Source organism: Trachurus trachurus, assembly GCF_905171665.1.
Source record: "Trachurus trachurus genome assembly, chromosome: 8".
Taxonomy (NCBI): domain Eukaryota; kingdom Metazoa; phylum Chordata; class Actinopteri; order Carangiformes; family Carangidae; genus Trachurus; species Trachurus trachurus.
Genome location: NC_139905.1, coordinates 9,023,512 through 9,087,758, shown reverse-complemented (window position 1 = coordinate 9,087,758; position 64,247 = coordinate 9,023,512). Strand labels below are relative to the sequence as shown.

The 64,247-nt window shown below is 42.0% G+C and overlaps 1 protein-coding gene across 1 annotated transcript; it reads left to right on the top strand.

Moving 5' to 3' along the window:
• Nucleotides 1-15,353: 15,353 nt before the first annotated feature.
• On the top strand, nt 15,354-55,870 carry grin2ca (glutamate receptor, ionotropic, N-methyl D-aspartate 2Ca; the record flags this gene model as incomplete). The annotated part of the gene is made up of 12 exons (XM_083976729.1): nt 15,354-15,788; nt 27,200-27,801; nt 30,652-30,766; nt 37,981-38,192; nt 44,321-44,489; nt 46,262-46,415; nt 46,808-46,933; nt 49,334-49,563; nt 51,641-51,801; nt 51,929-52,116; nt 53,145-53,377; nt 54,248-55,870. 12 exons carry the CDS (start codon nt 15,354-15,356, stop codon nt 55,868-55,870), a joined length of 4,248 nt encoding a protein of 1,415 aa, XP_083832855.1.
• Nucleotides 55,871-64,247: the final 8,377 nt, after the last annotated feature.

The window sequence follows — 64,247 nt, the reverse complement described above, 5'->3', positions numbered from 1 at the left end:
ATACAACATATAAGAGTTAACAAACTGAGGACCAGGACTCAAATTAAAATGCAGGATGCAGTTAATTAGATAAAATAAATAAAAAGGGGGGTCTACATGATAAAAAAAGAGATAAGATAAGATGAGATAGCCTACAAGTGGTTTGAGGGGTCACCAACAAAGACAGTGTCATTCTTGTGTCTTTTAAATACTGTTAAAACTATGTCAGTTTGTATTGTTACTGCCAGTCTGTCAAGTACTGTAGCTCTTTACTATATTCCCTGTGCAGGAAGTGATGTCATTAGTGTATCGTTGTCTGAATGGAGCAAACAGAGGATGGATTGCTTTGTGATACTGAAACATGTAGCTAATTGAGCAACACAAAATCCAATCAATGTCGAACCATTTTGATGAATGATTTGAACAATTAGGTGATTATGAAGCGGTATGACGACACCACCGTGAGCTCTGGGAAACTGCGATAGAAATGTTTCTTCGTTTTGTGACAATCTGTTGATTGAATGAGTAAAAGAAACAACAAAACAACAAAAGCAGACGTTGCAATTAATCAGTGGTGAAACAGTCATTAGTGAATGAGGCCGCAGTCATTCATTTAGTGCATGCAGAATAAAAACAGCCCATGACTTAAGATGCAACAACAAAAAACGAAACACTGTCACTCACTGGGTCTTTAAGAGACATGGTGGGGAATGGGTTGTGTTTTTTATTTTATTTTTTTACGGATATCTTGGAAGAATGATATCCTGCTCTAATGTTGCATGTGTGGCTGCGGTGTCTTGGCGTGTGTCTGCAGCCTGCAGGCTCAGACTCAAACGACCTCTGGGTTTGTGTCTCAGGGTTAGCAGCAGCTGCTTTGTCAGCTGTCCAGCTCTTCCACAAACACTTAGAGCCGATCTGCTTAATCAAATGTTAAAGACACCAGACCTCACGCCATCATCACAATCTCTGCGGAGGCTGACAGGACACAGGAGGGACAGAGGATGAGGAGAGGGAGGGGGGCTGGACAAAATGCAAGCATGTTACATGGACAATTGTTTTAAAGGGATACAGTGCTGATTGACAGCCACTCACAGGCCTCTGAGGCTGTAAAACGTTTACTGCAGGGGAGGGACGGAGGTTTCGGGATATCAGAGCAATCTATCCAAGGTCAGGAGAGAGAGGAGGGGCAGTAAATTTCACTCCGAATCAGGCGATGCGGCATCACCATGTGATCCTTTTCCCGCCAAATTTATAGAGACCCTGACAGGCCACTTTTTACATGTTGAAGAGCAGCGGATCCGTGTTTGCGATAGCGCGGGAGCAGAAGTCCTCGGGGTGCTCTCATGCTATGCAAGGCTATCTAATGAGATCTTAAACTCGCGGCATAAGAAATCTGGCAGGCTGTGTTGCTCTCCCTCCCCAAGTTTATGGCTGAGCTCACGGGCACAGCAGAGACTCGGGGCCCATTTATATTCATGGCCCAGCGCCGTTTGCACCTCGCCTAACGTCCTGTCCCTGTTGAGAGGGAAAACTGACACACCGTAGGCTGGGAGGGGGGAGTGGGGGGGGTGTACAGGCTTCTCCTCCTTCTTTCCTTGTCATTCTTCTGTCTCTTGTGGATACTGACACCAACCGGAGTGTTTGTGCATGTGTGGGCGTGGGTGGGCGCATATGCAATTTGTAATATGGAAAATTGATTGGCCTAATTGCTTTCTATTCACAGCTGCATGTGTGCCGCTTAATTTTTCACAATTAGCCCAGAGCGGTGACACGGTGGGGAGCGTCTGCATGAAGGATGATGACAATGATAACCTTAGAACCGGAGCCTTGTGACGTTGAGGGGCGGGGTGGGTGGGGGGCGTGGGGAGAGGCGAAGAAGCAGCTCTCAGCGTCCAAAACAGAAAGAGCAGTTTGACTTTGCGTGATCAATCTGGAGGAATCAGGCTGGATACTCTGCACTACAGTCTAACAAAAAGTGACACCGAGCGTCCTGCTGCCTCCGTCGGCAGAGGAAGCTTGTGATCGTGACGTAGTTAAGGTTTATTCTGGATCCCTTTGTCACATGTCTCCTCCTCCCCCCTGTCACTCCTGACACTCCGTTGTCACCTAACAAATCCAGGCACCCTGTGCAACAGACCTGGAAAGAAAGATGATCTAAAACAGGCACAACTTTCGGCACTGTGCCGGGTCTTGAAGTCGCGTAAACACACTTCCCCCAAGGGATGAAGAATTGTTTTCACTTTCCAGGAGCAGAAAAGAAAAAAATCAATACGTCACCTCCACAGAAAACTATAAAAGCCAGAGTTGTTTATGACATGCTCTGATTACTTTCCATGGAGCCGTTTTACATGGTTTAGCTGCAATTAGAGCGACAGGGTCTGTCTGTCACTCAGTTTTTACTATATCTGACAAACCATGACCCCAGTCAGCCAAGCAGCCGCTAATACCAGTAAATCCAGTATTTCACTTTCACACAGAATCCTCCTCTTTTTTCATGTTTCTTCTTTCTCACTGTAAATACCCTCAAATATATTTGTATCAGCTTAAAGCTGCATGAATCAATGCTTCTGGAGCAGACAATGAATTAAACAACCCTGTAATGTAAAATGGGTCAGTCAGACAGAGTTACTGCCATAACTCGCTGCTCTACAGAGCAGTTCAGCTCATTTTCTGTGGCAGACACACAGACAGAGCTGTAACGAGCTGGTGAACATGGTGGAGCAGCTGAAAGGGCCAAATGTGGCCTCGTCTGGTGGCCACAAACACAGCTTGAATGAGGTGATAATGTTGCTGTGTGAAAAGTGAAAGTGGGCGACATCGGTGCCATTGAAACTACAGATTAGTGTCAAACTTGTTTTCCTGCCCCCTACTGGTAATGAATGAGGCAGCTTTATTCCAGGACAGGTGGTTAAAGATCAAATTCTTAACTGTGTTGCTTTTATTGTATTTTCATGGTGGATTGTTGACAATGTGCTCCTTCCTGCTGGATGACTCTGTAATGTGAACACTGGATTTTGCATTTTCCATTATGATGAATAAATGATATCATGGAGGGCATGAGAACTTAACCTTACTCTCTTTCAGTCAGTTTAAAGGGATAGTTCAACATTTTTTCTCGGCAAATTCAGAGACTGCTTGCCGAAAAACTGCCCCTGACAGGAACGCGCATCAGCGGTTTTGCATGAATTTCTAAATTCATCCTCTAAAACAACTCTGTCTGGTAACGTTCTGTTATTATCTCATAGTGTGGTGAATGTGCAGGTCACAACTTGTCCACCAGAGCGTTTTGGAGTTGTTGGATTGTGTATTTGATGAATTTGATGAGGGAAACCAAGAAATCCCATGAGCCTCCGTAGCGTAGCTCTGAGCAGCTCACGGCTCTGCTCCGCCGTTCTAAAAATAGCTTGCACCGACATTTAAAGGTGACAAACCTACTGCTAAGACTACAGGAACTATGGCAATGGGCCAATTTACTGAGCAAGTTCTGGTTATTTTACAGTATTACAGTATTTTACTGTTTACAGGCTTATCACTGGGGGGGAGTGAGCAGACCAATGCAGGATGGCGGCCCTTTGGCGACGCCGTGTCATTGGGCAGCAGCGTCAGGTGAATCGTCTAGTCTTCTTATATACGTATATTATCTATGCATCTGAACACATCTGAAGTGTGCAGGGTCTCTGGGAATGTCGGCGGGAGGACAGCAGCTACACAGCACTGCAGGGAATGTGGGCGGGTGATCTTCCTGTCACTCAAACAAGAGAAACCAGGCCACACATAAGGCTGTGATCGTCGTTGAATGAATTGAATTTAAATAACACAGAGAGGTGCCAGCGTGCCAATAATGCCGCAACATGCCAAAGGTTGTCAGGTTTTCCACCTACCTACAGCAGAAAGCTGGTTGGTAACACACAACTTCAACAGACACACATCTGCACCGCTACATGGCAGCAGGGGCAGGAGATAAAATATGGCCCTTTAAATGAATTGTAGTTGCACTCAGTTTGCACACCGCAGCTTTAAACACCAAAAGGAAAGAGGGAGTGCAATTTAAAGCTGACATACAACCACCAGGCCACACACACACACACAGGGCAGATTAAAAACAAAGTGGTATGCTCATATGTGGATTAGAGCATGTGTACATGTGTGTGTGTGTGTTTGTGACATAGTTCAGCTGTATGTGTGGGCAGCCGCCGAGTCAACTGGTGACAGCTGGACCAGTGGCAGGGGTGGAGAGGAAGGAGGGAGGATGGGGGCAAGGAGGGAGGAGAGGGGAGAGAGGAGAGGGGGAGGAGGGGGGGAGAGGTCTTCTTCTGCACGGGCAGCCATGGCTTCAGCTTAACCAGGGTCTTACACTGATCCCTGCTCCAAATACTCACTCACACACATGTGGCCGAGCGCGGGGGGCTACAGCACCAAAGATCAGCACAAGACTCCAAACCTCAGTGTCACCTGTCGACACCAGAGTTTACAGCCAGGTCATCGTCAGCCGGCAGGGTCAGGGTAGGAATATGAATAAAGCCTCAGCAGGTAAACATCCGCCCCATGCGCTGTGGTAAAATGGATTACATTCACCACACCATTGTAATCTGCAGCCTCGCGAAAGATTATTACCCTCCAAACACTTGCACGTACAATCTGTTCAATCTCACTCGGGCGCGGTGTGTGCTGACGGAGCGAACGGCGTCTGATGGAGTGACATGACGCCCGCTATAAAGGTGATAAAGCAAAAGAGGAGAGATATATATCAAACATCTGTCCAATGACAAGTGAACACATGGATCCGTGTCCTTGGAAAGAAAGGTGTTCTGCATTTTTGACGTACAGTAAATGAAGATCTTGTTTGAGCCGCATTGATCCGTTGTTTTTAATGTGAGGCAACACAAAGGACTCAAGGTTGTGTCATATATGTTGGCAGCTCGAGCTCCGGCACTAGATGGGATTTCAGAGACAGTAGCTGTAATAAACTGCGCAGCTTTCCATCTGCTGTGGCATTTAAAACTTGCTGATGGCGAACCCCTCTGATGCTATAGAATCAGGAAATCCAACTGCTCACTTCAGCTCGTTGCCTCCTGAATATTTAAATCCTTTAATGCACAGAGACACCATCCCCAAAGCCTCAATAGCCTTCAACTGATTCCTCTTTCTCTGTCTCTGTATGTGAAAATGTACAAGACATTTCATGTTAGAAACCCCCCCACCCCTCTCTCTTTTCACTTTTACCCCCCTCTGGCCCCCTCAGCAGTAAAGATCACATCAGATTTATACAGGGATTTCACACAGACAGGTTTTCATCTCACGGCAGATCAATCACTTGTCGTGTGCAGTTAATGTAGAGGCGTGCATGTCTTAAATATGTCTTCAGTGCCAGTGGCAGAAGTGACGGCCGGTTGGTGGGGGGGGGTCTGTGACAGAAACTAATATCACTGAGTGAATCTGTTTGATGTGCCTCTGTCTCCGAGGGGTCAGCAGAAACAGATAAATCACGGGTGGTTTGGACCACAAAGCCTCATGTCGCGGTTTCACTTTGGGGCGCACCTCGGCAGGAAGAGCTGCCGGACCCCGGGACCCGGTCTTATACTTTCTCATATGACAGCGTGACAGTGCCATTTATCACATGGCCGCGATACAGAAAACTACACCATAAAGAACAGAGCAGTAAATCAGCAGACAGGTGTGGAGATGGCCAACAGGGGGGAGTGGGGGACTCAGACCCGGCTCAAACCTCTAACCTGACCTTCAGAGAAATGGACCAATCAATGGCATTTTGTCCAAATGAGCCCAAAGAAAGAGCCACAAACGTCTGATAAGAGTAACAGCGGACGGTGTCATTGTGTCGGACCGCAGCCCCTACATCTTCACCTCGCTACATAAAAGTGACAGGGTTTTCTGTATAGTGGCACTTGGCATTCAACATAAATTTGCAAAGGGATACTGGGATGTTCAAACTAATTCCCCGCATTACAATATTATTATTTGCCCACGGCAATAAATCAAATGTAACAAAGCTGATTGGATGAGACAGGATTCATTAAGATTCCCCCCCAGTGTCAGTCACCCAACACCGGTGCATTCAGTTAAAGTTTAATCCTGAAAAATAAACTGCAACACAGTGTGAGTGAAGTGAAATCTCTTTTAAATCATTGATGACGAACCTGTGATATTAATGGCTCTTAAAGGGATAGTTCAACATTTTGGCAAATTGGCCCATTGCCATAATACCTATAGTCATAGCAGTAGGGTTGTTACCTTTAACTCATTGAGTGCCGCGCTCCTTTCCAAAGTTTTAGTCAAGTGTACCGGCAATTTAGACCATTTTTGACGATTTTTGTAGAGCCACAGTGTATTCTATATTATTGCCACTGACACATACTGTGGCTCATTTGAAAGGTGAAACTTTATGCTTCAAATGGCCACAAACCGTTTGTTTCTACGTGCCTCTGTTCCTGAGAAAAGTCAAGCTAAACATGGCTGGGTTTCACCAAAATCCCTCCTTTTTTTCTAGAAAAGGAGATACAGCGTTTTTTAATGAAATGTGCTCTGTTTGTGCCTGTCGCTCTTCTGACACTCGCATTTCTGGATCAAAGGGCTCGTGTAAGATAAATATATACAACAATTGTTCTTCTATTCACAAAACCACCATCGGGGGCGGGGGGGGACGACACTAAACAACAATAACACAGACGCACCGTGCCGTGTCACAGCCTCTCGCCGCGGAACGTGAGGGTCTGTCGGCCACAGCAGGTCGGGAACACCGGCCCCACTGGTGGTCGCGGTCCTTCTGTGGTACGGGTCGGTGCCGGCGGTCTGCTTTGGTCGAGGGATCATCACATTTTACCGCGGGAGGACAAGGTGTTGCTCCAGATGAAGAGCTGAGAGCTTCCTGTTCGGATCCGAGCTGCTGCAGCCTCGCGGGTGAGAGCAGAGCAGCTGCGCTGCATCCACATGCAGAACTCCATTTGCAGAAGCCGAGTTATGATAAAAACTTCCAGATCATGAGCTGTCATGAGTTTTTGATCGTCATCTACGTATTTCAGTTCTACTCGCCGTAGAGTCCCAAAATTTACACATAAGGTGTGTTAAAGTGTCTAGTTTCATAATTTGCAGTAAAGATCACATCAGATTTATACAGGGATTTCACACAGACAGGTTTTCATCTCACGGCAGATCAATCACTTGTCGTGTGCAGTTAATGCACACATTCACCACGCTATGAGATAATAACATAACGTTACGAGACGGAGTTGTTTTAGAGGTAAATTCATGCAAAACCGCTGATGCGCGTTCCCATCAGGGGCAGTTTTTCAGTAAGCAGTCTCTGTATTTATCTCTAAAACAACTCTGTCTCATAACGTTGTGTTATTATCTCATAGCGTGGTGAATGTGCAGGCCACAACTTGTCCACCAGAGCGTTTTGGAGTTGTTGGATTGTGTATTTGATGAGTTTGATGAGGGAAACCAAGATATCTCATTAGCCTCCGTAGCGTAGCTCTGAGCAGCTCACGGCTCACTTTTATGTTTCCACATACTTTTAAAAATCTCTTCCAGGTCATGTGAAAAGCGTTCTATGATGTTGTCCATATACTTGTAAGAACATTATCTCTCCTTTGTTGCTTTTCAAAGATATCTGTAAAGAAAATTGAAGTTACTGACTCGATTGCAACATTAATCAGCCGCCTCCCACTGCTCATTCACACAAGACATCAGTCAGTCAACCATGTCACATTTAATGAGACTTTTACAACTGATCTCCTGAACAACTCAATGCAAATAAGTATTAAAAAAAAGAAAGGAGAAGATGTAGGAAAAGACGACTAAAATTTCAACTGTAGATAATTAGAGTGAGACATCACAGAGCTGGAAACAGAGTTTGTTTGGCAGGTGATCTGTGGAAAAACGCAGCACAGAACCATAACAGCAAGATGTTCTCAGACTGCGACTGGAATTAACACAAACTGTGAAGTTGTGGGATTGTGAGCAAACACAGAGGAATGCATTAATGTTTGATTAGATTATTTGCAAACTTAATGGCGTGGCTGCGAGAGTTGTTTGCGCACTCTCTGCCGTCCCGCAGAGGTTTGCTAAATTCAGCTTTGGCTTCAGTATTTGTTTCCTAAATGTCTCAGCAGCAGAAGTATGTCACTTCCATTTGATGCTGAAAGGTACAAGCACATAAATCTCACCGACTGCTACTGGTTGGGGCACTAAAATTATAAAGCATGCACTCGTCTAATGGGCCGTGGAGCCATATATTTATTATCCATGATCAGGTATAGTGATATCGCCCTTTCCAACTTTTTTTTTCCAACTATGATTAACAATTTCAACATTGAAAGTCTTTATCTACAGTATGGTGGCCCTTTAAGGACATCTCAGACTACACTGACATACTGACACATTGTATTACATGTTTATCGGTCTTATTTATTACTTGATTATGCTGCCATGAGTTCATGTTTAAGTGTTAATTTCAAAGTATAAGAGTCATTAGGATTAAACTCCGAGGACCATGATTCCAATACATATCTGGATTTTTTTTATTCTGGTGTTTGAATTGCTGAACTGACAGAAGTGATCCTGAACCGAGCATCCAACACCACCCGACATAAAACTATATAGTATGTCGGAAAAATGTCTTCCAGAGAATTGTTATTGGACTTGGTAATAGGTATTCTCTGTCGGACTGTAGAACAGCACACTCTAACATTTGGTATCTGGACTGTTGCGATTGAGAAAGTGGTCTAGTCCTGTTTATTAACTCTGTTCCTATTACTCAGAGCCGGGCCATGTGGAGCTGTGCCAGGCTCAGTCTCATGAATATAAAGTTGTTGTCTCCATGCGTTTGAATACAAATGTTACAGAGTTAAAGGGACGCTTGTTGCTTTGCTCATGCTAGTGGCCTATAATTAAACATTATAAGTTGATTTGGAGGAGCAGCGAAGTCAAAGCCTGGTTGGCCTTGGCCTGGTTTCAATTTATCTCGTGCCTTCTGCGCTCTTAGCAAATGTACAAAGATGGAACAGGGATAAGACGCTGGAGATGTGGCTATATTTCTGATAACAATCTGCCTTAGGTCCACAGGAGTTGATCTGATTGAGTATTCCCACAACAACTGGCCCACACCTGCTGGGGCAGAGTCACAGACAGATGCTGGGCGGCAGATATATCTATGATTCTGGCTGCAGATATTGTTTCGTTTATCAGAGATGGGTCACAAAGATACTTCAGATGACAAATGTAGACCAGCACGGAGAAACTGTGGGTGAATTACAGCTCGCAGCGAAAACTAAATTCACAAAATACCTCTGATCTGACATGAAATCGGAGCAGTGGACACACGCCAACTATGTCAAACTGTGGGTATTTCTGGATACTGTTTTTTTTTTCTTCTGCTTGTCACCTCTTTTTTTTCTCACGCTATACTCATGATGCTGATTAATCTACAGATTAGATTAATGGCCGTGGATTTTAAGAGATTAGCATGGCTGTGTTAAATCACAGCTTAGTTAAACATATTGATAAAGGTAAATGAGTCCTGAGGTCGAGGTGAGAGTTGTGATTCCCACATAAATCGCTCTAGCACTGATCCTGATTGAGGCAAATTTACAGAGTGTTGCCAAAGTATTAGAGACATTGATCTAATTTTTTTTTTTTTTTTAATCCGATGGTCATGTAATGTATTGTACATTTATGAAGTGCGATAATCTCTGGTGACATTTCACACTGTTGTTTTTCTTTCATTCCCTTGAAAGGTGCTCCTGCGATTTTGGAAACTACATTCATGTCAATATATGTCTTATGTGTCAATGGGAATCAGCTATACCCAGTGCATGCTGGGATATGTTACAACCCCCTTCAACTCTGAACAAGATGATCAATTTTTAGATTTTTAAAACTTTTTTTCTACAAGGCCTTCTGTTCACATCCAGTCTGCTCTAGATAATTTATTTCTAACACATTCCAAAGAACATGTATTCAGCAAAAACATCCCACCTGGTTTCAAGTCAATCCATCCCTAAGTAGAAAAAATATGATAATACAAGTCTGCAGCTGTCTGACTCTGAACTCAAGTGGATACCTTCCAAAGTTGTCGTCTTTCCATTATGAAACTCCCCCTTTGTGTTCCTGTCCTTCTCCCACAGCTCAGCAATCAATCACTGTTTGTTGAGGCTCGAAGAGAGAAATCCGCTGCTAAAAGACACATCAACTTCTCTAAACTTATACAGCTGAGGCCTCAAATGAGTTTCTACCGAACTTCACAATGCATTTCAGCTCAAAAATAATGACCGCAATCTTTTTTTTTTCTATCAATCATCCCCTACAGTTAAATCTCTAATGGCATCTTGCTGTGGCGAGTTATCAATAATCCTTTCAATGTTCTGTACATATGAGCAAGGAAAAAGTGGAAAAAGTGTGTGACACAACTTAAGGTCAGACTGCTTTGTTTTAAAAGACAATATATTAATTAATGGCAGGAAAGAGAAAATAAACACAAGTCTAATGTGTTGAACTTCCAACATTTTGTTGAAACCATCCATCCACATCGGATGACATTGAAAATATTGTCATAATTTACAGACCGTGCTGCAGGTTAGTTAAACATAGATCAACATGTATGATATATTCACACATTATAACAAATGACTTATGTTGTGTTTCTTGGGAGGGACTGAAGCAAATATGAACACACTATTATTATTATTATTACAGAATAATTTTATATAGTGACGCAGCAGATCCTCAGTGGATGTCTCTGCTGCTCCTTTAGTTAATTAGCTACTTCACTTATTTATAAAGTGGATATGAACTTTACTGTTTTGTGTGACTTTGCTTTTGTCAGTTACAAAACGTTGCAGGTGAAGTGGATGGGAGGTGAGAGGAGAGGTGGTTTTGAGGAGAAGTCCTATCAGTCTCTCTATGATTCCTGTACTTTAGAGGTCAAAGTAAAGGTCACGGAGTCATGAACGGCTGTCAGGGTGCGATATCAAGAAATTGTCCTCGCAGAAGATCCTGTTGAGCGCTCGGACGGTCAGCACTTTTACTGATAATGACACAGAGGAGGATGAGTTTATCAGCATGTGAGCCGCAGACGCAGCAGGCTGCAGATTCACGGACGAGCGTATTGATCATGTAGCAGAAGACGGGACAGGTGCACACTGTTAAACAGCTGCGGCAGAGGCGTCGTGCCCAGAATATAAAAGCAGTCATTAAACACTGCGCCGGTGAGACCTCACTTCTCAGCCAGATGTATTTACTGCTACAGCCTCACGTTAATGAGCTGGATCGGGAACCAGTTGGAGTACCTGACACCTCAGCAGCACCTCATCGATAGATGGCGGCTTTTTTATGTGGTGACACAACTCATATGGTCACTATCAGAAAATGAAGGGCCGGACAACTTGAGTTTACAGGATGCAATAGGATGAGACTTGAATACGAACTGTGTGGAAACTGGTCACGGCCAAGAAACGGCGTTGAAATGGAAATATGATAATTCATTTGAATGAGACAAGGTCACAAAGATTAGATAATAATATTCTGTAGCATATGTGTATTGAAATGTTCTCATATTGAGTCTGCAGAGCCCATACATACTGAGCAGGAAGCATCAATATGTGCAGAAAAGTCTATTTACCTTATCAACAGTATTCAATTTACAGGAGCGGGTACCGCATGTAGAGGCTGAACATGCAGATGCAGATATTTGCATTAACGCCTGTTCAGTTTATCAAACTGTGCAGATGTCGTTATGGTGTGGAGGCACCGCAGACTGAAGCACAAGGAGAATAAATCATGTGATTGAAAAGAAGCAGCAGTTATATTGGAGGTATAGCCTTTATCTGAACTTCCTGGCAGCTAATTCTGTAAAGGAACTGCCTCCACCATATGTCACCCACTAGAGGGGGATAAGCACATCTTAAATGTTTGTTAGTCAAACAACTGTGAAGATAGAGAACACAAACAGCGTCGGTGAGAGCAGATGGCTGCTACTCCAATGAGTCTCTGACAAGTTAAATAAAATCTAATCTCTCATTAGATTATTTTCACTATTTTCATACAGGAAGTGGTTGGAGGCAGCTCCTTCAGTCACATCGCTAGGTTTCCTTGTACCAGTATTGACTTTGGCACGTGTGTAGCAAATCAAACCGAAGAGACAAATATCTGCTCAAACTCCTGCCAAATCTTTCTATTATAAAATCATCTGCGGCACTTTTTCTTTTTTTTAATTAAACATTTAGTCTATGAAATGTCAATAAACATCAAAAATAATTAATTCATTAATTGGCTGATTGCTTTGGCTCTAGTTCAAATACTCACATAATGAAGACAAACTTCTCAAACCCTCTCACGTAGCCTATTACCTCAGGACATAATCCCTAAATAACTTGCACAAATGCACTTGCTGAATGAAGTTTGCAATTCAAATTAAGAGGCATAATGCTGGTCACTTAAGGTTAAAGATGTGATTTCTGTTTTAGGATGAGGTGCATGTGGTAGTTTTTTTTTTAAAGGCAATGTGTATATTGTGCATTGATGAGGAGTTTATTTTATCCTCTGACTCATGTGTCTTGTGCATGCATCCACATAGGAGCTTTTCCTTTCACATATATTTACACTTTGTCATTTCATGGGTTTAGGGCAGATCAGAGGGTTTTACTGTTTAAAAAAAAATACTTCAAGTATAAATATAAACAGGAAAGATTAAGATGGATGTGTGTGTGAATGTTCAAACGACCAGAGCAGGTGTTTGTAGTTATCAGTGACATATTGTGCAGCCTTCAGTGAGTTTAAAGCCACATTTTCATTGGTTTTATGTTTAGGTAATTCATCAAATTCAACGAGAGAAGGGAAGGGAGGGGCATTAAACAGGCCCAGGGGAGAAAAACAACATAAAGAAAAGTGAAAGGTCCTTGGTCGACTAACTGAACATGTGAACTGAAGCAAAAAAAAACAACGAAAAACACACAAAAGGCTGAAATACATACAACATGCTAGTCTGTCTTGAACTATGAGCTCACTCAGAGTGATGCAACCTGACATGTTAGAAAAAAAACTGCTCTGTAACTACATTATTAGGAAGTGCGGTGATATTTAGTGGAAACGTAATTACATAAAAAGAGGAGGAGGTTTGTAAGAGGATTACGTCAAATAGGTGGTACCGGCGCAGCTAGATACACATAAGGATGGCAGGTTTTAGGAGTAATTGATTCCTCCCTCTGGGTCCCCAGGTACAGTATGACTCATGCTGAATCCAGTTTGTAGCAGCGTCATGACGCAAACAGCAACCTGTCTCTCAACTCCAGTATGTGCTGTGTATCTGTTACAACCTGGCTGCATCGTGTCGTGATAACTCAGAGTGGACGTACCTGGTTGGTAATACAGTACATCCTCTCTAAAAACCCATGGATGTCCATCGTGACTTTTGATCCCTTACATCAAACCCAAGCCCTCAGATTTTTTGTATACACAGGAATGTTTTTTGGAGGATTTAGCCTGAGCACAGATGAAAAGCCTCTTTCCTTTATGTATCACTGTAGAGTTTTAGAGTTTTAGGGGTCAGTGCCCAGCAAATCTACAGCAACTGAGCCGCTTCACAAAGCTTAGATGACGGTCCTGAAAAGAAGCAAAACATTAAATAAGGTACAAAACTAAAAGCTCCGATCTATGTTATTACTCCGCTGCCTTGGTATTAGATGGCATGCTGACAATACAAGGCCTTGTCACGAAAGTTATTGATGACTCATTCTCTGTTTGCTTTAATTCTATATCCACCGCAGCACGATTCGACCTCGGCGTATCCGCTCAGCTGTTCCCCTGCCTTGATTAAACACGTGGAAGGTCAGAGCTTTTAAGCATTTTGACCACGTACGTTGGTCCCCGTCAAAGACATTAACCCTAAACTATTCCACTGCTGTCGCAGCTGAAACATGGCTAATGTCATTGGAAGGAATGTGGCAGATGCCCTCTCGCGGTGGGGACTAATCAATTTAGAAAATGATTTATAACGCAGCACCTACCAGGAGAATCACATGTAGGACACACAGCATATACAGCCCTCCCCACGCATGTGCGGTGTCTTTCATTTGGATTTCAGCATGTGACATGACTGTGAAAACAATCCAATGATGAATATTCTAGAGACACACCGACTGAGCGCGGCTGCTCCTCTGCAGCCCGCCTGCGTTTCTCCATGAGGAGCCGCTCACTGCTCGGCCCCACACAGGAAGTAACACATAAAGAGAAGTGCACCACACAGCTACAATGGGCCTTGTGCAATAGCCAAATCTCTTGATAAGTTTATACACTACAATCAAGCCGTAGGCCATGACGCCTGGCAGGGATTACCGAGGGATTACAATATATTCACCCCACTGGGATTCCATCACATGGTGGATCAGATCTCTGTGACAGGGGACCAGTGTGCAGCACTCCCTCAGGGCCACAAACACTACTGTGACAGATTTGACAAAGAGCCTAAATCTGTCTGACAGCTCAACACAAACCACTGTCTGGCTACAATGTGAATGTTAAACTAATGCTACAGGGGTCGACATCACAGAGTTGTGCCACGCCGCTTCTCCTCCATTACCTTCCAGAGGGCAGAAAGCAAAGCAATTAGCTTTTTGGAAGAAATGAAGACAGTTTGGCCACATGTTACTGGTGGAAATCCAGTCCATTAGTGAAGCAGTGTAGCAAAACCAGCTTGCATTTGCAGCAAAAGCCCAACTTGGGGATATGGACTTTTCCGACAAAGTAATTAAAACATTAGTTTAAAAAAACAAGAGATGAAAAACTTTCTCTAAAAGCTAAAAGTCAAAGTAATGACATGATGGATGTGAATTCATCAGCACAGCCGGAAAAAAAACCCGTCAATGCAGATCTTTGGCAGATTACGTCTGAATGCTTTGTGCCGTTGAAAAATTAAGCAACAGCTTCAAAAGTAATGTCACGAGAGAAAAATTATAAATCCTCTTGTTCTCCATTTGTTGCATTAAACACTGGACACCATCTGTTGGGTTGGACCACAGAATACAACAGCAGCAGGGTGGCAGCTGCCACCCTAAGACGCAACAGCCTGGCCGCAGCCTCATGTTGCACGCTGACACACTCTAAAAATACTACTCTGGGCTCCGTTAATGGGCTCTTACACTGTCTTAGTTATGGCAGGCAGACCGGCACACTGAGCAGAGATGAAGCTAAAAGGTCATTAATCAAAATAAGCCAACTCTAAACAAAAGGCACTTTGGTTGGCCGGCCAGCTGGGATTACTGCGTATTATCACAACATTTTGGAAAAATGACAACCACTCGCCCTGTGTATCTAACATGTCAATCCCCTCTGCTGACCCCTCCTCTAGGCAGTAGGTGACTGAGATGGGCGTTCGTCTAGGCTGCTTGAGCGACTCCCCGTGGTGGCCGCCGCCGCTGCTGCTGCTGCTGCTGTTGTTCTGCACCGTCCCCTGCTGTCCGGGCCGGCCGTTCGGGATTCCCTCGCCCGCGGTGAACGTGGCGGTGGTGTTCAGCGGCTCGGCCTACCAGACGGAGATTAAGGGGAGGTTAAGTCGGGAGAACTTCATGGACCTGCCTCTGGAGGTTAACCCCATCACTGTGCTGGTCAACAACACCAACCCACGGGCGCTGCTCACCCGCATCTGCGACACCCTCTCCACCAACCGAGTCCATGGCGTGGTGTTCGAGGACAACATTGGCTCGGAGGCCGTGGCACAGATCTTGGACTTCATTTCCACTCAGACGGCCGTGCCCATTGTGGGCATCAGCGGAGGCTCTGCTGTCGTCCTGCCATACAAGGTCAGTGTGTGGGGGCGGGGCCAGAGATGGGAAATTGGAAGTTAAGAGCTGGTGTGTGCTTAAGCCACACCCTGACTGTACAACGTTATTTGATACCGATCAAACTAAAGATCTTCATTCCACAGTAAAGGTCCTAAAATTTGCATGAAATATCAGGGCTCCAGACTGCCCATAAAAAATTTGAGGCAAAATGTTCATCTACTTGCACATATGAAACCAGTATATTTACGTTTTTTTTTTTTTATAACACTGGTGAAACATGGAAGAGGTGACTCAAAGAATCTGGAGTCTGTCACCACAGGTGTCAGGCCAATGTGTGTGAGGATCATGAATGAAAAGGAAATGTGGATTTTTGCTTTGCAAGACGATTTACGGTGCATGCCCCTAAATGTTCTGCTTGCGCTCCTAAAAATTTTAAGTTAGGGGCCACTGTGCTCCTATTAAACTAAGTTAGTCTGGAGCCCTGAATATGCCCAGTAACTATATATCAAACCATAAACTACTGTATATCAGGCTGCAAAGAAGAATTGATCACTGAGTTTTGCACACTGAGAAGCCAGAGGAGCTGGTTCAGGTAATGTCTTCCATTCATAGTCAACAACACACATAAGACAGTGCAGGTTTGCAGAAAACTATATAAAGAAAGAAGAGAAGGACTCACTGGATGAATTCAGATTAAACAGCAGATATAGCAGCCAGCTATATACAGTCAGTCACTCAGCTCTACATCGTGTCATTACTCTCATGTTGCAGGTTGAATGACAAGACATTCAAATTCACAACCTAATGGGGACGAGCCAATGACTTTTCATCATCATTTCCCGCCCTCATCTTGGTTGGAAACTGTGTTAAGTTTTGAGCTTTAGGAGAAACAGACAGGTGTGAAGCTGATGAGGCAGGCTGTAACATCGTAAAGACAGCTACTGCAATTTGACTGTGGTGCAAGAGGTATTCAGATCTTTGACTTGAATGTAAAACACTGCCAGGCAAATGACCTGCAATATTTTAGCTACAAGATTAGAATTTTTTATCCTCTAGTCTAAAATACTGCTACACAAATCAAACACACACATTCACATTTTTGCTTTTGATTTACTATAAATGATTCTAAATGGACAGGGTCATGGTAGAGGAACACCACATCACAGCAAAGTAATGTAATGTAATCCCACTTAGATTTTTTGTTTCGAGGTGCAATTCTTGTTAATGGCCATTTGTTGTCAGGTGTGAGGTTCTCCAAGGTTTCACATAAGTTAGATGGATGGTTTGACTTATACTTTGAATATCTAATAAACTGCTTCGCCATCTCCAGCAGATGATGTGGTGGTAATTACAAGCCTCAAAGCAAGAGTGACAATAACTGCACAGATCCACTCAATGTGCAGATTTATTTTCTTCGGAGCCGTCAAATAATCACAGAGATGCCCACACGTACTGTCATTTCACTGCTAATTACATCGGCCAATATGAGCATTTGGTCTATATGGACAGGCACAATCTGTCATTTCGAAGTGATTTAATGATCAATATATATCAGAAATACCACTTCGCACAGGGATGCATTGGAGCCTCTATGCACGTTCAAGAAGAAATAAGTGAATCAGGGAACTTTGTCAAGGTCGAACATAGACATGAGTCTTATTCTAGTTGATACACTGATATGCCACTTTGCTATTTGGAGTTCAGGTGAGGTAAACAAGGGATGCTTGTGAAACATACAAGCCAAAGCCATTGTACTGCTTTTATGATTGACGCTGAAAGGTTTAGCTGCAATGATCCATCTATAGGAGCAGTATCACTCACCACAAAGAGCTCAGACTAATATAATCCTTTCAAAATGGCTTTTTTTTCTCCCAGTGACATTTCAGTGCATCCTGCAATAGGCAGTACCGCAGAGCTGGCCAGCACAGGATAACATCACATGTCGACAGATATCATTTCAGTATGATTCTTTCAGCTTATTTTTTTTTGCAGGGCAAATGCCCAGATCCACAGAGCATAAAGGGTCACTGGATGGTTTGATGAGTGTGAAAATGATGTGAATCATATGCTACAGTCCTCCAGACCTCAAGCCAAATGAAAACCAATGGGAGATCTTGTTTTTGTACTGTCATGTCAGACAGAAAAATAGTGTTCATCCCTCCAGTGGTGTTCAGAATTAAACCAACTCTGGCATTTTATCCAATTCACACTGCATGGAAAATATACAGGTGAAAATGAATGGTGTTAGAACAGACCCTTGTGGGACACCGCAAGTAACTCATATGCTTCTGACATGTAATTTGATCTCATTTGTGAATCTGTCCAATGGAGCGATAATGAGTATTTATCTTGCTCTCTTTTCAAATAATCAGAGATGAATTCTTCTTTTTAATTTTGAGTGTTGAGGCATTTTATATATATTTTTGCAGAAGGAGATATTAATAAGACTGTGTAATTTGGGTTTATAATGGGTTTGTCGACAGCTCACCTGTCAGCTGCATCGATTTCCGAAAACATCCTGCCATCAGCCTGGCTTCTCGAGGGTAATAAAAGAGATGTCAGTCAATGAACGCTCCCGCTGCTCAGTTACACTCTAACTCTTCTAATTCGAAGACAATTATAATAAATTACAGAATAAACACATGTAATGAGAAATAAGCATAATGACAAAAGCTGACAGCTGGTAAAATGAATGAATGCTTTCATCCGTAATTAACAAGTGAAATAAAATTGCGACTATTTATATATGTTGTGTGGTGAATGCATGAAAAGTGCCCTACATATCAGGGAGTGCATGCATTATTAATACAGAAGGTCCCAGTTGGAAACCTGAAGTAATCTTCTGCTACCCGCTGAGGTACCAGGCCTCTGACTGACATCTATACCTACATGCCACCCATGATAATTTTATATTTTTCAGGCTCTTGGGCCACCATGCAGTCGAGGCTCCATGTGTAGTCTTGCATATAAATTGCCAATGACCACCTCTCTGTTTTCTGGACAGCCACTCCAGTAGTGCTATAAAAACAATGAAATCTAAAATCTTGTTTTAGAGGTGTTTCATGGTAGATAAAGGTTGGGTCACTATTTATTCATCTGTGCTGTTTTGCCTTTTGTGCTCTGCATAATAGCATAATAATACAGCTAATCTGTTCTGTTCTGAAGTCTCTCATTCGTTCATGTGTGTTAAGTGTCTGGTGGGACAACATTTCTCAGTTGGCTGCCGAACACAGTTGTATTCATGAGCGACAGCAGAGCATTACGCTGGAAAATCAAACCCAGAGACACAACAACAGACAAATATAGATGATGCAGAAAAAGATTTGCTGAATTTTGGCAGTTTCTTCAACTGAAACAAAAATTCTTCCAATTCTCTGCCTGCAAGGTCAATAACACAGAACAGGGAAGGCCCTGCAACCTTACCATGTGATTACCATGTTTCTTGAATAACACAATGCATGAGGTAAAGGAGGTCTGAATATTGTAATAATAATCATAACTGGGTATATTTATCAATGAGAAGCTCATCCAAATGGCTGCCTGGAGGGTCGGAAATCCGTGCCAGCTGTGGCTCAGTTGGTAGAGAAATTCAAACTGGCCTTCAGCAAGATACAGAACCACAAATTGCCCAAATTATCTGCACAAGAAGTAAATGAGCTTTAAACAAGAACCTGGCAAACAAGTCTAAAGAAAAAGAAACATAATCCATAAAAAGTCACAGCAGTAGTGACATAATTTATATTTACTGGGATAAAAAGCAAAGGAGGGGTTCATAACTGTAGTTGTAAGATTCATGACTCAAAAAAAGCTTTGAAAAAATTGATTTATATACTAATTATAGATGAAACTACTTTATAAAAGTCGGTGCATGCGTTCGCATACATGATAGCTGAGCCCACTTGCACCAGACATTGACATGCCGCCACAGTTCAGAGAGAGCTGCCAATAGCAGCCCGTGGGGAAGAAGAAAGAGATGTCTGTCAGCACATCTGCTTAACATCCAAGGGACTGCTGCAGATTGCATCACACCAAGAGAGCTGGAGCAGTGTCATTTCACCTCTGGGATCAGTCTATCCAGTGTAATTATAGCTGAACATATCAAAGAATCCACACAAGGCAACAGGTCCAGCTTTTTCGTGTGGGTGTAAAACAATGGTCTGACATGCAGTGTAAAGCTGTGACAGATTCGGATAGAATGGAAAAATGAAGGTCTAATACATCAATATGAGTTTATTGTCTGATTCAACTTCTAATTTGTTAATATTTCAATGCAACTATCAGCACATGGTTGTTGTGTATCGCAGCCACAGAGAGGGTTTTTTGGTGCAGCCCCCTGTGAGTCTTCCTCTCAATAATCAGGGACACCGCCCGTCGATTGATTTATGGGGCGCTGTCAAAGGTAGTCAACAAGGCAATAGAGCTCATTCATTTTTCATACGTGTTGCTGAAAGCTGAGAGTTTAATCTCTCTCAAAGTGACAGCCTAAAATTAGGTGATAAACTGATTCCTGTCCACGGGACTTTTCAGTTTGTTGATTGGCACCATCAGAGAACATGCATCATTGTTTTCCTCATTCTCTATCAATGTGGGGGAAAAACAAGTAGATAATGTCAAAAAGTTAATGTCAAAAGTGAAGTTCCCTCCACTACGTATAAGTAACGCTAATTTATGCAGCTATAGAGTTAGACTCATTCAAACCAGCAGCTATAAGTCAAATTCAGATGACTATTGCCGAAAGGTCAATCATTTCCTCCCAGGTCCGGTTAGTGTGCAAAAAAAATCAATAGCAATAATCATGGCTGACATAAACAGCTGAAATGTTTTGTGAAGCTCAAAGGAAGCTGAACTTGTACCTGGTTTTAAAGCTGATATATAGCTGCTTCTTTACAGGTGCACGACTCTACAGTGCAGCTCCAACAACAGGATCAGGTCGTTTAGGCCACAGGGTTTGTTTGAACTGGAAAAGCTTCCTGTTATAGATTAGACTACAGCAGCATATTATGTATATTATGGTTGAAAAAAGAATGAATGAAAACACACAGTGACGTCCTTTAGAGGTAATTATACACACCTTTGGGTGGGTCGCTGTGGTGCTATAATTCCTGAATAGACCTAGCTTGTATTCTGTCTTTTTTTCTCATTATGCACCAAGTTCAATATCCTGACCTTAAATTCAAAACACCCTTTGAAGCATTCATTCTGCTGTCTGACAGATCACATCCTTCAAGCCACGGCGCTGCAAGTGAACAAAATGTAAGTCAGACACAAGCAAAACCTGATTGTCTTTGCAGGAACATGAGCCCGAGGCTTTTCTTAAAACTGGAGCAGTTCTTTTTTTTTTTTTTTTCCTCCATCTGCCTTCGCTACGTCCTGAATCCACTTGTCTCTGCCTCTGCCTCCCTACTGCATTTTAACACCACTGGCACAGTTCCAGTGTAACCTGTCTAGACCGAGCCACGTGGGGGTCTGGTTTGGATAACAAAAGCACTTTGGTTTAACTTAGGGAACAATTTTATGTTCAGTTTAATGTCTACACATTAAACACACTGGGTCTTGGGCTTCAAAAGTCACTGCAGACTTTTTCTTGTTGGAGCAAGACTCTGATCTTTTCCTTAGAGGAAGTGCTTAGATGAACAGCTATGAACAGATTTGCAAGATAACAGGTGACATACATACAGTATAGGACATTCAGCATCAACACAACTTGACATGTACTGTATATAACTTAAAACCATGCAGATATAGAAAAAAATGTGCTTGAAATGCAATGCGTTTGGATTACAAACTGCATGCATTGCCTCCACATTTACCAGTTGTGTGGAAATGTTATATGTACTTAAGAGCGTCCCATAGCAACCAACTGTTGTTTTGTCATTTGCATATTGCTTTAATCCAGCTCTACACCGATCTACTATAGTATTGTGGCCTGGGTTTTCTCCAGCTTTGAGAGAAATGGCAGATGACCAGGGAGTTGTGTGTCTGTTCTTGGTCGCCATGCAGGATCTATGTGACGTCAGCAGTACAGGAAGGCGGTGCCAGGGCACTTCCTGCTGCGTGGCGGAGGCAGACATATGTCGCAGCAAAGAGCTGTGGCCAGAAGTCACTCTTCATAGAGGGACGGTGGGAGAAGGAGCTGGAGATGGCTGCAGTTCAGTCATGTGACCGGGGGCAACCGTACTCCACTTTCTGTTCCATATCTCGGGTGCTAATTTTCACTCGCTGCCAGAACACGTTCACCTCTGGGCATCGTGTCATTGTGGCTCCGGTCCCTCTGAGCCGGCTGCCTTTAATCCATTGTTTCCTCCAGATATCTGGACCAATTCCAAAATAATCAATACACCTCATACAGTACACCTCCGTCAAATAAGTCCTTCAAATAACCTTCAGCTTTTAAATGATTGTTCTTAACAAAGTAAAAGACGCTTTTTTGTATATTGGTCATATATATATATATAAAAAAACAAACACTGATGGTTTCAGTGACATAGCCACTGCTTCTGTATAAACAGCTGTGGTTTAGAGATAATCGCTGCTTTACACACTGATCTAACTCAAACTCAGACCAGTGTCACTGTGTCTCACAGCTAATCTTCAGGCTGCAACACAACTCGCCCAACGGCGGCATTTCAAGACTTGAAAGCTCGTGCTCCGCAAAAATGTTAACAGGTTAAAAAGTTAAAGTTGACTGTGTGGACTACTGCAATGTTTCTGGATCTGTATTTGTAAACAGATACGAGTTCTTCTGTATATTTTACCCATGTGAATGTAATCTGAGCCTTGAGAAGCTAAGCTTTCCACTCAATGGCTGTAATCTTCTTTGGGACTGTACACTATTACTGTGAGCTTCTGTGAACAACGCCGTGGAAGTGCAGCTTACTGACTCAATACAGAGTCATGGTTGACACTCATTTACAAACGTCATGTGTATAATCTGACATACATTATCCAAAGAGTAGGGCAATATCATCACAACGAGAGATGATAGATTATGCTAAAACATTACTACTATGTTTTGAATATATCTACTTGCACTTGGGCCAATATGGCCAGTGTTGTGAACCAATGACGAGGCTTGATTTATGGCGGGTCAGAGTATTTCTGTAGTCTAAACAGACACATTGGATCTTTCCTGGCAATGCGTGTCATACGTCATCAATGTAATATTCCCGTGCCCACACCTTTCACTGAACCTCTGTAGCGTGATTGACACATGGTTCTGACCTGGACTAGCCTACCGTGGCCAGCTGTGGCCAGCTGTGGTCACTATCACAGGAATTATTACAGTGTTTCATCTTCATGGTGTCCGTTCGTGTGTTTGTTTTTCTTCTCTAGTTCTAGTTTTCACATTCATTTATATGCGGATCCAGGGCAAGCAAGGGAGTGTGAAAGAGAGCGAGCGCAAGAGAAACACCAGATTTCATGTTCGCCTACCAGCAAAAACTGAAACGAGCAAATCAAGAGAGGTAAAACAATGTACACAGATGTGTCCAAGAGGCTTTGTGAGGATTGGTTAGGGTTAGGGTTACGGAGCCACTTCACTAACTTTATTTTGTAAGGACAGACTAGATGTTCACTTTGTAAACAGTGACGTGTTGGATATAAACTCAGACTATAAACACCAGACTCACCTTAGTTTATAATTATTATGGAATTATAACGTGACCTAATCACTAGCTTATTTCCTCTTCAGCGGGTTGTTTCACGCAAGCAAAGCAGGTGTAAATGCAGATATCAGATATGGGTCACTTCTGATAGAACATGTAAATACACAGTCAAAAAAAATCAGATACTGGCAACAAATCGGAATTGGGCATCAAGGCCTGTAGTGTAAAGGCAGCCTCAGTCCAACTTCCATCGACTTTTCACTTCTAGATGCAATGTCTGTTACTCTTTCTATTGGCCAGTGCAGGGGATACAAATACATTTTTGTATTGGTAAAACAAGCATGTGTACTATCTTCTTTAACAATACAGTTTATACTGTATGAACTCGTTCAGATGCTGTGTTAAGGCCGGACAAGTCATTTAACATCTCCACTGGTTCAAAGTTTCAAGTCTGCTGCACCTGTAACCACACCCTGCAGCACATTTGTACATGACAGACCACCGGAGGTCAGCAAACATCAGAGTTTCAGCTGCTGTTAAGGATCTTTTAAGTTAAGTAAAACAATGGGAATTTGGTGACCTCTACAATTGTAAGATTCATTCAATTGAGACGACAAAGACATAAGAGAGAGCTCAGGAAAGCAGTGGGATGTTGCCAAGAAGAGGCTCTGACATCAGGCTTTGTGCTCTGCCTTTTGAATGTGGCTGTTACAAACACTGTTTGTGTAGAGGTAATCACGACTGATGGAGGATTTATATTTCATTCTATGTGACTGACCTCAACTGTTTCGTTTGATTCCCTACAACCATGCCTTGGACAGATCTGTGCACACTCGGCACACCAACAGTCTCGACTTGAGGCTTTGAGCTGCTGCTGAGCCTGTGGTAATGCCCCGGGCTCATTTGAACTGCACGATCAGTCTGCTCTCTGCTAATTGAGCTGTTGAGATTGTACTTTGCAGGGAGCTTTACTCTGATAGACCCTTGGGCCGGTAGGCATGAACAAGGCATACAGAAGCGCAAACACATGCATAAACACACACACACATACACACTGTGACACCTCAGCAGCTGTCAGGGAACAAACTGATTGTGCACCATTGCAGATGCAGGAAAAAGGCAGCGGCACGTACAAGAATAAAGCAATAACACTGACAGATTTGCTGTGGGACAGTGAGGGGAAGGAGAAAATGAGTAGATTTATACGATCTTCTCAAGCTCCTCCGTGACTAACCTGCATAAGATCCCTGCACCCTGTATGGATGTATGCAGCCAGCCGGCCTCCAGTGCAGTCTAATCCATCTTAGTCCGCTGCAGGTCCCCAACACTGAGCAGAAACCAACTCTCAGCAAAGACACTAATAACTGAGTGGCATTTATATGAATATCAATGAGTAATAGCCATTTTAAACTGGAAATGTGAACGTAGGGCTTTAAGGTAATGAACAGAAAATAAAAAAAAGAATTTGCTCCTAGTGGTTGTAACTTTAAGCACAATTCCAATATTCTGGGTCAGACAACTTTCAATACATAAATGAGTGGTAAATCCAAAACTATGCATGGAATGGAAGACCTCTTTATTATATATAGCTACTTCACTGTCTGGGGATGTAAGAAGTGAGAGGGAATGAGGACAGTGACACAGGAAACAAGACAAGAGAGAAGGAAAATATTTCCAGGGGCATGATCGCGGACAGTCAGAGGTACAGAGTCAGTGGATTTAGTCGTGACGTCTGGAATCGTACGATGCTCATACATCACAAGACCGCTGAACTTCTCCCAAGGACGGCGAGGAGACAGGCTGAATAAGATAGCAGGCCTGTTTGCAGTCTCAGGATGCCTGACCCCTCTGTTTTCTAAGCTCTGAGGCGAAAGCGCTCAGGATGGAGTGATTTTTCCCCAGAGCGGGAGAGGGTCAGGAGGGGGTCACCTACCTATCAGCCTGTGGGAGGCAAAGACTTTTTACAACAGAACCACGCCAGTCAAAACATACATGTCTACTCTCAAAGTAAAACTTTTTTTTAAAGTCAGTTCCAGGCGATGTCTCACCCTTAAACATCTAAAAAAAGAGCGAACAACAACAACTTTATACTCATTCAGAGTGATGTCACGCAATAACGAATGATTCATGATCTAATAATGATGCTTGTGTTGCAGTGTGATGCAGCACAGTTAAGCAGAGGTGGAGTGATTGGAATCTGTAGAAGAATCAATAATCCCTGTTGAATATCATGGCTCTACATGCAGAGTAGCATCAATCCATCACTGTCTCATTAATTACCATACCTTGGAATAATTACTGTGAAGAGATGAGATCGTGGTGAAGATGTCGGCCTGTAGGCTATCTGAGTCTGGTTGGTTGGATTTTAGTATTTTAGTACCTAGAGTACTTCTAATAAGATGCTCTTTATAAAGTGGGTTTAAGTTGTAACGCATGGGTTTACTGATGCAAGTGTAATTGTTTATTTATGCTTTAGCCAAAACTCAAGTTTCTCACTTCTTCCTATGAGCCATCAGCAAAAATTATCTCAATTATGGGTTTGTATGACACTTAACCAAGTTTAAATGTCATTAAGTTGTCACTTTTTATTCATGTCTTTTTGTCTTTTGTAATTGATCAATGAAGAATCAATGTGGTACTTTGTATTAACGGTTCAAAACCATTAATTAGTCGGTTACAGGTCTGTTTAAGGCTGCTGGCTTGACATCTGAACCTGAATCCTTTCAATTCCAACTTATTAACATTTAAATCTGCACATTCAAAATGACAGTATATGATGTCAAAAAGATCATTATTGACCCGTAACATATATATTTACAGATCACTGACAAACACTTGCTAATTGCTTATTGAGCAAGTGAGAAACCGATGACCTTTATAGTATAAGTACGAAGCATTAATAAACTGTGGAAGCTTTAGCTTTGTTTCAACTGAAAGAACTGTTTTGTTTGTTGCAAAAAGAAAAAAAGGTTATCTTCTTCCTGCAGCAAATTCAGCACATTTTTCGAGCAGGGGAGAATGGAAATACTGGACAGGGCACAGTTAAGGGCAGAGGTGCCTTGTGTTTCTGTATAAGTAGTTTAAGTTTAAGGGGAACTCTGCACTGCATAACAGAGAAGAAAACTGTTGCAGTACCTCTTCCTCCTTCAATCATTCAGGCACATTTGGCCGCACCCAAATCAGTGATGTCACAGACAAAACCCCTGCTGTGACAAATGATTGGGAAGAAAAATGTTTTAAAAGGACTGGGGGGGGGGGGGGGGGGGGCTCACACTGCAAGCTGTAAAGTATGTTTCCCTCCTCTCCTCGTCTTTTAATAATACTGTTAACAGAAAAAAAAGAACATCCCTGTTCCTATCTCAAGGTCACTGCGCTCATAGAAAAGACAGATGAAACATGGAGCAGGTGCTGGCCACACTGATAGCGCCATCCCTTTGAATTTGCAAGTATGGATGACGGCCAGTGTTTAGGCGGCAAAAGTAAGACATTTGCATTTCAGTGATGAATGAGTCTGCTGCTCCTGGAGGAGCAAAGTAAAGCTGAACCACTTACTGTAGCTCCTGCCAAAGCTGCTGCACTACAGACCCTCGTGGTCCATCCGCACACTACTTGTGTGTGTTATTTGTTTATATGTATAAACTAAGTGTGTGTACTCTTTGATGTGTAAACAGATCCTCCAGAGATTTTTATGCACATTATACAAATTGAATTAAGATGTGTTCATTTTGCTGGTTAGCCAGAAGCAATTTGCATGAAGTGGGTTAACGAAGCATAAAGGTCTTCACAGCGTTCCTCTCCTGATGCCATGCTCTTCTCTTCCACCAGGGCGAGGGCTCCAACTTCCTCCAGCTGGGCTCCTCCATCGAGCAGCAGATCAACGGCATGTTCAAGGTGATGGAGGAGTACAACTGGGACAGCTTTGTGGTCATAACCAGCCTGTACCCGGGCTACGAAACCTACGTGGATTACATCAAGTCCTTCACCGACACCAGCTACTTCCTGTGGGACCTGCAGGACGTGCTGACCTTTGACATGTCCGCCGACGGCATGAACGACATCCGAGCGCGGCGGCTGCTGCAGCAGATCGACGCCCAGGTGTTGTTGGTCTACTGCTCGCACGAGGAGGCCCAGTATCTGTTTTCAATGGCGACCGAGGCCGGACTAGTGGGGCCCGGCTACATCTGGATTATCCCCAGCCTGGCTGTGGGAAACCCAGACATGCCCCCGCCCGACAGCTTCCCAGTGGGGCTCATTAGCATCATCACGGACCGGTGGAGGATGAGCCTGAGGAAGAGGGTGCGGGACGGGGTGGCCATCGTGGTGAAAGGCGTGCAGAGCTTTCGGAAACAGAGGGGCTTTGTTCCCGAGGGCCATAGTGACTGTCACAACCCCGGCAAGCCATCAGCTGCTAATGACACTCTGTTCAGGTGAGCAAAGACGCTGCAGGTCGTAGTTTCTTAAAAATATTGATGTGTTGCCTCGATAAAATTGAGGTTCATTTCCTCAGATATAATTCCACCACAGCTGTTCAATCAATCGTTCAATCGTTGTTTAGCTCCTGTAAATTGAATTCAACACTGCCTGCACAGATGTTTCACATTAAAAGCCCTCAGGCAACACACAGAGCACTGACTCTCTTTTATCCAGTAGGCTTCAAGTATGAAATAAAACAGGAAGTGGCACATTTTACTGACAATAACAAAGTGAAAGAATCCGCTTTTATACTTGAAATAACACAATATATATGATATTTTATTAATCAAAATAGGATACTACATGTAGATGTAGCAGAATGTGACTGTGAGTCTACAGAACTACAGAAATGAACACAAGGCTGAATTTGCAGTGTCAGCTGTTACAGTAGAATTAATTAAACCTACATCAATGTCTTACCCGGGGGGGCCTATGTCGTAACTGCCCTTATTTATTTGTGCCAGTCACATTTTTCATCATTTGAATACTGGCATTAAGGGTTTGCAGAACATTGTTTCTGTGGGATTCTTCAGAGGTTTTACATTTTGCAAATGTCTTTCTTTATGAACATAACAAGAAAGAGGAGCACAAAACAGGTTTTCTTTTTTTTTTTTTAAAGAGAAAAGCTGCTGGAGTCTAGTGATTGTTCTCTTGGCAAACACTGCACTAACCTTTAGCAAAATATTCACCAGGGCCACTTCAAGACAGTGCTTATACAGTAAATGGTGAGAATGAGTTAGAGAGTCAAAGCTCTTTCCAGGGAAACAACTTTGCAGTGGTTCTCTGTTCAGGCTGCTAATAGTAAACATGAGGTATGAAGCTTTAGATTATCACTGGACACGTCATTGTGGCTTGTTTGCTTTGTAAAGGCATCAATTACACACAAAGGTTACGTTTACACGGAAACGATCTGAACAGAAAACGCAAAAGTGGCGTACGCATTCTCACTTTTTATTTCGCGTTTTGACAGGCGTTTTTGGGGTGGAAATCTGCGTGCATACGGTGACGCAAAAGTCTTTGGAATTCAATGTTGTATGCACGCATGCGCCTAGGTGGCAGCATGCCACACAACACACAACACCACCAAGTCTGCACGCCTGTGTACAACTCAGAATTTTTTCCTCTTCTTATCCTTTTCTTGATCTCCAGCAGGCTGTACGCCGGCCATCGTAATGCTGCCCTCCGTGCCCTCCACAGGTCGTAGCAATCGGAGCAAACTTTTGCGTTTTCACCCTTTACATGGGGACGCAACGGCGGAGCATTTTTCAAATTTTCACGAAAGGCGCATCCGATTAAATATTTTGCCGTTTTCATCCGCGAGCGTTGTCGTGTAAACAGGGCCTGAGGATCAAGTTTTTGAAACCACATAGTTACAGAAAAAACTGTGTTCTTTTTCTGCAGAGTACAATCTCTTTTATTTTTGAGATTGATTGCGTTTTATTACATAATGTTGTTCAGGACATACAGAGGAATGTTGCCCTGATGGTCAGGGGTCACGTAACTTTTCTCTTTAATCTCAGATATATTATGAAGTATTGGCTCAGCCTTACATCTGTGGGACTTGGAAAAAAGAGGTCAACAGTTGTTCATTTATTCATGACTTCCCATCTGTGTGGTGCGGAGCCCATTTTATGGTGCCTGTCACTCTCCCAGAACCGTGTCCTCTAACCCGCTGCCATCCATCTCCTGCCGTCTATCTCACACCGAGCGCTCTCTCTCCTATACCCTCTTGGAGACCGACGGATGAGGGCGTGGCTTCTTCTTCATTTAAACCATGCCCAAAAGAGCAGCCTGACGCCATCTGTGCCACGGGACATGGAGCAAATCCTATTTTGTTTCGAAAAATGTATTAATCAGCAGAGGGGCGAGCCAAAGAAAATATGGCTCATATAAGCCAAGGTCATTCTGGGAGACTGCTGCGCTGCGTGTGTGTGTAAAATGTATGTGCTGCTAGCTATAGATGATCACCAATAGGCTGCTAAGGCGACACAATCAACATCAGACACTGCTCCTCTATTATAGAGCATCACTCTCCCCCTCTGAAGTCAGAAGTCATTTTTCTTTGCAGGCTGATATGCCAGGGGCGACACAACCTTTCCTTTTGTAAACTCCAACTGCCCATGAAAACATGAAAATGGGCGAACACTGTCTCGTGCTTTGATACCGTACCAACCACTCCTGTTAGACTGTGTGAAGCCAGCAGGCACTATTTGAGCAGCAGCAGCTCTCGTTAGGTAAAGCGAAGGTCGGCGAGATACAACAAAGCACTTTCTATTAGCTTTATAGTCTGTCGTCTCTTCTCTCTCCAGCCAGATCAAACATTATCAGCCCCCTCCGTTCTCACATTTGTCCCCACTTGATTGGAGAATTTTTTTTTTTTTTTTTTCAAATAAGCTTTTGATAATGAGTCAGCTCACCTGTTAATGGGATTATCGCAGATTACCAGATTAAATAGGCTTTTCACACAGACCAGGCTGGGGGCTATTCTCCTCCCAGCAGGCTTTAACAACACCTCAGCTGGAGTGACGGGCGAGGTGATAGTGCAGCGCCACAGGTCTGATATAATAGGGATGAGAATGATGAAACAATGGAGTCAAAGGAGGCAGATGACAGCTTCACACGCGCAACAGCAATGAGGACACTGAAAGAGATCAAAAGCAGATTTTTTTTTACATTTATGCCAGTGTCCAATCAATTGTAACTGTAATTGACAGAGAAATCTTTTGCAGCTGTATCTGAATTTTGATTACAGGAGACAGAAAATCATGTTTTTTTTCTTTCTTGCTTTTCATCTTTCTCTGCAGGCACATGTTGAATGTAACCTGGGAACACAACGACTTCTCCTTCAACAGCAACGGTTACCTGGTGAATCCAGCCATGATAATTATCACTCTGGACAGAGAGAGAATATGGGACAAGGTAAACGTTATTTCTGTGTTATTAACTGTGAATGTGTAACAACTGATGAGAAAACAGGGGAGCTGTTCTGCTGTTCCTACGTCTCTTTCACTGACGCCTTCTCCTGCGCATGATAAAAGGAGAGTGATTTCACACATCGCTGGTCTCTTTATAAAGGCCAGTCAGAGGAGTCAGGACCCCACTGATAACAATGAACCGTTTAATGAAAGATCATCTCATAATCACACACACAAACAGTGCAACTTCTTACTCACCTCTCCCTCACACACTCTCAGCCTCCAACTCGTCAAAAGACATTCAAAGAAAAACCACATTCATATGTAAACGCATACACACACATGCATATAAACAGGCTTTGCTGCCTCATTGACTTGTTTGGAGATTGAAACATTAATTTAACCGCAGGGGGCAGAGGGGGTGGGGGGGATGTGATGTGGACACCAGACTGGAGGGAGTTGACTTCCTCCACTGGTTGAATAGAAGGTGTTTAGTTAAACATCACGCTCAGAGTAAACAGCTGCAGGCGTTTCAGAGCTAATTATGTCATATTGATGTTTTCAAGTGCTACGTTCTATTAATTTCCAATATGTTATAAAGGCTAATGGGAAGCTGTGACGGCAAAAGAAGCAAACAAACAATCCAAGTTGGAAAGCAGATGGAAGCCATTTTGTGTGTGAACCAAGTAACACCATAGTCTGGCCCCGCGGTGTGGAGATTTGTTAGAGCAGAAATTACTTTGCAGTTTAATGGATAGTTGTGCAGCCAATGTTATATTACTATAATTACTAGTACGTCAATGCCATTGTTTAACACAGGGGTTCCCAACTTTTTATCACCGCGGACTGTTCACTGGTGGCCCAAACCACGGTGGGGGGGGGGGGGGGGGGGGGGGGGGGGGTGGCATACGTACGTTCTCCTGCTTATATTACACATAAGACGACTGTACACGGTCACATGGTTTTCCGTTATGTTTACGTTCTTTGTTATAACTCATCATAATAATGATAATAATAATATAGCCTATCAGGCTATTTGGGGGTGATGGTCCAGTCTACTCGGTCATCTTGTTTTGCTGCTGTCTCTGCAGAAATCTCCGCTTCACAAACATACAGGCTACGTTTGTAATAGAAGCAGATTTTCAGCGCTTTTGTGGCGATCTCTTTTTGTTGGCAGTCGTCGGATCTTCTGTTATTGAGTCTTTCCCGGCGACGTGTGTTTTTCACTCTTTTACGCTTGTGGACCTGTCTGTCAATTGCACAAACGAAAGTGGCAAAATTTCCCAAATAAAATAACTGGAAGTGTAAATTAGACAAAACAAACTTTTTTTTTCTCTCTCTCTGCGGGCTGGTACCAAATGATCCACGGACCCGGTACCAGTCCACAGACTGGGGGTTGGGAACCCCTGGTTTAACACACTAAACATGGTGTCATTACAGCTGTAATTTACATTAAAATCTAGTTTAAGATGCTTTTGGTGCTTCTTTCCTGTCAGACAGTAATGCTGTGTCTCATGTCACTTAGGAGCTAAAGCATCACACAATAGCAATTATTTTTCATGAGCATACGTCTAGGGGGAGACTTCACTCTATACTATTCCTCCATACTATTACCTATAAAGATGTAACATAACCAAAACATTGAAAGTCAAGTTTGTGCTGTGTTGGGAGCTGCTGCTAAAGATTAGTTTCAAATAAGAAAATCATAAAATTAGTTCCCATAAGACAAACTTCAAATTGCCTCTTTTGTCTGAGTACCAGTCAACTAACTGATAAAAAATATTTAGTGTGCAGTGATCTACATAAAAAAGAAGAAGAAAGACCCTGCATTTGGCACAAAGCTTAAAAACAGACTGTTTAGATAATATAAAAACTAATCATATCAGATCTAACTCATACATACATTATACATACATTGTGGATATCTCTAAAAGCAGAAAAATGTATCAAACCAAAACAAAATATGCTAAAAAGTCTGCAGGGAGCTGCGATGCAATAAAACCCATGACAATAACAATCTTAAAGCAATCAGTCAACAAATATGTGAATGCAGGAGGAGGCCATGTGGTGCAGGTAACATGGATTAAGAGGATGAACTAAAGCTTTTCTTTCCTCCTGTCTTTTACTTTTCTTGTCTTTTGTATTCCTGATGAGCTGCTTCTTATCTGAGCGCAGACAAAAGCTGCTTTGTCTTTCACTTTCTGCTCCACTGTTGGATGTTCGTGTTGAAGGGCGTTGCTCTCCCCTGCAACACTCCCTGTAGATTCACAAGTTTCTTTAACCATCTCAGCATCTTCGTCCTCTGCGCTGTCAAAGACAAACGGGACAAAGTTGGCACCGGAAAACATCCTGGAAGTGTCTTGCAGTCCCTTTTTGATTTTATGAAATGAGCACAGACTCTAAAACGAGTGAAATGAAATTGGATTCAGTGACAGTAACATGGATTGGATGCGTCACTGTCCTATGACAAGATCTTCTCATTTTGTAAAAAACAATTCAACTGTAATTCGCAAGAGGTTTTGGCCACGTTCCCTCAGATCCTATCACATCACACAGCAACAACCTCTTGACATAATCGGGGACTTAAACCCAGAGGTGGAGATAAAGGTGACCTCTCATTCACCCCGACTCCTTTGCTACTCATTTCCACCAAGCTGACCTTTACATAAACCTTTTGTAGGAGGAGAAACTATTTGTCTCGCCACTTCGGAGCACAAGACTGTGGTCACTTCACAGAATTTCAGTTCACATGTGAAGCAGTAGCCTTTGTGCGTTTAACTTTCTGTTGCCTCTGGCATCTTCACTCTGACAGCCGAAAATCAATTCCACTTTTTGATTGCCTTCTTTTCTAGTCTCCTTACTGCACGTGATGCAGGGCAGCCAGTCTGTTGGATTCATACATCACCTATGTATCACCAGCCTGAGCCTCACACTGTATAGCCCGGTACCTCGCATTACACCCCATTTTTATTTATTAACCTTAAATCATACAATCGTCTCTTGTTACATACAGCTGATGAAATTTGCTCCCTCCCATGAGTCATTGTTTGCCTGCTTGCTGCTCCGGCTTCCTCCCACATGTAAAAGTCAAGGTAACTTGGGAGGATGGAGGAAGAGCATGACAAAAGGGAGTGGAGACGGAGAGAGGAAGCCCTGGAGGAGGACGGGAAGTGTTCCTGTCATTGCTGTTATCTGGCAGGGTGATACATAGGACTGAAAAGCTGCCGTTCTCTGGCTGCACATCTATGACGCACACAAACTCTGAAATTACAGTCTCGTCAGCTGAAAAAAAAAAGTATAAACTATTATCCCAAAGGGATTTTTATTAAAGCAGAAGTAAGTGATATATTTGTGTTAATATAAGTCTTAAATAGTTATATCTTCCGACAGCAATCACTTACATAGAGTGTTTGGACCGAAACACGGGTCTGTCAGTCCCTCTGCTCTGCTCTGAGCCGAGGAGAAAACATTTATCGTATCCTACAGTTTTTATCCAATGAGGAGAGAGAACGGCATGCAGGGCTGTGTGTGCAGCCAAGGGACGCCATGAATGTGGTGACGTAGGGACGAGGACTGTTATGGTGCGTTCAAGGAAACTCGTAACTCGTGTTTTTCCGACCTGTGAAGTCGTACCAGTTCGATCTGGTACGAGTTCACGGGTCGGAAGTTACGAGTGGCCGTTATAGTGACTTTCACAGGTAAAACAGGTCGGAAAAACACGAGTGGGTTGCCTGAAACGCTACAAAGTCGTAAGTTGTGACTTGAAGCTGTAATTTACGGTTTCAAAAGCCTACCTGGAACGCAGCATTAGCCAAAACGACCGGATCGCTTACTTCTGCTTTAAGCTACTGGAGAGACAATTACTGTATATTTTACTTTTCCACACAGGTAACTGCAGTATTTGATCAGTACTTGAGCGAGTGATTACTGTACATATCCTTCTGTCAATCAGACATCATTGACTCCACTTCTTCAAAGCAAGCCTAGAGGGTTTTCCAAAATGAATCAACAATGAAGATCTTCACAGTCTGAGCTGCCGCAGGGACACAATGCTTTTTCATCTCGGCGTATTTGTCTGAAATTTGAAAGTCTGATTGACTAGATTAAAAGCCCATGAGTGGAGCGAAAGGTAAACAGCTGATCGGCTGATCAAAACGGCTGATCAATATGACTGACAGGAGAGAGGAACGGCTGAAAAGTCCAGAGAGGGGATATGTGCACCCCCCCTCACACCACCGCCTCCATTTTCAGTTTTCATTTCATTGTGACAAGCTGTACTGACTGGTGTGATCAGACAGGATTGTCCCCCTTCCTGCATAAACACCAGAGATTATGTGGGAGGAAAAACATTTTGTCCAGACTCACACTTTTTTTTTTTTTTTTAAAGCTCTGCCGGAAGTTAATGACATTTACAGCAGCACAGGCGAGTGAGTGTAAAATAAACAGACTATCGTTTAATATGAGTCAGGATTTAAATGTTGCCCCAGATACCTCATTATCAGTCACACACTGTAAGTGAAATCGATCCATCTTCAGAAAAATATGATCAAGAGGAAACTGCCACTATAACACAGCATCCCCCTGTGGTAAACAGTGCAGATTAAGGCAGCTGCTTCCTGTCAAACCTATAGATCATTTTATATCTTAACCGATACAGGGCTCTGATATATGAAAAAGAAATACTCTACCCCTGGTATCTAGACATATTCATCATTTCCCCAGAAACATGGAGGAATCTAAAGCAGGCATACATTTTAGAGTTCATCGATTAATAAATTACTTCTGTAACATCAGGAACAAGTATGTCCACTTGTTTGTGTGCTTTTGGCCTGGAGCTATTTGGGTTTTAAGGTTTGAGTTTGAGCCAAACTTCTTTGTTCCAGATACAATATTCTTAATGTTTACTACTGTAGAGGTGGAACGATACACAAAAATCACCTTGGTTTTGAGGTCACGGTTCGGTTCATTCTCAGTACAGTATGGGAACAAAATGCATAACATAAATTTGCTTGTTGTTTCTTAGGCAGCTTTTGTAAACCAACAATTTACATGATTTAGTCAAATGTAATTATTGTAAAATTATACAAAATATGAAAATAAAACATGCGCCAGATTTGCAGGGCAGTTCCGGTGAAGGAAGATCAGACTATAACTCACTACCTGAAACTCACAGGTCTGGTTTCTCACTAGCGGTTGCATTAGCAGTAGCCATGACGTAAACGGGCTGCACAAATACGTACATATCGTTACACCCCTTTCTTTCAGTGTTGTGTTGGTAGTCTGATAAAGGCATTTCCACTAAAAAAGATAGAGCCAAACTACATTTTCCCATTTTCCCCTTTTCCTAAGTGGCCTGAAACAAACCCAGACTTCAACCCCAACCACCATCTTCAGGGTCAACTGGAAAGCTGATTGTGACTCAGACCGGCAACAACAGTGGCCAATCTCACTAATGCTCTTGTAGCTGGGGAATAAAAAGAAAACTGCAACTGGGTTCAAACATCTTGTGAAAAGCCACAAGAGTGGAGGCCATTACAGCAATTATGGTTTCGCTCATGGTCTTTGATTGTGTGCATTAAAGCTTTAATGTTGCTTTTACCTCTGCATGTGATGATTCAGGTACCAGTGAGATGATGATGAAGGATACAGGAGTCTGACTGGAGTGAAATATCAATGACTTTGAGGAAATGTATCTATCTATCTATTTATAAAACACTGCACAGCTGTTTGTGAAGGACAGAGGATTATAAACCTCTGGAAAGTTACCACAGTGTTATATTAACTTTGACTGTGACATTGGCTAAGTAAACAAAATGTTGTTCATGCTACAGTACAAGGTAATCTATCAACGATACGGTTGTGCATGCATTTGACTGGCCAATAATGCACTTTACCAAATGTTGTCACAGTTTTTTTACTGTAAAAGATAAAACCTGTTTCAACTTTGAAAACTGAAAACTGTAAAAAGAGAGAAAATGAGAGAAACAGCTGAAAAGTGATGGTGTGTTTTTAGGATTAACAGTTTTAACAAACATACTTTTGTTTTGTTTGTTGCAACAGTAAAGGAAATAATTAATACATTTACGTAAATATGACAGAGATGATACAATTATTTCTGTTAATTACTCTGCCGCGTGAATAGGGACCCTTAAATCTTTAAATACTGTTTTGTGGATAATTAATCTCAGTAATAAAGCCTGAACAGGGCTCGGGCTTTCGCCAAGAAAAAATATTAAGATTAAGATGATGATCCCATCCTCATTATATAAACATAAAGCATCAGATCTCTAGAGTGTTTCTTTTTTTTGTAATAAACAGCATCTGTCTACCCACTCTGTATAGCTCTGAATACTGTGCTGTAACGTAAAAGGTGCAGGTTCATCATAGAGATCATGTTTTTGGAGCCAAATATCCAAAACTAACAATAGCTGCTTCTAATTACTGTCTGTTGCTTACATATGTAAAAATCCGTAATTCAATTGCTGAATAAGTGGCAGTCGGAGCAGCGTGTAACAGCTCCATCTGATTCAGCGGAAAGTTAACAATCTGTGGAACGTGTCATTGTTTTGTTTAATTGAGGTCCAACTGGTTTTCAGCGACCTTCATCCCTTCGTTCCGCAGCCCAATATAAACTGTTAGAGTCAGTTTGGCTAATTTGCGGAACGTGGCACTAAACAGGTCACGGCTTCTTCAAATAAGCGAGCTTGAAATGTTTAATTCCAGATCTTGATTATGTATTCAGCTTGCCTGAACGCTCATTTTCCCACAACATCCAATTAAAATTAGCTAACTGGTTATATAGCAGGGGGTGGAATTGCTTTCATTGCATTAGATGTATAATTATACTCTCTACTTCCCCAGTGACCTAAAAATCAATTTCCTCTAAACTGTCTACAAACTCAAACTCTCCTCACTGGACCAGTTCCAGATGCTCAACAAAGATGTGCGATAATAATGTGCACAATGAGAAAATTGGAGATAATTTCATTAAGATTGGAGGTTGTGATAGACAAGGACTAATGCGTACTTTTTATTTGTGTCCGAGTTGAGCACTTTTCTCCTATCCTCTGCTTTTCCTTTATGAGGTCCATGTGAGGATCCATGTTTTCCTGTGTGTTATTTCTGTACCATACCAGCATGGTAACCATCTGGAGCTTGGAGCAGAGATTTTATTCCCTGGCTCGTGTGGATTTACCCCTCCTTTCTCTACTCCTTCAGGTGGGGAACTACGAGATGGGGATCCTGCAGATGAGATACCCCGTGTGGCCGCGGTACGGCTCCTATCTGGAGCCAGTGTCGGATTACAGACATCTGACGGTGGCCACATTGGAGGAGAGGCCGTTTGTCATTGTGGAGGCTGTGGACCCTGTAACTGGTACATGTGTCAGCAACACAGTGCCCTGCAGACGACAGTCCAACAAAACAGAGGCGTAAGTGATGCAGCTACTAAACAACATAAATAAGTAATACCACTCCATATGTCTTCATGTACCTTTCATGAATGTGTTCTTTTAGTTGGCCTGAGAAGACAAACACTCTATTTGAGAAGCATCCAACTTACAACAAAAACAGCTGTTCTTTACATACTTCTCATTAGGGATGCACGTCAAAACCAAAAACTGAAAATGAGGAAACACTTGGCCAAAAACTAAAACACCGAAAGAAATTATGCCAATTTTAGTACATATGGCTATATAGCACAATATTAAACTTGGGTGCAGCCACAATCAGTGCTTTCAAACATACTGGCGGTATACAGTTTTCATTTTTCAGCTCGTACACACGTTTGTTGGTCCAAACGCCGCACCACTGGCAGAGCATCATGTTTCCATGACGACTGACCGGAAACAAGACGTGCGGACACCAGATTGTGGAAGTAAAACTCTAAGAAGTAACGCTAAACTTTAACAACAGACACACACGTACACAGTACACAAGTACGAGCGTTATTTGCAACACTGGTCATTTCATTTTATAAATGGACCGCTCCAGAATTCGACTGTAGCTGCGCTGACGGAACTAATAGAGCAAGCTGGTAAACAGATACACATCTCTACTTCTCATCCAATTACTGTGGATATATGTTATAGATCCATGATCCAAGAGGTTTAGGGATTAACAGATTCTCTACAGTCTGTCCATTAGTATTCTCTAAGGATCTGCTATCACCACATTGGGTGTAGGCCATCTTTAGTCAAGTTAACCATCGTACGCAACCCACTTTATTTTACTGTGCATTCCCACTGGCACACTCACGAGTTAACATGCTCATCTTAATTGATTTTGTATCTAACTTGAGGGTTCCATTAGGTATGCGATTAAGATGCTCTTCCCCTGCCATTAGCCTAGGCATGGCATCTTATCACTCAATGAGGTGAGATACTCATTAGGCTGCCTGGCCAGAGTGCAATATCCCAGGGATCACCCTGTGACCCAATCAGGAAAATATATGTGCTGCATGGTGGGGTATCAATTAGACTGGACGATTAGGCCATGTCATCAATCGTGAACACCTACAGACTGATATTGGTGTTCATTAGTGGGGGAGAGAGGCGCCGGCCATTATCCATTACTGACAATGGTGTTAACGAGATGAGGGGAACAGAAGATGAAGATCACGTCCCCTCAGTGTCATGGAGCACTGTAGCACTTTATTGCTCATGCTGACCTAATCGTCCTGCCAGTACAAAAAAAAGTGCATAATTTCCCCCTTGTTGGACAATGGAACATTTTCACAGAGCTGCACAAAAATTTCAAGGCAGAAGCAGATAAAGTCAATGAGAGGTTCAATGAAGCAATCGGCACTTTGGTCAGTTGACGAAGGAACATTGACCATTAGAGGGAATAACTGAGGGTGAAGCGCTGGATGCTTCTTGAAGTTTCCAATTGTCGTTCTGTGGATTGCTTTTTGTCAGAAAATCGAAGTTTAATTCATGAAAATCTCCTAAAGCCTAAAATTGAGGTCTTCAAATTGCTTGTTTAATCCACCCAACATCCTCAAATTTGAGAAGCTGGAATAATATTTTTTTTCTGGATGAGTGACGTAAAGAGTTGCACCATACGATGATGAGACAAATTAGTTTGTTTCTTTGATCTACTACATGTTGTTTTCCAGACAACATCTACGCCAATATTTAATTATAGTCAAGTTGAGAATTGTGTTCCCTAATCTTCCATACAGTCATCATTTCCTATCTGAATCTCCTCCCCACCCATAAGCCCCTCTTCGACCCACAACATGCCCACATCTCAAACCCACATCAGTGCTTCCTAAACGGGGAGCCATCAGTCATACAGGATTTCCATTTCAACTCTTCAACACCTCTGCCATACGTTAAGCTTGCCTGGCACAGCATCTGTGTAGTTCATTTGTCCGCAGAGAGGCCTGACAAACAGCTACCAGTGCCAGACTCAGACTTGACTAAAGTGGCCTGAAGCAGTTAACACAAGCTCTTCCCCACGAGTCAGACATGCTCTCCGGTGGGATCAGGAAAATCTCAAGCTCACTTTCTCACTGCCTTTGAACTGCAGGCAGCTGTTTTTTTCCCCTCAGAGCACATTGCCGGAGATTAATTCAGAGGTAATGCGCTGGTGAAGGGTGGTATTGACCTGGGAAGATAATGTCATCATATATTAGTTGCGTTCAATGGGAGTTAGATCATAAGTTAATTTAATTAAAGCTGAGACTGAATGGCACGGTGAATGAGCTCCCAGGAGCCCCAAAGCAACAGCACCAGGAAGCTGCATGAAGCAATTTTCCTCATCGATGGATTCACACGGTGTTGTATCCTAGCATCAATACCTACAAACTGTGTCATGTGATTTCAACACAGTGGTTACAGAATCCCTGTAGCACCTTGATGTTTAGCAACCAACACAGGTAGTAACATTTTAGAGCAAACAAGCACAAGCCCAACAGACCAAACCTCAGTATGTCAACAGATTGCACTTTTTAAGATCAACCTAATTTTTTCCTTTTTCAAACCATTGTAATCTGAGGTCAGAATTAAGAAAGTAACACTGTGCATGGGAAATGGCTTTTCTTTTCTTTGTTTTTCTTGCAACTTACCAAATTTATTCTGTGATCGCTTGTTTTCCCTGCAGCTGGGAGCTACAAATTTGAGATCTCTTTAAATTTGGCAAGTCTGCAGCACAACAGCTGGGGAATGGACTGAGACTTCTACTTTGTAGTTTGTAATTTGATTTAGACTAATAGGCAGGTGTATTTTTATATGAAAAATCACCTGCTGCAGCTTTATAACTTGCTTAAGAGGTAACTATTATTTTACAGCTTTCCCTGTGAGAGTGCTGTCTTTAATTTTGCTTGAGATGGCATGCAAACACACACAGATGGCCACTGACAGTGTAGCGTGCACACACTGAAATAATCTCTTGCACAAACTGGTGCCTGTCACCATCCATAAAGGAACTTCAAAACATTATTCTAACAATGTCCACACTTTGAATAAATCACCAAGCACAAATTTGCAACAATTCCCAAAGACCCACTTTCACGCAACTGGCAGCCGACTTAGAGCCCAGCCCCTAACCCTGGCAGCTGGTGAGACAGGGGATGTTGGGACCACTGTGTTTACTCACGGTCTGGTCTGGCAGCCTCGTTTCCCTTTTAAGTGTTCATTTGTTTCTGTTGATCGTGGCTTGGATCTGTCTGCTGCCTCGCCTGCTCGACTCATTGCCTCTTGGTCCTGATGTGCGAGTGCAGAATCTATTAGACTCAAGGTCCGTGTCATTAGTGGTCTCTGCATTGCATCCATGGCTCAATAGTTCACTTCCACATCACCTTACACTGCCCACCGTATACACAAACCAACAATTTTGGTTTCTCTGAAAGAAAATAAGGGATTTCAGGTGCACCGCCTCCTCTCTGTGGATAAATAAAAACAAAATAGATCATCGCAGCTGTCTGACATTATCCCACCAAGCAATAGATTCTTATGGAAAACTCAGCCTGAAACCACAACATGTACAGTACAGTGCCTTTCACCTGAAAAAGCCCAGCCCAGTCCAATTACTACAGTGATTTACATTACGTTTGTACTAACCCAGATCATCCTGATGTGCATGAATCACAATGGGTTTTGTTTTAATGATCCAAAGAGCGTTGTGTGAAGTGCATGGAGGATATGTCCATGTGTTTTTTGGCTATTTTAACAGTTGCAGCAATAGGAAAATGGTTCAAAGTGGATGTATCCAATCTCTTAATTATCCATGGTAGTGTTTTGGGTGAGACATCCAATGAACCACTCACAGTGCCATTCCCCATTCCTTTTAAAATTTAGCTACACTTGCACTTTGGTGTGTTGCTATTTTTATGGTGCAGTGCTTCCCACACAGAATTAGACTCGTTCAGGTGATTACATGTCATCACCGACTGACCTGTCACTGTTCCTGGGATTAGACTACATGATATAATAATGCCCCGACCCAAAAGAAGCATGACAACTGAGCATTTAATTCTGGCTGCATTCATTCTGTGTAGTGTGACGGAGTGAAGGACAGCTGATGTGTGACGCCTCACACGTCAGCTGTGAGAGTGTGTATAACAACTTATACTTAGAAGGGTGTAGATTCTGTTTTCTCCATCCTTTCTGAGTCATATCACTGTCGTCATCCAGTTAGTCTGAAACTGAAGGACATTTTCATCCCCATGTTCCTGGTAATCCTACTGATAAGTTAGGGAAATTGATTTCATCCCTTACGTCAGCCTCTTTTAGTTGGTATGGAGAGCCAAAAACCGTCTGATTGGCTTCTGCTGCATGCTCTGTCTGAAGATCACTGCTATATGTAAGCAGGCGTACTGTCTCTTTTTTATCAAACTAGCTCAGCTTGGCATGCGATGGGTATTACTGTACATGGGTGTATGTTCATAATAAAATGCTTTAGGAAACTTTAGTCCAGACCACAAGATCCAAGTCTAGGTTGTGGAGTTAAAGTCATCTTGACGGTGATGATAGGAAATGGGCAGGAGCAAGGAGTGGAGCACTGTGATCTGACGTGAAGAATTAGTAGAACGTCACTGAAAGAGAAGTGTGATTCACTGAGGTCTCATGAGATGACCATGCAAGCATCTGGGTGTTGGGTTTGTAATCTAGCAATGATGGCGGTGATGATGTCACAAGCTACGTTGGGAGCAGCTGATGGTGGGATATAAACAGCAACAACAATAGCACATTTTAACTCCCCTGACAGATAATATGGACACAGAGTTACGGCTAACAGTTCAGTGTCCAGGCTACAGAAACGCTCTTTCACAGCAACAGTGAAAGAGGATTACACCATCTGTTGTTCACAGCACTGCACTCCCCCCCTACCCACCCCTCCTTTCTTCTTACCGCTTTGCCCATCACCAGTACAGTTTGAAAACTGGTGATGGTGGAGTCAGTCTGGAATATGTCTCTGCAGTCATGTCTCAGTCAAGCCTGTAGTAGAGCATACGCAATGTTCCAGCTGGGATGTCCTCAGTACAACCAGGCCCGTCCAATTTAAACAACAGTGATCGCATATTTATCATAAGTCCTTCTAGTTCTCCATTTGGCTCCAGGCCTGAACCCCCAGCATCTTCTCCTAAATATATTGGGAATGTTGAATATTGTGGTTTGGGGCTCTTAATCTTACCAAACAAGACATTTGATGACATTATCTTGGGTTCAGGTAAAAAAAATAAAAAATAAAAAAAAATATTAAACTTTTATCAAGGCCCACTGATAAAGAAATTGAAAATATAAATAAGCTGCTCAGTTACTAAAAGTAATAAAAACAATAAATAGTTTAATTCAATTTTGCATTGTAAACCCATGATGAATCATGGATAAAGCCTTTCATTTTCCAATGCCATGCTGGCAGTTTGACTACTCAATAACTCTCAGGTAACATTTTAAAGATGGGAAGCTATTTCCAAGTTGCCATTATTCAGTCCAAATAATCCAGCAATGAGTTCCACTCCTGTCTGACATTGTTTGTGATTAATTTATGTCAGATTTGTTTTGGTCCACCCAGCTGTCTGTCCATCTGTCGGGGCCGTGACATAATGCGCAAGCCTGTGGAGTAGCTCCAACTCTCCCAACTGCACCCCCTCTTATCCTGACGTCAGAGCCCCAGTCTTGACGCCATGAAGATGGCAGCACCTTTTCTTACCTCCATCACCTGGTTTACATTTATCTCTCAGTCTCGCACTCGTCTGTCTTGTAATTCTTGTAAAGCACTGTCAATGACCACGTGCAAAACACCAAAAATGCAGAAACACAGCTTTGAACTACCATCTTGTACTCATTACACTGTTTTCTGTTCTCCAAATACAAGTTCGTATCAATCAAATAATTTACTGGATAGAATAATTGCAGATTTTCCCTTCAATTGATAACATATAATGGGAGTTTAATAGCATCATCTATAACAATGACAACTGTGCAGTCTAGATCAACAGAAACCTATAATGTAAAGGAATCCTTCTTAAAGAGACAGAGCAGGGATGACACTGCACTGACCTCTAAATGAAATAACCATGACTTCCACTGTTTTCTCTGTCTTTGTGTTTCAGTATTGTGGGTCACACTGAGCCATACACCAAACTGTGCTGTAAGGGCTTCTGCATAGACATCCTGAAGAAGTTGTCACGTACCATTAAGTTCTCCTACGACCTCTACCTGGTCACCAACGGCAAGCACGGCAAACTGGTCCGAGGCATTTGGAACGGCATGATTGGAGAGGTAAGAACAGATGGTTTTACATGGCAACAGGAGGAGCACAGCGACATCGCCAAGATTATGAATGAGGTCAATTCTCTGTCAGCTGATTCTTGTCATTGTTGTCAAAAGCCCAGAGTGAAATATTAACTGCCAAGACGCAAAACATACGGGCAGGCAGGTGACCACATTTATAGACAAAGATGTTGGGCCACCAGGCCAGTTTCAGTGTGCTTTAGCATGGTGATGGAGGGTTCTTGCAAAAGCAATAAAACTTCTATTTGGTGTTTCCATCAGTGTGTTAGGATAGGTGTGTGAAGATATTCTTGTAATCAGCAAGTTTATTTGAAATGTAACTCTATTACAACTATTTCATAATTCTTGCATGTGAAAAGCTGAATATGCTGAACTGAATGAGCTCAATATATCATTACCAAACCAAGAAAATATTCATGAACTAACAGCAATCCATTTAAGTAAAATGCTATGTAAGTAGTGACATACTTACAGAACCTACAATATCCAGGACATATAGTAGATCACAGTACCTTCTTCAAAGAAGACTACTCTATTTGCAACTTGCAATTAAGAACATGAAACTTCAAATTTAATGATTTGATTCTTTTATTATGTGAGCATTAGGGCATGCTCATTGCTCAAAACATCAAAAATGCTTGACTGATAATGTTAATGTTAATGATAATGTCTTTCATTTTTACCATACATTGATTTTTTGGGTTTATTATTGTTGTGTATAACCCACTTATTGAGTCCTATCTTTCTGGAGCTCCAGAGAACAACCTGAGAGAGTTGATTTCAAACTACATTGCAATGGTTTTTGGTACTTAAAAACCTTAAATTCATTTTCAAAAGTTTGAAAGGACGAGTTGGATCCTTTTCTGATAAAAACAGATCACAGTGAACGTGCCAATAATAAATAAGACGAGAACCTCAGACTCTTTTTTGCTTCAGCTGAAAAAATAAAAAAGGAAAAGCAATTTGAAGTCAAGATTAATGAGTACATGAATAGGTACCAAGGTCACTGTGGTGGCTGCAGGAGGAACTGTTGTAGAAAAGGGAGGAGTAGGTGTCCTTGTGAATAATCTCCACTGTCAGATTGCTCTGGCCAGCCCTCCTTTTAAGGAGTTGGAGAATACAACATTAGCTTTCCCTTTTTCCCCCTTTTTTCAAAAACAGGAAGGCTATTGTGCTCAATGAGGCATCAACCTCCATAGGAAAGCTAATAGCTTGCATGAGGCGGAGTGTCTGGACTGTAAATCTACCAGCTCTCCATCAGCATGATTAACAGTGGTGTGGTGGGTACTGATGGGACATTGGGAGGTTCGAGTACAAGCAAAAACAGCATCATTTCCTGTTCAGCCAGACCACCACTGACCTTTAGCCTACAGCGATTACACTAACATTTCCTGCTACTACTATTTTCTCAACAGACGCCTTATGCAATAGGCATTATACTATATACTACAATACCTTATAATGGATTATAGATGGATTACATGGTGGATCATGCTTTACAACATCGTGGTGGGGGGAAAAAAGGCAAAATAACACTGGGATAGGCTTTGGAGCTGTTCAGTGGGCGCAGGAAGAACCAGACCAGACAGTATATCTCCCTCAGGGCCAGAGGCCGAGAGTGTTGACTTCACTGATAAATGAGATTTATCTCAAAGGTCAGTAGTGGACCTCCGGTATTACATCGGACAGACAGATTTGTTTCCCTTTCGCACTTTCATCTCAACCAAAAAATATCTCCATTTACTTTTCTCCTGCCGCAGGTGTTCTACAAGCGGGCAGACATGGCCATCGGCTCGCTGACCATAAACGAAGAGCGCTCTGAGATTATTGACTTCTCAGTGCCGTTTGTGGAGACAGGGATCAGTGTGATGGTGGCCAGAAGTAACGGGACTGTGTCACCATCTGCCTTTTTAGGTGAGAAATTCTGCACGGGAAATGGAAATTTCGGTTTTTACATTTTTTTTCATTTGATCAGCTGGTTTTATCCCTGACAAACAAATAAATACAATAAAATTTAGATCAAGTCTGATGGAAGACAGCAAGTGGGTCCAACTGGACTTAGTTTTGTCTTTGAAGATTTTGCCCCTTATCCAAGTGGCTTCATCAGTTCGTCTAGACTAGTCAGTCTAGTCTACATGAACTGATGTAGCCACTTGGATAAAGGGGCGAAACGTATTCAAAGACAAACTAAGTCCACTTGATTCAATTGCCTAGAGATTCTGGGATAGTTTTATATCATGAATGTCTTGATCACCTTCAATGTATTTCACCAGCCTCCCTAAACCCTCTGTCCTCTGTCCCTGCAGAACCATACAGTCCAGCAGTTTGGGTGATGATGTTCGTCATGTGTCTGACTGTTGTGGCCATCACAGTTTTTGTCTTTGAGTACTGCAGTCCAGTTGGGTACAACCGTAGCCTGGTCACAGCCAAAGGTGAGTCTTAACTCCTCCTCAGTCCTTCTGCTGGTTGTCCCTTTACAATGACAACACCAAAGAAGAAGAAGCCTTTTGATGGAAAAGCAGTACTGTAGCTGTTTTTGTAGTTGGTTTGTTTAAAGTGCAACTTCAAGCAGCTGGTAGATCAGAGATGAGACAGCCTCACCTAGGCATGTGATGTAAACCTAAACATAAAATGAAAAGTGAAGCGTTTTCCCAAGTATCACCTTGGATTTTAATTTTCATCTTAAATGAGCACTAAATGTGCAGTTTTTCCAATATTCCAATGAAAATATTTTTAACCTTGTCATGATGGAGACAAGATTGCAAATGAAAACTTTAATATGGGTGAATTAAATCAATTTATTATTAGCAGTCTGAAATCCCACAAAAGGTGAGATCAACACTGAAGTCTTGACGGTCTCAGGGGGCTGCAGAGAACATGTGAGGTCTAATCCTATTTACAGTGGCCACATACCGGATCAATGCCTGGAAAATTGAGATACTGCAGTTTCAATTTGAAGCCATGTGGTCTATAAAATATCTTATAATGGATAAAGAAAAAGGCCAAAGGTGGTTTTACTCATGGCTTGGCTTCAGCTCTTCTTTGGATGTCTTTGTTCTCACTGCATAATAAGGACATCATGAGTTATCTAGACTACAAGGATGTGATTGTCAATGCAAGTGTGTTCCACAAGTTCATCAGCTGACATCAGACATCATAATCATAGCACTTATATATTCTGATCTGCACAGAAATACTACACCCACAACACAGCTGTCAGTCACCTGCATCTGGATCTAATTTTGTACCACTGGTGTGTGGTGCAGACTGACACTGAGAAAACTACATCCATATCTTGTCAACATTTCAGCAGCTTGACTTATGAACACAGAAACAGGGAAGCAGACAGAGGTGGGTAGAGTAGCCAAAAATTGTACTCAAGTAAGAGTATAGTTACTTTAGAATAATATTACTCAAGTAAAAGTAAAAAGTAGCCATTCAAATATTTACTTGAGTAAGAGTAGAAAGTACTTGGTGAAAAAGCTACTCAAGTACTGAGTAACTGCTGAGTAACCTCTGATTTGTTTGTTTAATGATCAGCGCGTAAATGTTGGCCTAATAAAATACACAAAAATATAATAGCAATTCAAAAAATCCAGATATTGCCAAAGAACAACATTTAACAACTAAGTCAATAGGCTAAATGACATTTTTTACAAAGTAACATAAATGGGGACAAAATTCAGCCACAATAATTTACATAGGCCTATCTATCTATGAAAGGTCTATGAACTGTCCATAAGCTCTTTGTGTGGGTGTGGTGTCTGATGTGTGTCTATCTGTGACTGTGTGTGTGTGTGTGTGGGGGGGGGGTCCTATGATTGGTTTCTAGTGAAACCAAAGTCACATGACCACACCCCCGAAACTGGAGGGGTGGTCATGTGACCAGGTGTGTATGGGGTTTAAACTTCCTGGGGAGGAAGAAGAATAAGCTGACCTGGATGACTGAGAACCTTCACGGACATTATCCACTATTATCCACGACATACCAGGGCTGACGTCATCCTAATCATTTACTAGCCGCCGTTTCTCAAATTTGAGGCGGAGTGGCCGTCCTGTTTACCGCGGAGATTTTGCGTGCGGTCATGTGACTGCCTGGCTCTGTCTGATTGGTTACACGGAGGCAAACGTCGCGAGTGGCTACATCTGATTGGTGAAACGCAGTCATGTGACAGAGTCTCGGAAGTATCTCCATTAAAACCTCTATGATTAAAACATAGACAGATCGCACATTGGATCAATAAGAGAAAGTAGCGAGTAGCGACCGGAATGAAGCTCAATGTAACGGAGTAAAAGTACCGCTTCTTCTGAAGAAATATACTCAAGTAAAAGTAACAAGTATGCTGCACTGAAACTACTCTTAGAAGTACAATTTATCCAAAAAGTTACTCAAGTAAATGTAACGGAGTAAATGTAGCGCGTTACTACCCACCTCTGGAAGCAGATGTCTGCTTTTGCACACAGAAAAAACCCCACCTCAGTCAAAATGCAGTCATATATCTACACTAGACTATATCAGCAGAACTGACAAGAAAGAGCTCTTGCTTTCATACAAAAATAACTTTAACATGAGGTCAGATAACCGACAACCGGTTGTGCATTCAAAATATATGAGTACTGCACAAGTTAGAGCAGTAAACATCCCTCAACAGTCCCAAAACAATATTTTAAGCATGATGGAAAAAACACTGATTTCTTTTTTAATGCTCAGCTAATCGTCCTGCAGGGCAATGACTACACATTTTGTTATCAAGCTGTATGATCATTATAAAGGGGTGAGTGTTTCCTGTAACATTGTCCACTATGTCTACTTTAAACTTTATCTGCCCTAGATCCTGGAGGTCCAACCTTCACCATTGGGAAGTCAGTGTGGCTGCTATGGGGAATCGTCTTCAACAATTCAGTCCCCATTGAGAATCCAAAGGGCACCACCAGTAAGATCATGGTCCTGGTCTGGGCTTTCTTTGCTGTCATCTTCCTGGCCTCCTACACTGCTAACCTGGCAGCCTTCATGATCCAAGAGCAATACATCGACACCGTCTCTGGACTGAGCGACAAAAAGGTACAGAGCTCTGTCTTTGTCATTGACAGTCCTGTGTCTATGTGTACGTGTGTGTCATCAGGCGTGTTTCTGTGTTTGATGTACAGCTTAGGAAAAACACAAAGTGATCTATTTCAGGTGTGTAAACAATGTGTGGCAGAGCTATGAAAGGCAAATATCCAGAAGTGGCAATGTCATGGCTGTGACTTTTCACTTTCCCCACAAAATATAAAAGACTTCATGGAGCAAGTGGTGAAATTGAATTATATCCACAAGCTCTTAAGATAGGGAAGTCTGTAAGAAGCCTATGAAATGTAATCCACAAGTGGGTTTTCGGAGCAGACAGTGTTTATAATTTCTGGTTTTATCATATACTGTACATATTTGTCTGGCCTGTGTTTTATATGAGTATTGACAAAGAAATCCATGTTAAACCGTCAGCACAAGGAATGATTTGTAGACTCTTTGCTCGCAGGCTACTGCAGGGATTAAGGAGGCATTTGAGGAAAAGACCAAGCTGTCCACTGCTCATTATGATTCTGGCAAAGTCATTTACAATTCTTGTCTCATTATACATTAACTCTGCTATGCAGAGAAAGAAACAGAGCCATTCTGACAGCCAGTCCATAGATTATTGAACAGCATTCTGCGTGGCAGCATGGGGGGAATGGAGGGTTGAATTGCTGTTTGTCCAGCTGTGCTGAACCCCTCAGGTTAAGTAAATGTAAATGAGGTACAAGATGAAGCCACAGAAAGTGACCTTGTATCAGAGGAGACAGTGATAGAGACATACAAACTACTGAGGACACTGCACTGTGTTAAGGCGGATGATTACCTCATCCCTACAGAACAGACACTTCACTTATCAACACAGTCCTTGTGATAGGTAACACATCATTTTAACTCTGACATCACCCAGCCTCCTTCAATCCACTATTTGTGTTTGACACACCACCTCTCTGTCCTATGTAACAGTGAGAGTTATGCAGAAAACATTTCACTGACGTGCGCTGTGTTAGCTAGTTAGTTCAATCTCAGTAAGTTCAAGTTGTATAAAGAAGTGATGACTGTTATGTAGTCAAACACTCTAAGCTACTGATGTTTACATTTTCCTTACAAGAGACCTCTGGTGGACTAACCACTCTTCCCTCCCAGACACCAAGGTCAAAATAATAGGGTGTTTTTTGTAGCCCTTCAAAACCTTTTAAAGGCAAGGTTGTAGCACATGTTTTGCCACTCAAAGTGCCTTAACACCACAGATTTGGATCTAGTTCCCTTTTAAGCCAAGTCAAGTCAATTTTATTTGTGTAAAACCAATTCACAATGGGAGTTATTTCAAAGCACTTTGCAAATATGAGGTCTAGGCCTTCTTGGCTGTATAAGGTATTTCGTTCTCTCTAGGCTGTAACTCTAAAACTGCCTCTTCTCTCTATTCTTTAAATGAACCTACAATTAACTTGACCTTGATAGATTGTTCAAGGTTTGATATCAGAGTGCTTTTACTAATGTACTGTGAAAATATTTGCATAAGGTTAATGAAAAAGTACAATTTTGTCGGCTGCATTTCCACCCTGTCCCACTTCCTGTCCTCACAGCTAATTTAATGCATGTAATACTGCCAAAAGCAAAACGGATGAAATGGAAAGTTCATTTCCTACTGCAGACAAGAAAAGAATTAAGGAAATGTGGATCTGGACATGGTGTCCTCGACACAGAGTTCAATTATGATCGCCAGGTTTGTGAATTGTGGAGTCAGATGTGGAAACGATCAGTGCAAAGGGCCAGCAAGATAATTTGCTCATAAGCACTCAGATGTTGGGGCAGAAAACATAAAAATGCAAAGGTGGTGCATGTCAATATATTAGTAACTCTTTATCTGGCCTCACAGTGACAGTGGCACTTGTAAATGACAGAAAGGAGTTCGGTAATGAAATCAGGGTGCTGAGAGAAGCTCAATGTGCTTATATGCTCATATGCCAACATCTCTATTATGATAGCTATTTAGTTCAAATATTTTGTAGAAAAAATATTAGATATGCAACCAATCAATGTCGTTTTTCATATTTGTTGTGTTTCCTTATTTTTCCCTTTTTGACAGTTTCAAAAGCCACAGGAGCAGTACCCTCCGTTCCGCTTTGGTACGGTCCCAAATGGCAGCACAGAACGCAACATAAGGAGTAACTACCCCGAGATGCACTCCCACATGGTCAAATACAACCAGAAGGGAGTAGAGGATGCCCTTAACAGCCTCAAAACAGGGTATGTGTCTGCCAAGGATCGTAAAAATAAATAAATATAACCATGTACAGAAGAACTGCGAGGAGAGCAGAGCCAAACCGCTATATAATGGCCATTCGAGTACAAATCCATCTCTTTACCCTTTTAGGAAACTGGATGCCTTTATCTATGATGCTGCTGTGCTGAATTACATGGCTGGCAAAGATGAGGGCTGCAAGCTGGTGACCATTGGCAGTGGTAAAGTGTTTGCTACCACTGGTTATGGCATCGCCCTGCAGAAGGATTCACGCTGGAAACGACCCATCGACCTGGCGCTGCTTCAGTTCCTGGCCGATGGTAATTTCTTCAATATATACACAGCAGATGCTGAGTTTCAAAGAATATTACCTATAATACTGTAATAACAGCCTTTGCACCTTTTCCAAAAACCTGTATGGGAATGATGCAAAGTGCTCCATAATGTAATGGTATGATGATACAATAAAAGCTACCGTATATTGAAAAAGTAAGGAAACCGATGAATATGAGCTACAAAATATTATTAGAGTAAACTGTATGTGAATAAAAAACCCTCATAAATGCTGTCAATAAAACCTAGTATCAAGAGGTGATTTAAAATGTGACACTTACTCTGCTAACATAAGTTCCTCAGGCAAGTAATTTTGAAGCCTCTGGCAAAAGGCAGGTCACCTTTGGCAGGAATATGCAATAAGTGGTAAGAGAAGAACACACCACAGTACAGTACACTGCATAAGATATCAGACCTATATTACTCTGGTGATTTATAACGCAACAGATCATCAGGAAACTGGTTCCCAACTTGGGGCATCGGGACCCACGCTGGTGGGAGAGATGCAATTTTTTTGCAAGGCCACAGTTCATACATTCTCCACACATTTCCTATCTTCTCTTATTTGCTTGTCAAGCATTAGGGTTAGGGTTAATTTTATATCTTCAGTTTTTCAAAGTTATTTAAATTAAAAAGACAAAACTATAACAGACATCAAACTGGCCATCAGTGTACCGGTCTGCAACTGTGGATAAACAATAGCTTCCCTTTATGCCGTTAAAACAATTGCCTTATACTAGTTTTATATGCAAATTTGCAGTAGCGTTAGGGCCATTCCTTGCTTTTCCTCTGATAATTAGCTGCTATTGGATTCACTCTTTCACAAACAGAAAAATTGGACATACAGTACCATAAAAGATTAGGGTCAGGTCTACTGATTATCTGAGATAATTTCATGTAAATGTGTTTCATGAGGGGTTGTGAAGAGTTTAATTACAGGACTGAAAATCCCCAAATCATACTACTGTTATGGAAGTAGGGCTGAACACTGTAATGCTGTGCTCCTCATTCCCAGGTGACACACAGAAGCTCCAGACTGTCTGGCTCACAGGTATCTGCCGTAATGAGAAGAAAGAGGTGATGAGCAGTAAGCTGGACATTGACAATATGGCCGGGGTCTTCTACATGCTCCTCGTGGCCATGGGCCTGAGCCTGCTGGTTTTTGCTTGGGAACATCTCCTCTACTGGAAACTACGACATTCAGTCCGCAAATCAGAACGCCTGGACTTCCTTCTTGCCATCAGTAGAGTAAGTAATCCTCACACAGGAAAAATGTCATTGCCACAATGTATATTGTTTTATCTACAAATTTTGAAGGTCACTTCCCTAAAAGGCTGTACAATTCATTATCTGAATCGGTTATGCATTATTAATATATTCAAAGTTTAAATCTAAATGCAGCATATGCAACAAAACACTTTTTTGCAGTTAGGAAGTTGCAAAGAATGTAATAGTTAGGTATGTGACAGCCTTGCTGCATGAATAAATGCAGTTATAAAGCCTGCTGTCTCCTTCAACACAGAGCTTTAGGAATATTGGAAACACAGTTAGTCAAATCAGTATACAACCAGCACAGCTCAAGGGCAGCAACAATAAAAAATAAAAAAAGATAGAAAAATAAAATTAATTTATAGCAATAAAAGGACTTGGTGAAATATTGTGTTGCTTGTGATTCCTGAGAAATTGAATTTAAATTGCCCCATTAAAACGTGTGTCGACAGTCGTCTGAGGCGAGATTAAGTATTCAGAACTGATACACAATTTGAAAGTAAAATAAAGCAGGTGGGATAAAACTGGAGAAACTAATATGTTAAGTGCACGATCAGCAGCTGATTCATATGCCTGAGCTGTTTTTGTAAACCATGCTCTGTGCAAACAACATTTCAAACACAGCAACGCAAACGTAAAGAAACAACAATGAATTTTTTTTTGCTATGACAGTTTTTTCATGTAATTGTTTTTACCCCATTCTCTAAGTTTGTTAATAGAAAATGTATACAAATCAACTAAAATTGAATACACTGCTTATCGAACAACATGACTGAGACATTGCTGGGATCTCTTCTGTGATCTGAGAAGGCTTAAAAATAGTAATTTCACCTTTTTGTGTCAATGCAGGGCATCTACAGCTGCTTCAATGGAGTAGAGCACACTGACCGCAATGGGAGCATGCAGAGTCCGGACGTCACTACCAACTATACACAAGCTAACATGCTGAAGATGCTGCAGACAGCCAAGGACATGGTGTCCTCAGCCAGAGTGGAGAACTCTCTGGACAATGCCACCAAAACAATAGAGAGCTGGAGCAGGCGTGGGGGTGACAATATGCGGGCAGGCCTGCCACCCAGAGTGACCACCACAGACATGGTCCATGGCCGTCTACCCTACATCTCCAGCATCACTGACAACCATTCACCATACCCTCAGCGGGCCCTTACACCAACGTTCCCAATTCATTATGCTGACACCTCAACGCAGCCCCTCCTCGACAAGCCCCGTGTGGTGACCCGGCCCACCCCACTACGCTACACGCTGCCCGCCCGTGGCAGTCAGCATGTCTTCGAGAGGACTCTGCCCATCTCCAGCCTCAGCAGCCCTCACATCGCCATGAGGGACCCGGCTCCCTCCGGTACACCCACCCCCCACCACAGCAGCAGGCTGTATGTGGAGAACCAGGCCCGGCACCCTACATCCCCTTTTGTTCCTTACAGGGAGTTTCAGGTGCCCGATATCTATGTGGAGCACAAAGGACCGCTGAGGAGGAAGTTTAGCTACCCCCCTGACTGTGTGACCCGGAGGAGGAGGTCACACAGTTATGTGTATGATGCTGCAGACCCCAGAGTGAGAGGTGACTATGATGAACCTCGATCTTGTCTTGCTGAGTTGAGGGCCAACCACCTCATGAACAACCATGCCTCTGATGCTGCTGCCATGGCCTGCGCAGCGAGACACTACCCAGGCGGCAGCACCAGCTGCAACTCCTGTATGAAGTCTTACCTGGAGCCCGAAATGGATGATGTACCACTCCTGGGGAAGGACAAACTCAACCGTCGCGCCTCATTTCTCAGAGCCACATGGGGCAATGACAGGATCCATCAGGTAGATGAAACAAAGCCTTCCACATCCACATCACCCTCCACCCGCGTAGACATGCCTGACTTGTTTCCTCGGGTGGTAGTGGCCAACCCCAAGCCCCACAAGCTTTACGGCAGTCTGGGGCACAACCTGTCCTGCTATCCCTTGGCTGCTGAGCCTGCCTACTTGGACCCAGCCCACATGGGTTCATACCCCTACAAGCAAAAGCTCAAGTACTCTGAATCCACCCGGCTGCCCTCGTACAGGGAAGCCATCCTGCAGAATGCCGCTGCCCTGCGCCGCTCCTCCTCCACAGTGGTGCACAGACACTACTCCACCTACCTGAACTCCTACACAGACTTACCAGTGTATGTGGGGCCACTGGCCCAGGGACCATCCCAGTTGTATGACGGTTCCAAGGAAATGTGCCACTTGTTTCCCTGTACAAGCCACTGCCCAGATAATGCAGCGATGCTCCCTCGAATGAGTGATAGGCAGGTGGTTTACCACAACAATATGTTCGGGGCCTACGAGGGTGCAGGAAAGAGGGAAGACCCGGGCCCTGGGAGCAGAGAGCGGAGGCAGGTGTTGGTGGCGCGAAGAGTCAACAGTCCCTATGTGCCAAAGCCCTGGGGCAGGGTATCCAGCCTGGAGTCTGAGGTCTGAGCCACCGTCTTTACTGGACCTCCACTAGGCTCTCAGACTGAGCCCCTCTGACGAGGGAGTATGCCTGAGAGTTAACCCCTCAGCCTCTGGTCAAAGCAAAAATTAAACTCTACACCAATAGTGTATTTGAGAGTGCTGACTCTCAATTATCAGTGCAATAATATCTTAGGCAGCAAAATGTAAAGGAGAACACACTGACAAGCAAATTACTGCTGGGACTTTGTAAGCCAAACTTAAAATACTAAAAAAAGAAAAGGCAATGTTGAAAAGTATTTAATACATAAGAATTTAACCTGTTGATTGTTATTTAAAGGATTTTTAAATGATGTGTTGCTATGTGAAAGACTTCTGGGAGACAATATACTGTAGCCTCTCAATCTGATTACAACTTGAGACATTACTTTTTGTCATTTTTTTCCAAGCTCATTTCAGAACCCACCATTTCAATTGAGAGATATACTATTGAGATAATTTTGTTAATTAAGCACTGACATATCTGAATTTTCTAATTCCATGACCTTGGATGCAAAGTTGCTCTGAGGCTTTCTGCTCCATTGGTCATTAATGTAATTTACTGGGATTTTAAAAAGGGAAAACCATTAAAAGAAAAAAAAAAGTATCATGTGTATTTCCATTGTTACACTACCCTTTAATAAAGAACAAGGTCATCTCAAGGGCCTTTTGGAATTATCTGTCATCTCAATCTGTATGTAAAACATGCTCACACATCAAACAGTGATAATAGATGACTCTCTACTTCTCACTTGTGCTGTATTGTTCACGCAGACTATTATTTCAGTCTGCCAACTCACACAGAATGGATGATTATGTGAATACAGTCTGGGTACAAAGTACTGAATGCCCAAGTTCTGACCTTGGGCACTGTGTGCTCCGACATTGTGTCATCCAGGCACTACTGTGAACAGCCTACTCTGAACAGAGACAGATAAAACTACAACTTTACTGCTGTGAATCGGTTATTAATAACTTAGGAATATCAAAATGAAATATTAATAGTTTGGATCTGACAGGAGGTTCATCAGATATGTTAGCACTGACAAGGAGCAGGTGACCATCAGTACATGGATATGACCTTCATAATGCAGCAGCAGCAGTGGAAAGCATAAAACAAGCATTTGGCAGTTTGGTTGTAATTATGATACATCATCAGAGAAATTAAGCTAAAAAAAAAAAAAGAAAGAACACAGAAATGGGTTTAAAAATGTCCCCTCTTCTTAGGGAAAATAAATGTGACTGTGACTACAAAAGCCTAATGTGTTTCCAGTCAAGCAAATAGTATGGAAAATAAAATATAACAATTGTCATGTTTCCTCCCGCTAAAGTGATAACAACCTCAGCCAAATGATGGTTGCAGTGAGCAAAGCAATGCGTAACACTCATAACACTGATAATATTCACACATCAGTATTCATAGTCCATCACAGCACAAAGCAAAAGCATAAAAGCAACACAGAGCATCCACCAAACAACAAGCAAAAGAAAAGTAGCGTTGCCACATAAGATCATTAATTACGATTAATAGCAAATAAAATGAATATTGCACATACGTACATACCAGCAGCAAAAGAGTATACCCACACCAGCAACAGCATCTGTGGCCAAGTTTCTTAGCATAGAAACAGCGACTGAATAGGGCCAAGACATACAGTAAACTCTTAATATGCTTGTTAATGCAGTAAGTGAATCAGTGATTCATGAGTGACAGCTGACAGACTACTTTTGAGAAAACCAACCAGTTCCCAGCTGCATGGACACAAATATTTGCTTAACTCACCATTCACACAACATATCTCATATTTGATAGCTGCAATAATAAGTAGCATTAAAGCACTACTATACACATGTCAAACCACAGTCAGAGGAGCAATAGATCATTCAAAACAACAACAACAGCAAATTAATTACTGCCACAACAAATCCGTACAACCCTTATGGCAGCACAAGAAGAGAGAGAGCAGCAACACAAGAGCAACAAACCCGTCCTGCAGTGTCAGCCGCCATATTTACAAGCACATAAACACCACCAGACCAGAGCCAACATTATGTCCAGATTCCATAACTGTATACAGTACACACCATATACCAGTATTTATAGCATTGTATATTCTATGTTTAAAGATCATATCCCGAACAATGCATCAAAATACTATCTGCAATTTACTTTTTATATTGTTTTCTATTTCCTTGATGCATGGCACTGCAGGGCACCAATAGCACACTGAAAAATCATGCATCATTTCACTCATGCATTTACAATAAGCATGTTAACACAAGAAGCAGACACTTACTTTGCTGAAGTAAACTGGGTGGGATGACAGTTCCAAGCTGCAAGGAAGGGGGATTTATGATCGGTTATCAGTGGTGCAATTTTATGAAAACAATTATTGTATATTGTTATTGTGAATGGACTGCGTGCACAACAACAATGACGTTTACAACACTAAATCCAACATTCAATATTACCTTTCAGCTTCCCGACTATTTACATTGAGCCAAAGCCCCCTAACTCCTATTGTTCCAATATTAGTTAATCACTGCACAAATCAACAGGATGAAAGCATTATAATGAATTTTGCCAAACACCATGCCATAAAAAGAAATAAGCTCAGCCACAGCAAGACATGAAATCACAATTTATTCCAATGCAAATACTGCCCACACTGAAGCAGCTGCATTAGAGTGCATATTAGCATCCAACAATAGTAAAAACCTACACCAGCCAGCAGTACAGACCGCCATATTTCTAGAACACGAACACAGTAAAGACATAAACATTCAGCACAGGCAGCAGCCACTTACCCTCCTAATTTTGGGAAAGGCCACTGTGTTGGACAGGAAATCACTTCCAGCTTGTTGTAGCTGGGCAAGAGAAAAGGCTGCATTATCCCACCAAAGGCTGGAATGACACAACATAACAGGACTGTTAACTTGTGTATCAAAAGCGACATAAGCCACATATTTTATAACAGCAAAATAAATAGCATTGGGTGGGCAGGTTCAAAAGCTGTCCTGTGATTTCTGTTAAGTTTTTAACAGATATCATCAGACTAGACAGATCAACTTATACTCACAGGTTGTGAAACACAAATGGGAACCAGCAGTGATAACACGGCCTTTAATTATTTACTAAGTGCATTGCTTAGTTCATAATAATGTCACATTTTTATCAGTACCACCCAGCTGTATACTATAACAATAACCTGGATAAGCAGCAGAAAATGGGTGGATGGATTAGCCAATTAAAATGTAGCTAATTAATTAAGGCCCACAGAGGGTAGATTTGAAAGCACAATTTGTAAGGTAAGTCTACTTAATACCTTCTGAAAGTGAATTCAATTCATCAAGACCTACAGATGCCAACTAACTCAGTGTCATCACAGCAACACAAATGTTTCGATCACAACTGATGACCCTGTGTAAATATAACGGGGACGTAGGCTAGTGCTTAATGCTGCGTTCGAGACAGCTCGGAACTCGGATTTTTCTGACCTTCTACTTGAAAAAGTGCAAAAAGTCGGAGAAAAAAAATCTACCCCGACTTTTCCGCCAATCAATTGTCTAACGTTACACATCAATCTGCACCCGCCACCCGCACAGAACCACACCGTCATAAAACATCGATTAAAATGCCTTTTAAATGCCAAAATATTATAGGCCTATACTTACGGATACAGATTACCTACTGGTGTTGTTCTCTTCAATCTTAAATGATCTGTTTCATTAGTTTAAATAAAAAATGTTCTTCTATCATTTTTGTTGTTGATGTTTTTGTGCCCTTTGTAATGTTTTCATGCCTTTACTTACAGTAGCCTACGTGAAGCACTTTGAATGCAAAGCTTTCAGCAGATTCCGAGTTCCGAGTTGTCTCGAACGCAGCACAATTTCTGTTCGTGGAGCAGCATCGACATGGCTCAAACAACGTGTTTTACATTTATAAAAAGAGAATTACATTTGCTACATCTTCTTTAACTAACTCCATGCCCCCGGGCTCCACAAAAAAAATCAAAACTAGAACAGAAATTGTTTCGCCAATGTTTGGTTAGTTAGCTACACCACTGAGACCTACTAAGCTAGCAACATGGATGTGTGCGCAAAACTTTTACTTTACAACAGTTTACACATGACCGAAACACACAGAGAAATATTTACCATTGCCAAACGGGGGCTAACCCTTACATATAAAGGGGAGATGATGTACTTTTGCCGACAAAAATGAACTTGTTGAATCATTTTAGCGAAGACTGTGACGGCTCTCCTTCCCAACAGGTGACAGGTGACTGGTCTGAGAATTTGGGGTCTACCTGTCATATCCGCAGGGGCAGCAGGGGGCGCCCATACCATAGATAGGCTACAACTTTGTTTTCCTGAAGTTTATTTAGGTTAGATGTCTTTTATTATATGACTCTACAGGTAAAACCATAGAGATTAAATTGAATTTCATAATCAACTAAGAAACTAATAAATATTCAGAGGCTGATACCAGTGAAGGGCAATTGCTTATGAAATTAATTTGACAATAAACTAATTAACAGCTTAACTGTTGGCCTTTATAGTAGGTCTACCAGTTAATTTCTGGGGGGGGGGGATGTACCAAAGGAAATAGTGAAACTGGACCCAGTAAATAGGTCACTCAAAACCTCTGATTCAGTGTGTTTGGGCCATTCAATGAGGGAAAATACTTATTCATAGCCTACATGAGACGACATGGTTTCATGGTTAGGCCTACATCGTTCATCAAGTAGACACACAGTTCCCCAAAGTTATCTTGTATCAAACATGTCTTTGGGTCAGAAAAGTACAAGGCATAAAATCTATAGATAGAAATAAACAACAATGTAATAAAGCCTGACTGGCAAAAGCAATGAACTTTAAAAACTTCATTCTGTTTACAGCAATTTCAAGGCTGTGAGTCAAACTTAATTCTTAATCTTTATTTAAAAAATCACATTGTAATGGTGAGGGAAAATCTAGCTAATAGTCGCAAATCCAGGCAGAACGGAGTTCATCGTCTTGAAACCCTGTTATACTTACCTGAAAAGAAAAAAACATCCCATCCTTATTATGGACCAAGAAAATTACAGCTTAGATTTGAGTTGATTTTATAATATCTCAAAGGATTTAACAGTCTGTAGCCTACAACACCTGACTACCTCTATCCAAAGACCTTGGATAAGGACCTTTGATAAGGGCGAAAATGGAAAGCTAAGTGAGAGCAACAAGGGACAGAAGTAAATGTGTTTTACATGTTAACCATATCTCGAGAGACAAAACTGTAGATTGCTCCACCTTTTTAATATTTATTCAATGAGAAAAGTAATTTTTCTGAGGCACAGTAGCGTTATCTACAGAGTACAGACAGACAGAGTTTCCAGCTGGATAGAAATGTGTCTTTATAGCTGTGCAGCTCCTGGGTTATCAATGATATCAACTAGTGGATGGATTGCTGTCCAATTTCCATTTCTTATCCTGCTCAAACTCTAATACACATTTTACTCAATAGCCCTATCAGCATCGTGAGCATACAGTATAAGAGCGCTGATATTTGCATTTAGCTGAAAGGACCACTGTGTCGAAGTGTGGCCGTTTATGAGTCACTCACTCTGTATTTACTATATAGGGCACAGTGTTTACTCTGCCATTTTATTTGAGTGTCTGCATTAATAATGTAAAATTTATGCTCTAGTGCCTTGTAAACTCTTTAAAAAATTGCCTCCGTGGAATGAAAAAAGTGGAGTTCCTGGTATATAAACAACACTAACAATCCCACAATGCCATGCTCCGTATTTTCCGCATGGATTACAGCAGGTCAACCATTTGAACACAGCTCCAGTCCTTTTGTTTATACTTTACAATTTCAGGAAAGAAGGACAACATACCCATAGTTTCGCTAATAAATGCAAATACATGGATCCTTATAAAGACTGTAAATTTCCATGGAATAAAACAATCCATCCATCCTTTAACTAAGGGAAAACTGACTTTTGATATAATTTGAAGGTCTTTCTGGGTTAAATGCTTTGTGTAGCTCCATCTCAGTGTGGTGCACTCACCAAGTGCAGCTTCTTACTGATATCATTGACTGATGAGCATTTTTTTTTTTTTTTTACTGAAGCTCAGTATCATATACAGTATGAATGTGACTCCTAATTGGACAAAGAGAGATTAATGCCACAAGCGCTTAATAAGTGTGAGAACTGACTCTCAGCTGAATAAACTAATTTCTGGCAGCCTGAAGTGAAATGTCTGTAGTTGAATACATGAACTCTTTCACTGTGCTCACTGACCAAACCAATCTTCATTAATTTCACCAAGTAATTAAATAGCAATTCTGTGATCTGTGTGCTTTGTAACGTGACAAATTCATTCTCTCTCTCTCTCACTGCTCTTTGAAATGTATGACTTCATAGAAGGTGGGCAATGAGCATACAAAGACAATCCATGCAAGACATTTCATTTCCCAATTTTAACACATAAATACTGGACAAGATTATATCTAGAATCTGGAAACCCTTTATAAATACAATTTCACTCTTGATCCCCTTGGCGGAGTGAAAAAACTAAAATAATATAAAGGCAGAGGTACATCTGAGCTTCTGATGTGCATCTGTGGCCCAGGAAAAATCCACTGAAAGCCTTGAGTGTTTTCTTTGGAAGATTAAAAAAAAAAAAAAATCCAACCTTCTCATCACCTGAGATGAACTACAAATCAAACAACAAACAACCACTGTGGGCAGGGGTGTTTCTAGACACTCTGGGGGCCCCAAGCACGAGGCACCTGCCCCTTGCCCTTATTTGTATCTGTTTAGCCCAAAGATTATCTGTATCAATATCTGTATTCAGATTTAAACCGGACAAGCAATCAAAAATGGGCATGGTTTTCAAAGGAAGCTGATTTTATATACAGTATATATAAAAAAAATACAAATTACGGGACTAAAGGAACTTAAAGCAAGACAGAGGTTATCAGTCTAATTTTACAATTGCCATATGAATAAAAATGAAATCTCACTTTCACTTTCACTGCTGAACAGTTACTGTAATTAATGCGTCTTCCACCGGTGTGAGACAGTGATAGATGAGATACACCACTGGACGTACTAAGGCTGGACTACACTGAGATACGCAGCCAAACTCAAAACAAACTGGCTTCAGCAAAACAGCCGTCCCAGTGCTGCCGAGTAGAGAGTCGAGGTCAGAGTTTCATGCAAGTAACTTCAATAATGGACTGAATGAAATCACGATTATAATTCAGATTCAGGCTGAAACTTTAACTTCATGTGCTTAAGGTTTGTAAGTGTTGACAGAGACACTATGGACATTGTTAAACTTCTGTCAGTTAGTCTGCATTGTTCACAATTCTGCTGGAATAAGTGGCACTTTGTTATTTGGCCTAGAACATTATATATTCAGACTCTTTTTCCAAGACTCAAATTGCTCTGTTGCCGTGCTCACTGAACACTGCTTCCCCAAACCGATCATCAGACCTCTGTAGTGGATAAAGACAGGGAACAACATCTGCCTGTGCAGAGCCAGAAAAACGTGCCAGTGCCACAGTAAGTATGTAGCAGAACATCTGTAAAATCTGTAGATGTGTTTGATAGATCTGACAACAGGTGTTATTCACTTGCACTTGAGCACAATGTGCAAGATAATCCAGTCTGATAACAAAGGTGAGAGAGCTCCATGAAAGTTTTTGAAAACTGTTGTGTCACACACATCATCCTCACACCTGCTATTTTGAGAGCCAAGTGTGTTCACATTGGCAAATATTGAAACATGAAGTGCCCAGATGATGCACTCAACACCGGTCCAAAACACTGAGGGTAAAATTAACCTTTCTCACCTTCAACACATAGTCGCCACGTTGGCTACACAGTGAAAGAGAGGGGGGGGGGGGGGGTTCAAACTCGTGAAAACAGCAGGAGGAGAAGCCAGAAAATAAAAAATGTAAACGCGACCATTCTTTATATTGACAAACCTGGTTACCACAGCTGACAGGCAACTTTCAATCAGTCTTCCTCCCACATGTCAATAGTTTACCAACCACTGCTTAAAAGCGAGTCGTGTGTAAAGTAGAAATACCAGGTGGTCCAGTTTGCACACACAGACACTGATTCTCTTTGTTGTTGTTGGTGTGAGGAGACACTTGAAATACAAAGAGCAAGAAACACACAAAAAAAACTGCAGTGGGTTTCTGTGGATACTTTAATCTAAACAGACAACAAAAACAACTCACTCACACTCACGCTACTTCGGTTTGTTTCTACTGTCTCTATTCTGCTCTTCATGTTTTTTTCTTCCAAGAGCCCTTTCCTTAACCCACAGACAATGTGTTAGTGATGTGTTTAATCAAACC